General features: G+C 41.7%; 1 protein-coding gene across 1 annotated transcript; it reads right to left on the minus strand.

Moving 5' to 3' along the window:
- Nucleotides 1-12,966: 12,966 nt before the first annotated feature.
- On the minus strand, nt 12,967-48,854 carry MADCAM1 (mucosal vascular addressin cell adhesion molecule 1). Its single transcript, XM_089657462.1, has 8 exons — nt 48,545-48,854; nt 37,992-38,160; nt 33,041-33,307; nt 22,910-23,215; nt 19,789-19,992; nt 16,059-16,259; nt 15,793-15,945; nt 12,967-13,334 (listed from the first exon to the last, which is right to left on the minus strand). The coding sequence occupies exons 1-8, from the start codon at nt 48,551-48,553 to the stop codon at nt 13,132-13,134; spliced, it is 1,512 nt and encodes a 503-aa protein (XP_089513588.1). The 5' UTR covers nt 48,554-48,854; the 3' UTR covers nt 12,967-13,131.
- Between the last annotated feature and the right edge of the window lie 23,235 nt (nt 48,855-72,089).

The following is a 72,089-nucleotide window of genomic DNA, read 5'->3' on the forward strand; positions in this document are numbered from 1 at the left end:
CTGATCATCTAGCCCTAACTTCCTTGCTATCCTTTTCAAGGTCTGTCCTCTTCATTAACATAGAAGATGGTGAGACAGGCTGTTTCAGCACAACTTTCACATTCATTAGAGACCAGGAAAGTTAAATTGACGTGGCATTTAAAACTACAACCAAAAATGTAATGTATAGTTTACCATTCATTAGATGTGGTGGCTGCATTACTTTTCTTTTTTTAGGCTTTTCCCCCCTCTATTGTCTCCTGGTGATCTGACCAGTAACACACCTCCTGTATTAGAGTGCCCCCACTCTGGATGAAGGAGCACAGGACAGCAGCATTGTCAGTGGGGAGGGGAGTGTTAAATGTACTAGTATATTTAGATACACTTACAAGTTAGAGCCAAACTCCAACTAATACTTTATAAGAAGTTTCAACAACATTTTTTCCATTTGGGATAAAGGTTTTCCACAAATATATAAAAGCTGATCATTGTAAGCATCCCTGTCAGTGTTAAATTGTTTTCTCATCTCTGTAATTGATACATTTTGCTGGAGAACTTGTTCTTTTGAAAAACAGACTTGTTGGTTGAGGCACCAGATGAAAATAGAATAAGAAAGCCTAAAAAATAAAACTAGTGCAGCCATCACATCTAAGAAATGGTGCAATATAATAATTGTTTGCTTTTGGGTTTAATACCGCTTTAAGTAGCAGATTATTTGTGCCATGTTGTTCTCAATCCAGAAGAGGGACAGGGAGACTAAGAAGGGGCACTTGAGATATCCAGTTTACCAGTCTTCACTGTTACACCACAGGACCTGGTGACCACATCTCAGAACGATCCAGTGATTCAAGAAAAATTTACCTAATTACATGGTGAGTGGCTTTCTGCCTTATCAGGACATCTTTAGCCATGCTACCAAGTAAAGCTCCGTACACATGATGAGAATATTGGACGAATGATCGTCTGTCTCATATCAATAGTTAAGAGGTTACTAAAGTTATGAAAATTCTCAAAAGTGCACTGATTAAAAGAAAATCATACAATCTGGTATCGTATGAGAAAAGTCTTTGTACTTGTCCCTTTAAATAATTTCAGACAAAAGCTATGTACTTGCAATCAGATAATCATATGATCGCTTTAAAAGCTGTATTTTTGGTACTATTTTCTGATCGTGTGCACTAGGCTTAAGAACCGAGTTGTCACCTCAGAAAATTGTTTAAGTGAAGAGGGGTAGTTTAAAAATTAAATAAGAATGGGGTTAAATTGCACTCATGGATTGTGAGTGCAATTTAACCCCTTTCTTATTTAATATTTTTAACTAACCCTCTACGCGTAGACCCTGGTGCCCTCTTCTGTTTATTTTTGTTATGTGGTTTCTCAAGACCCTTTTAGAGGAGCTGCACATATCCGATGTGTGTACTTAAAGAGGCCTTCAATAACTTTCCATTAGAGTCCTAATTAGTTACATTTATCAACCTAGCGCCATCGTTTCCCCCTTCTTTCAGAAAATTGTTTGCCTTTTACGAGGTCACAGAGCAGTTATTCCAGCTGCACTGAGACAATCAGTTCTGCAAATGGCCCATGAAGGTCATCTAGGTGTGGTACAGAGAAAACAACTTTGCAGAGAAGCAATGTGGTGGCCTGGTGTAGGGAACCACAAAGAAGCTTTAGTTTACAGTTGTGAACCGTGCCTGCTCAGTGGAAAAAATCAGAAGAAAACAGCTGCTCCATTACAAGTCAAACATTTCCCCCAAAAAATTAATTAAATACAATCTAATTGGATGTATGTGCAGACATTACAGCAGCACTAAAACATCAAAGATACTGTGTGGTAGCTTATGATTTGTACTTGAAATTGAGAGTTGTCTACTGCAGAAGTCATGACCACTAAATTTGTCATCACCTCCTTGGAGGGATGGTTATCTAGATAGGGACTACCACTGGAAATCATTACTGACGGTCATCCAAAATGTATTTCAAAAGAGTTTGAGACTTTCCTTAAATCAAATTAAATAAAGCACATCTTAACACCATCATAGCATTCATAGGCCTATAGGCTGGGGGATAGATCAACTTGGCATATGAGCAGGTTAGTATCTGTTCAAGATCCATTGGTCTGGCAGGGCACTACTACTAGCTGGCTTACTTGAGATGATGCATCTATCCCTACTACACAGCCAGTAACTGGAGAGTGGAATTACCTAATGTTATGGTAAAAGGTACTGAGCATCCCAAATGGTTTACCATGTTGTTCAGGGGTTCTCAAACAGCCATAACAATTTGTCACAATAAGGAGACATAATAACAGCAGTGACTCCCTGTACATCCCCCCAGGAAGGCATTTGATACACACCACAAATGTTAGGCTGCATACCAGAATATTCTTATCAGTTCCTTGACACACATTCAGACCCTCTCATGTCTATTGCCTGAATCCACACTTCAGTCTAAGGGCCCTTATAAAACTTGCAAGCTTGAGTAGTCAGAAAAACAACCAGATATCTTGCCAGATCACCCCGATCATATATACCTTAGCTGGAGTCTTTAGCAATACACATTTTTGTCTCTCTCCCCTGGTAGAATCAGTAACCCCAGTCTATTTAATAACTTATGAAATAATAACAGTACCTCCAGAATAAGGACATATTTACCCCCATCAGTTAATTAGTAATGTTTTAAGCCCAAATACTGCTACCCTATTAGTACCAGGAGCAGAACCAGCCCAATTAATCTCCTAGATGAAATGGACACCAAAACCTGTAATATTTATGTCCATTCAAAAGGTAATTGCACACTGGACAATATTATACAAGTTAGCAGACTATGTAGGTATTCATAGATATTAATACCTCTCGAAAACTGTATCTGGGACATAACAGTGACATCCCGGGTAACTGGTCAAGTAATTTCTGTCAACAGCCCCTCAAAGTCCAGAAAAGGGGATTGCAAACACATTTGACAGCTTTCGTGTATCATCAAAAGAAGGAAGACCTGTCAAGATATGAGAGCCACTGTACCATTTTGCTCATTGATTGAAGTCTGCTGAACCAGGACATTGTTAAGAATTCTCATCCTCAACTCCTTTTTATTTCTCTGTTGCATTATTGTCTCTTTGTTTTCACTGTAATACCTTTTTTCTGTAAATATTTTATTTGCACCATTTTTACCTTATTATTAAACCATATTTTGAAAAGTGTTGAATATTAAAGGCAATATTAAAAAAAAAAGAGAAAGTACAGTGGTGTTGCACAGAGCAGCCCCTATCCTCCTCTTCTCGGGTCCCCTGTCGGCGCTCCTGACCCCCCTTCTGCCAAGTGCCCCCAGAGTAAGCGGCTATGCTATGGGGGCCCCCGAGCAGACTAACTCCCGAGTCGCTGCTCTGCGTGTCTATTTACACACAGAGCCGTGGCTCGGCCCTGCCCCCTCTCACTCCTCATTGGCTCACTGGCTGTGATTGACAGCAGTGGGAGCATAGACCAATGAGGATGCGAGAAGGTAAAAAAACCTTAAGTCTTTACAACCACTTTAAATTGTCTCTAATTCCCTAACACAGAACTCAAAGAATCCCTGTCTCTTGAAAAGCACAACTGTAGTGTAAATCTCTGAATATACCTGTCTGTGGTGACAGTGTGTGTTACAGATGTTTATTCTAAAATCATACTTGCTATTGCTAATCTTGTGTACATTTACTAATTCTCGATAAAAAGTAGTTGGTGACAGTAAAGAGTGAATTGCTTAGTTGACTAAACACAGTGACAATCGCTCTCAGTTTGTTGGCACTTAGACTGGTCCTCCAAGCTGGAAAATCTTTGTGCAGGGTGAAGATGAGAGTGGCATTGTTGTGTATCAGTGACAATGCTGTGTGAGGTTGACCAGTTAGTTGTCACAAGTTGGTGAAAAGAGCAGTGGTCTGACTCGCATTGCTCATACCTAACTTTATCTATCTACCTGACTGACTATGCACTTTATAATATTAACAAGTTTTGAAGTGTAACGGGGAGGGAAATATTGTGAAAGTGTTAGTTCTGTGTACTGCCATTTTAAGAAAACGTTATGGCATTTCTGCTTTAAGGCGTTGAAGCAGGAAGTTGGTGCGATTAATAAAGATGATGACCTACTAATTGTCTGTCTGCATTACTGAAACACAACAACGACACAGCTCTGTGCCATGATGATTTGATTCTGGCAGTGACGTCATCTTGGCCTGGCCAACTAAGTGGCTGAAGAGTGGGACTCAGAAGGAAGACAAGAAGAAAGTGTCAGCATCCATGACCGACTGAAGCTCTGACAGTGCAGCACTGGAGGGAATCGCTAGCCAGGTAAGCTATGCATATTTTTGGAGGTTTAGTTCCACTTCACAGTGCATATAAAGGCAAAACTTTTTTTTAGTTTGAAAAGAGTAGAGAGGGGTAAAAAAAAATATCAAGGTAATTTTTTGCTGCCTGTGTCCTGCTGGGGAGATTTCCTTTCCTTTCCTGTCCTGGAGATGAAAACTGAAATGAAAAGAAATCTCTGGAATGTGAATACAATTCCCATCTTAGGACCCATTCACATCTGAGTATTTTGTAACCTCAAGCTCAAAGCTCCAGAACTCTCAACAAACACCCATATATTTAAATGGTGGCCGTTCACAGGTCCCTGTAGCTCAACACTGATGTTCCAAAAGCCACGTGAGCTAATTTAAAGAAGAATGGGGCATTTGTTTCTCTATAATCTTGAATGAGAAGGCCTTTAAATGTGTAAAACAAGCATACAGTTGTGTAACAAGGTAATGGAACTTTATAAAGATGGAAAAGGACATAAAAAGTTATCCAAAGCCTTGAATATGCCAATCAGTACTGTTAAACCACCTATTAAGAAGTGGAAAGTTCAGGGATCTCTTGATACCAAGCCAAGGTGAGGTAGACCAAGAAAGATTGCAGCCATAACTGACAGAAGAATTGTCCGGGATTCAAAAAAAACCCCACAGGCAACCTCAAAAGAAATACAGGCTGCTCTGGAAAAAGATGGTGTGGTTGTTTTTTAAGGAGTACAATACGGTGATACTTGAACAAAAATGAGCTGTTTTATCGAGGTGCCAGAAAGAAGCTTTTACTGCACCAATGCCACAAAAAAGCTGAATTACAATGTGCCTGACAACACCTTGACATGCCTAACCAGGCCTTTTTGTGTCATTGATGCAGTAAAGGCTTCTTTCTGGCACCTCCACCATGCAGCTCATTTTTGTTCAAGTGTCATCATATTGTGCTCCTTCAAAACAACCACACTGTCTTTTTCAAGAGCAGCCTGTATTTTTCTTGTGGTAACCTATGGGTTTCCCTTTGTATCCCGAACAATTCTTCTGGAAGTTGTGGCTGCAATCTTTCTTGGTCTACCTGTACTTGGCTTGTTATCAAGAGGTCCCTGAATTTTCTACTTCTTAGTGGAAGTAATGACTGGTATATTCAAGGCTTTGGACATCTTTTTATGTCCTTTTCCATCTTTAAAAAGTTCCATTACCTTGTTACGCAGGACTTTTGACAGTTCTTTTCTGATCCCCATGGCTCAGTATCTAGCCTAGTCAGTGTTTCCACGTAAGAGCTAACAAACTCATTGACTATTTATACACTGACACTAATTGCAATTTAAAAAGCCACAGATGTGGGACATTAACCTCTAATTGGCATTTTAACCCATGTGTGTCACCTATTTGCACAACGCCATACTGGGTTTATGAGTTTTATTGATTCAATCCTATGTGCTATTAGTATTATAAGTTATTTGTTAACCATTATATGATTATCCAGATCATACGGATAAGAGTCAGACTTTTTTCATAGATGGTTTTTAGGTTTTATGCTTTTGATACGTTTTTAGCGCTGCATACTTATTATATATGGTTTACAGGAGGTTCAGAGGTTTTTACCTTTCATGCTAGCTGCTCTTTTTATTTACATCCAGCACTCGTTTTTTACCTATATTATTTACTTGTGTCACCTTGTGTGTCTGTACCAAGGCCAAACATTCCAGGGTATGTAAACTTTTGATCAGGGCCATTTGGGTGATTTCTGTTATTATGATTTAAAAAGGAGCCAAACAACTTTTTGATAATAAATGGCTTCATATGATCATCATCCTTCAATAAAAGAGCATTGTTTGGCATGATCAGTCATATTTTCAATATCAATGCCAAAATTTGACAATTTCTGCCAGGGTATGCAAATTTTGAGCACAACTGTATTTAGCATCTTTTCGGGGCATATTTGAGCCTGAAAGAACTAGTATTCTCCCCCTACTGTCTGTCTGGCTACAACATTGTATTTATATTTGTTTAGAGGACATGTTTAAATGCATATAAATTCATGTAAGGATTTTTTAATGGTGCTATTCACACTTGCTTGCCTGCATTTAGGTGTGGTCAGTTCAGTTGCATCCAGAATTCGATTAGACACTATCAACATAGTGAAACATATCTAAATGCATGTAAATATGCCTAAGTGTGGCTAGATCTGCTTTGGGCTATGCTCACACTATCCTATGTGGCAAAGTGCAGACCTTTACTGCATAGACTAGAGCAGTGCCAGCTTTGGCAGGCAGCACTTTTTTTTTTACAATGTTATTTGAAGTGTAGTAACACTTCATCCATGACACTGCACAGCAGCATGGTGTGTTGTGCTGCTATGCATCATCCAGTGCAGTGTGGAAAAGTACAGATATGTTGCATTTATCTGCAGTGCACCATACTACACACCATTGTTGTCATTCGTGCATGCAAAAACGTTCAAATAAAAATGCCTGAAATTGTCTGAAAAACACTCATCTCAGGCGTGTATCCAACCTCAGGGAGTTGTCAAAGAAACAGATGTCCCCTCTGAAGGAATTTCAGTCTCCTCTTGCTTTGGCGACAGATCAAAATGTTAGCATTTCCCTTCACATTCTGTTTCAGCCTGGGTTCACATATATGCGGCGCGGTATATCGCATGTGATGCGCACAGGAACCGTACCACATTCCTGTACAAATCACATGCGATTTGTGTGCGGTGCGATCGGAGCCATACATTTTGTATGGCTCTATTCGCACCTGCACCAAAAACGTGCAGGACCCTTTTTTTAGTCCTCACTAGAATCAGATCGCATGGGTATTCACACCTATGCGATCTGATTCTGCACATCGCACCGTGTTTTGTGGACCGCTTTCGGGGTGTTGTTAACTTAACATACACACCTGCAGCGGTTCGCATGAACGGGGTGCGATTCTGATGCGGTGCGGAATTCACACTGAAAACGCTGCAAATTCCACACAGCATCAGTGTGAACCAGGGCTTAGTGATAATGGTCACCAGGACAAATAGGGTGAATCTCCAAGGACAAAAACAGCAATAAAAAGTAGATAGAGGGTCCAACCCTGCTCTCCCCAAGACTAAAAAAAAAATCCTTTTTTACACTTTAACGTGAAACTGGGGCAAAACAAAAATGGACACATACTTTGCAGTCTGTAACTAAGCGTAAGGTTGAATTCTTATCAAATATTGGCCAATAGGTTTGCATATATTTGGGACTAGCCCATAATGTAGTAAATAATCTTGCCTATGATCAGTCACAAGAGTGAACAGTCTGAAGGAATGAAAATTCCAGCCCCACTCACTGTAAAAGGGTGGGCTCCTGGCAGCCATTTGTCAGTGTGTGTTAGGACTGTTGGAGAGGGCTGATTTCTAGACATATGGTAGTGAGTGCCCAGTCATCTGGAGCACGCATCTATACTGGGTGAAAAGCTTTATATGTTTTAATAAATACAGTACGTGTACATGAAATGAGTACTAATTAGAGTTTGGCTGCTCTGATTTGATACCAAGCAAAGGTGAGTTAAATCAAACATAGATAGGGAGGAGAGACAGGATAGGAATTAAACATTAGAACAGGAGTCCTTTGGTTTCATGTTGTTGTTGCGGGGTTATTAGTTATTCTGGACAGCAGAATTTCCAATAGCTTTTCTTTTCTTGTCTAGTCTTTATTTCTAATATGATTGTGCAACCCAGCAATAGAATGAGGGGCAGTTTGTTTGATCCTTCAAGTAGTTGTGTTATTTCTACACTTTCTTGAGACTCGGTTCACATATATGCAAATTGGATGTGTTTTGAACCACATCTGATTTAAATTCAGATTCTGGTTCACATACACTATATTGCCAAAAGTATTGGTACACCTGCCTTTAAACACACATGAACTTTAATGGCATCCCAGTCTTAGTCCGTAGGGTTCAATATTGAGTTGGTCCACCCTTTGCACCTATAACAGCTTCAACTCTTCTGGGAAGGCTGTCCACAAGGTATAGGAGTGTGTCTATGGGAATGTTTGACCATTCTTCCAGAAGCGCATTTGTGAGGTCAGGCACTGATGTAGGGCAAGAATGGACTGACTCTGTCTCCGTGTCACAAGTTAGCCTGCAGCCTCTTGTTTGTTTGTCTTACCTCCTTGCTGTTCCTTCACATGTGTGTTTCTCTGTGCTCACCTATGGGCGTCGTATGCTATTCCCCGAGTTTTATGTGCTTCCCTTTCATCACTTCCTGGCCCGCCTCCTAGCTGGCCTGTCTATTTAAGACATGCTCAGTCTGTCTCACTTTGCCTGAGCAATGTTTGTTGTCTGAGCTCCCGTGGTTCTCTGAGAATTCGTTCAAGTATATCTGTGTATAGACCCTGGCTTGTCCCTGACATTCCTCCTATATTGTCTATCCGTGTACTGACCTTGGCTTGCCTACTGGATCTCCTGAGTCTACTCCCATTGTACTCTGCTCCTGCTAGCAGTCTCTTCTACCTCAGCTGGGTGTACCTGGGGGCCGCGACCTGGTCCCAGCCTGCTGCAAGTCCATCCCCACCATCAGGGGCTCTTGTGAACAAGCAGGCTGGGGCTTAGACTCTGCGCCCTGGGGAACCCCAAGCTGTGGATTAAGAGCTCACTACCACAGGTGCTGACACTCCGCTCTAATTCATCCCAAAGGTGTTCTATCGGGTTGAGGTCAGGACTCTGTGCAGGCCAGTCAAGTTCTTCCACCCCAAACTCACTCATCCATGTCTTTATGGACCTTGCTTTGTGCACTGGTGCACAGTCATGTTGGAACAAGAAGGGGCCATCCCCAAACTGTTCCCACAAAGTTGGGAGCATGAAATTGTCCAAAATGTCTTGGTATGCTGACGCCTTAAGAGTTCCCTTCACTGGAACTAAAGAGCCAAGCCCAACCCCTGAAAAACAACCCCACACCATAATCCCCCCTCCACCAAACTTTACACTTGGTACAATGCAGTGAGGCAAGTACCGTTCTCCTGGCAACCGCCAAGCCCAGACACATCCATCAGATTGCCAGACAGAGAAGAGTGATTTGTCACTCCAGAGAACACGTCTCCACTGCTCTAGAGTCCTGTGGTGGCATGCTTTACACCACTGCATCCGACGCTTTGCATTACACTTGGATACAGCTGCACGGCCATGGAAACCCATTCCATGACGCTCTCTATGCATTCTTGTTGTACTAATCTGAAGGCCACCTGAAGTTTAGAAGTCTTTATCCATTGGCTCTGCAGACAGCTGGCGACTTCTGCACACTGTGCACTTCAGCATGCGCTGACCCTGCTCTGTCATTTTACGTGGCCTACCACTTCATGGCTGAGTTGCTGTTGTTCCCAGTTGCTTCCACTTTGTTATGATGCCACTAAGAGTTGACCATGGAATATTTAGTAAGAAGGAAATTTCATGGATGGACTTATTGCACTGGTGACAACCTATCATGGACGGTACCATGATTGAATACACTGTGCACCTGAGAGTGAGCAACCCATTCTTTCACAAATGTTTGTAGAAGCAGTCTGCATGCCTAGATGCTTGATTGTATACACCTGTGGCCATGGAGGTGATTGGAGCACCACAGAATCCAATGATTTGGAGGGGTGTCCCAATACTTTTGGCAATATAGTGTATGTGCAATCTAAAAAAGATTCCACCACAAAATTAACAATTCGCCCCTGAATCACATCTGAACAGCTGAACGTTGCACCAGATGGGGCTTGAAGTCATGCGGCAAACTGGCCCTGCACTAATGTGAACCCAGGCTTAATAGGATGATAATGTCATTCATTCCGCGGTAAAATCTTGTGGCAGAATTATCACCCTCTGGATGGGGTAAGGCTGGAGTTATATTTTATGCAACAAACAAAAAAATACATATATTATAACACATTTTACAGCAATATTTTTTATTTCGAAAATTTTAAACTATACAAGTTAAAGTGATATTAAACACACTGTTTAATTTACATGATCTGTTCTCTTTATGTAAATGGTGACACTGTATTTATTTTAATTTAGACAAAAATTAAGTACCTTTTTTCCTAATAAATATACAGCTGTCACCTGTCCCAGCTCTTTCCTAGTCCATATGCAGAGAAACATCAGCAGGAGGATTTTCAAATCCTCTGCTGACAGTCACATGTTAAAAAACAAAAACAAAGCAGCCTTCAAAATACAGTGGAAAAATACATAATATCTAATAAATGTTTTAAATAGTCATGTAAATATATATTTGAACGCAAATGTTTATTATTTTTATGCAAAAACATGGTGTGGGCTATCTAAAAGAAAGTTCTCCCAATCATGGGCTATTTCATACCCCTCCAGCATTTGTCTATTGTTCTATGTGCTTAGAATTTCAGGGAGGTGAAGCCTCCATCAATCAACATGTAATATCCTGCCCCCATTGTGTTTAGCTCTTTTGTGGACATGGAGGAGGGAGGGAGGGAATGGGCTGTCATATATGGAGTGTATAAGCCCACATGTGTGACTCTATGATCATATGGGCTGCATAGATACGAAAGAGGAGGAAATGAACAGCTTAGGAGGGAACTGAAATTAGAGCATGCTCAGTAGATGTGACAACAGCTGGCCTACACAATGTCAGGCTGCGTTAGGGGAACACAGACAAAAAGGGAGGGACAATGAACAGTAGGTCAACCAGATTTTGTGCAGAATACAGAAAACGAATCCCATAGTGACTGAGTATGAACAGCAGGTAATACCACATGTGCCGACCTCTTTAATGATGTAGGTTTAATAACACTTTAAGATTACTATTGTAAGCAACACCTCCAGTGTTATATGGTTTGTCCCAACCCTTGTAACTGTCACTTTTTCCTGGACAACTAGGTCTGCATGTAAATGTGAAAAAGTTCTAAATAACTAACTTGGAATTAAAAAAACCTTGAAACTTGAAAAAAAAAGGGGAATTCAAGCGGATATAAAGGGGAAAGATTTTTTCTACCTTTTTGTATTTTCTGCATTAAGGTAAAAAATCTTTCAACAGCTGCTTCAGCCCAACCCCCTTTAAACACTTACCTGAGCCATGCACTCGGCACAATACAGTGCTGTGCCTGTCTGCAGCAGCTCTTCTCCCCTCACTTCTCACAGGAGACTCGGCAGCAGTGGGAGCCATTGGCTCCTGCTGCTGTCAGTCAAATCCTGTGAGAGGGGGGTGGGACTGAGTCACGCTGTGTGTGTCTGTAGATGCACACAGACTGGCTTGGGATGTGTGCCAGCATAGGAGCATCATCCGAGGAGCCGAGAGGGTCAGCGAGGGTGCCAGTAGGGGAGGTTAGGGGCTGCTCTATGCAAAACTATGGCACAGATCAGGTAAGCATAACATGTTTATTATTAAAAAAAAATACATTTTGCAACCCCTTTCATATACTGAATACTATAATTACAGGTACTAAGCACAACTATTATACTGACCCTTGACTTGTTCACCCTAGGTCAGAGACACAGAAATATTGATGCTTGAAACTTACTATGGCAGCCAGGTGATCTAAATTTCCAATGGGTGCAGTTTCCATATATCTTTTATGGCAGGTTTCATTTAAAGGACCAATACTGAAGCTTAGGAAGTAAATTAGATTTTTTGTATTTCCAGGCATAACTCAAATTTACTCCCAACCCCCTCACCCCCACCCCAATCATGTCTCGGCATTTGTTCTTTTTTCTTTTACCTTGTTTCAAGTGAGAAATACAGTTTATTAATCCCTGTGACATCATCACCAGGCTGGTAAAGTTCTTGCAGGGGTAGCTCCCAAAGCTCCGTGCCTGCATTTATTCCATTTTACTCACACATGCACTAATAATTCTATACTACCTCTGGTCATTTTCTGTAGTTTGGTATGCCTATGCCTGCATTTTAGATGCTACCTGGTGCATTTTATGCATTTGGAAGTTGATTGTATAGTGCATGTATAGTTAAAACCTCAGTCAGGTTTTTCTTGCTATCTGTGTCCCCTGATGGGTTAATTCACTTTTCTATGTTTGTCCAAGAAACCATTGTCACTGAGACAGAACGTGATGGGAAATCCAGAAGTTTTGAACTGTCACCGGAACAGGCGAGAGGAAATCTTCCAATGGGGACATCTGTTCTGATGATAACTAAGTGAAGAATTCCCCTCACTATCTAGAGATTTCCTCTCACTTTCTGGTTATCAACTTCTAGAAATAGTAAAACACTCATGTTTATCCTGAGTAATAGCATATAGCCAACAGTACATCTCAGAATCCTGAGTCAGTTGATTCATTAATCAAATTATATAAATGTGTTGTTTTGTGAGTCCTCCTATCTTAAGCTGGCCATAGATGGCTTGCAATTAGGCCGGTTTGGCAACCCATCAGGTTTCTTTCTTGCAATCACTGCCTGCGGCTGCAAACGCGAGCAATGATCACTGTGTTCTGCTGGTGGGAAGGCTCCCTGTGCTCCCCGCCAACAGAACACAATAGCACTGTGGGAAGGATTCCCCATCAACACTGACTGTGTTGATGTGGGAATTGAGAAATTTTCTTTGCATAATGATGTGGAAATTGAGAAAATTGCATAATGTATGACTAGCCTTAATTGTTGTTCCTATACATCATGACACATCAACTATTGCTCCAATATAAAATCATTAACATACATTGACCTCCAAGAAAGCTTTACTACTCCATTATACGCTTGATCATAGAAAAACATTTTATTTTATATAAGAAAATTATTACACAACTAGGGATCTGTACCAGCTCAGTCATTTCAGTCTCTTCACAGTAGCTCTCTAGCTCTGGTTGTATAGTGCAAATGTCCATCTTGTGATGCAGTAAATGTCAAGGGTTCCTCATCTGACTGATCTATAATGAGATGATTCAGTCTCTAAGCTGTATACAAGATCTTTTGCACCATGTTTACAATCTGACCAGTGAATCTGACTGGGCTGAAAGAAACCTTTTTTATTCAGTTGTCTCCAGATTTGCAGAAAAATTAGAATGCTTCCAGCTAGACATGCAGCAGGAACAGCCATCCAGATAATGTTTATGTCATCTGAAACATAATTGGATAATAATTATTATTATTAATATTATAAAAAAAAGTGTAAATTCTGTATCACAAATTAAAATTAATACAGGGAATGCTGAACAGCTGAAATGTTATGTATAGTGGTTTTATAAAAACAAAAAGTCTTTCTTCTTTGGTTAGGGTTATCCATTACCAGGGGCGGACTGACAACTCATGGGGCCCCTGGGCAATAGGGGATCATGGGGTCCCTGTGCCCTTGCCCAAACTCAAAAAAAGACTATAAAAAAGGTACCAGGGGCATCTCATGGGGCCCCCTACTGACCCCCCGGGCAATAGGGGATCATGGGGCCTCTGTGTCCTTGCCCAAACTCAAAAAAGCCTATGAAAAAGTTACCAGGGGTATCTCATGGGGCCCCCTACTGACCCCGGGCCCTCGGGCAGTGCCCGGGTTTCCAAACGGTCAGTCCACCCCTGTCCATTATACCACTCCTTGCTGCACACACCGCAGCCAATCCCTTAAAAATATATTGTGTTACAGCATGTAGCAGATGGGGAACCATTGAGTTTTCTCTGCTTAAGTGGAACTAAACTCATCAATTTAATTGCTTCCCAAACCAGTTACACTCAAAGCAACCATACTGACAGCTCAGTCCTGCTCATTGCCCTGGGAGATTGTGGCTCTCCCTGTGTAACCAGCAACACTCCACTCCATGGTCTGCTACTAGTTAGCTCTGATGATTTGGTTCTGGCCAGCTCAGTGGATTGCTTTAAAAAAGCCCTGGATTATTTCTTAGATACACAGAATATAACTGGATACTAACATTTATAGGTAAAGTTGATCCAGGGAATATCCGATTGCCTCTCGGAGGATCAGGAAGGAATTTTTTTCCCTGCAGGAGCAATTTGGATCATGCTTTGCTGGTTTTTTTTTTCCTTCCTCTGGATCATGTGTGGGTATAGGATTATAACCTTTTTTTTTTAATGGTTGAACTGGATGGACTTTTGTCTTTTTTCAGCCAGACTAACTATGTAAATATGTAATTTTCCTTGTGTAATCTGCAAGACTGAACTGTCAGTTTGACAGCTTGGGTCCTGCTTTGTGTTCAGTTTGGAATGAAAGATACATTTGCTTTCATTCATGAATTACTGCTTTGTGTAAAAATAAATAACCACAAGCTTTTAATAAACAAAAGTTTAGCCAGTTTAGCCCCTAATTAGTTTTTATTAACTCCTACATGCCCTTCTTTTTTCAGATTTTTTTTTAAATCATTGATATATAATCTTTTTTTAAGTTTGTGTGAGTTTGTTTGCAGCACCAAATACAAAAAAAAATATTTTGAGCCAGAAATGTGATTCTAGTGCCTTTATAAGAGGAACAAATCACTGAATAAAATTTAAGGTGACTTTTATTAGTTTTATTAACTCTTCATGCCCTTTGTTTAGGTTGTATTTATTTATTTATTTTACCATTTTTATTAGTTTTTGTATTACCAAATTAGGCTGCATTCACACTTGAGCAATTTGTAGCTTAAAGCTCCAAAAACACTCAAACTTAACAAATCATTTGTTCTCTATGGTGCCTGTTCACAAAATGATTGCACAAACAGGTACCATAGAGAACAAGTGATTTTTTTTTAAGTCTGAGCATTTTTGGAGCTTTGCGCATCAAGTTACAAATCGCCCAAGTGTAAATGTAGACTTAGGGGAGGGAGGATGCACTTTAGTTTCCATGCCTTGGGTGCCAGAGGACTTGTCCCAGCACTGGCTGCAATGCAGATGTATAAATAACATGGGGTGCATATGTAAAAAAAAATACTCTTTCTAATATACTGGAATCATCAGATAAGAGACTTTACATGATACATCATGTTACACAGAGTTTTTCATGAAGAGTGTACTGACCTACTAATAATATGTCAAAGAAAAGTCAAAAATGTTTGAGCTTCATGTGTGTTCTGTGCCTCAAAAAAGCATCCAAGCATTGCATGGCAGCCAGACAGTTAGCATTTTCAGGAAAAGTCAGCAGGGTCAGTCCACATCTTATACACATTTTTCTTTAAAATGGACCTGAACTTATAAATTAAGAGTTGCTATGTTATAGGGAACATTTACAAATATTAGAAAAACAGAAGTGCTGCTCCTGGAGTGTGAGTGTGCACAGCAACTGCTTTGTCTATAGCCCTTATAGCACTATATCTGCCATGTGAGATCTTAGCACTGCTAATATCAGATATTCTAAAATTTGGAGTGAGATTTGTGATGTTGCTACTGTGCTGCTCACTGTTCTCTTTTCTGGAGACTCTGACATGAGGAAGTAAAGCCCTGCCTCTACCAAGATGGCTGTCTCCAAATGGACAGAACAAGGCATGGTAATTTAGTATTATTGGCTGATAAACCACATGACCACTACTTGCTTTTTTGGGCACAGCTTCCAGAGATCAGTTCCTCTTTTGCTCTAAAAGCATTTTCTTTTCTTGCTTACCTTTTTCTGGATGAGGGAGAACTTTATGAGTGGTGAGGCTGCTATACTCAGTAGATGACAATGGAGATGAAAATGTCTTCTGTGTTGTCGGTGTTCTTGTGGTCATAACTATGGTTGGGTTTTCAGTATTTATCACTGTTAAAGCCAAAGGATCTGTGATCCGCAGTACCAATAAAGCAAGGAAAAATATATCACCATTGTTGCTCCACAATACATAAAATACATAATGGTGTTAAGTAGCAGCAACATTTTCTCTCCATGCTCACCTGTGTCTGGAGTAGAGAGCTCTTTGTGTGAAGCAAGACTGCTAAACATTGTAGATCGTGGTGATGGGGTCCTCTCTTTGGGGGTTTCTGTAAACACAGTTGTGGAATCCATGCTTGTAGAAAATGTTGTAGGCGTTCTCATATTTGTGTCTTGGATTTCAGTATTAGTTAAAGTTCTAGCCAAAGTATCAATGGCCTTCACTGTGAACAAAGCAAAGAAAAAAAAAATGTCAAGTTGTAAGTTAATGAAAAACAATTTCTATGCAGAATATCTATCAGAGCCTTTTTCAACCAGGGTGCCTTCAGGGGTGCTTTGGCAAAATGGCTAGAAATTGCATACAAGCCAGCGGGTAGATAAAATCACATTGCAACCTTCCATCCACCGACGTACTAACAACCAGTTATGTCATTAGTTGATAAGGAGGACATCGGGTGCCTGTCCCACCCCCTAACCTTCAGTACTGGGGTTACGTTAGTTGAGTGAGGAAGAGAAAATGAAGGAGAGAAGAAACACTGGAATACTAGTCAGTACCAGTGTGCAAAAGCTTATTTGCTTTGGAAGAATAAATTACCTCTTGGATTTCCAACATGTTTGGATATTGTGCGTTGATAAATCTATTAATTTAGTTTTTATTACATTTTAGAATATGGTGCCTCGAGATTGTTCATAATTTTAAAGTGTGCCCTGATTGAAAAAAGTTTGAGAAACACTGGTCTATCATATACTGTAGATGCTAATGCTCTCAGTTAAAAAATGTCAATCATCAGTGCAATTGACAATTGATTTGATATAGAAATAGAGATATAGAAATATAATATGGCTGTTGTAGTTACAAGAAGTCACAAGATAACACTTAATAATGTATACTGAAGTTTATGTAAAAGACACAAATGAATGCAGCTCTGCATTTATTAATAAATTATTAAAGTGGAACTAAACTCATTCTTTCGACTATTTTCCTAGACCGTTACATTCAAGGCATGCCATGAATGATAACTGCCACAGTTGCTTATGCTCTCAGTCTCAGTTTGTTTGTTTGTTTTTTCTAGAAACAGCCACAGCTTGAGTAGAACAGCATGTACCCTGCCAGCATGCTGCAGTTTGGAACTTTGCTCCTGTAGGGAAACAGTAATCTCATTGCAGAGGGTGACTCTCCCGCTGCTGAGTTGGAGCCAGAACTCTCCAATGGGTGAGGAACATAAGCTTTCTGATTGCAGAGCCATTAGTCTAACTCAGTCGGTGTGTTGCACTTTTGCAATGAGAACACTGCTTCCCCACAGAGAGTAAGGTGATCAATCTGTAGCTGCTGGCATGGCATAGGCTTTTCAATAAAGGCTGTGGCTGCTTTGGAAAGAAAACTAACTGTAAGACATGACTTAATTTTAATAGCAGAGGTGATCAAACTCTTTATTCCTGTGCCAACATCCCTCGAATTCTACACATTGTAAACATTTTCACATTAATGGGACTTTTTAGGCACTGTATACAACAAGAACAGAACTTCAATAAAAATTATATTTTATTTGTACATAAATCATAAAACACATCCTGAAATCAAACCAAGGGCTGATACATAGTTGTATACAAGCACCAGGTTTCTATTTAGTCTCCACAATCCAACATTCTATGTCTACATTCTTCAACCGGATGGCATTCATTGCTTATGTGGGAAAAGTCCAACACATTTCAATGAACTCTTCATCAGAGGCTGGAGTCAGAACTTGTTAATACATGGTGAGAATCTTATCAGCCAAGGTTTAAAACAATCCTACTTCTGGACCCAACTTGGTGACTGAATGCAATCATGTGTCGTGTATATCTCCCATTCCTATTCTGGATTTACCAGGCCACTTTGGACACATTGCAGACACATCTATGCCTACCTGTTTGGTTCTCCTTTGGTTCTTGTCTGTACCCTGCTCCCCTGGCAACCATTCAAGCATTCCTGGGTCCATAACTGGGATTGTTGTTTTACATTTTGGCTGACTTGCATTTTTGAATGAAATCATATAAATTGGCTGTTATGCTTGCCTTTATCATAATGGACCTAGGAAAATACAGTTTAAACCAGAGGTTGTCAACTTGGGAGCTAAAGGGGGCCTCCTTGACCACCAATGGGACACACATAACATTCAATATATCTGATGCTTGAGAGGACTGTCAGAAACTGCAGACCTAATAGAGGAAATGAGGGTCAGAGAGTGTGGACAGGATACATTTTTAGCTGAGATATGCAGCAGAATCCAATATGAAACTGGGAACATGTTACATAAGGCTAATAGAGATCAATGCTATTACCCTAATCAATGTTCCTTCTACAGACTGCTGAGGTCTGAGGGCCACATATGGCCCTTGGGCTGCAGGTTAGGCACCAGGGGTTTAGACTGTGTTGGGCACTGTGTTGCAACAAGCAACATCAAAATAAATAAAAACAAATATTTAAATAAAAACCCTTTGTCATTTAAGGCTCCATTTACACGTGTGCAACTTGTCATATGACTTTGGACACTAAAGTTGCATGATAAGTTGTTCCCCATGTTTTTTAATGACAACCATTCAAATATGTACTTCTGAAAGTTGCAGCGACTTCAAAGTAGTTCATGCACTTCTTTGTAACGACTTTCATGCAACATGGGTGCCATAGACTGCAATGCAAACCCTCAAAAGTCATATGAAAGTTGCATCTGAATGTTATACATGCAAAAATTGTACAACTGTTGTCCATTATCATTAATGAAAGCCAAAGTCTTATCCAAGTTGCATCAAAGTTACGTCAAAATATTTGAAAAAAAAATATCTCCTAGATTGTAAGCTCCGAGGAGCAGGGCCCTCCTATCCCTCTTGTATTGAACTGTATTGTTGCTGTAATGTCTCCCATTATATTGTAAAGCGCTGAGCAAACTGTTGGCGCTATATAAATCCTGTATAATAATAATAATAATTTGTCTCATCAGATAACAGTCGGCTACAAGATGTTGTGAAGGAATATGTGAGTAAGGTATTAAAAAATACATGGGCTGCCTTGAGAAACGTGTGTGGAGAGGTTGACATCTTTGCACCATGATGGTAGCAAGCCCTTATTCTCCTTGCTCTCTCCCTCTTTTCTCTTACCTTTTTCCTTTTCATCTTTAATCCCCTCCGGTTCATCCTGGAAGGTCTTCTTTTTCTAATATTTCTTTAACTACTCTAGTTGATTGACACCTCTGGCCTTGTGACCGAGAATATACTGTAGCTCAGTGTATCTCCTCATAATTTTGTGGTTCGACTCCCCCTATCTTCATTTTCAGTTTTTTATATTACCACTGAACCTATGTTCTACTTTTTAAGAACATCAGAACATCATCTTCATGCTCAGTTTCACTAAAGCAACAATCTGCTCATTGTAATTCTTTCTTATTTTGCTATTTATTGAAACTGTACTTTGGGTTGCACATTCCAACATACTGTCTCAGTCAATTGGCTCTGTATGTCTATGCCAGCTGTTAATAAAAACTTTTGTAAAATAAAAAAATTCATTGGTTATCACCGCTGATCTCCTTCTGAAAATGCTAGCTGCCTGGCTCCAGCACTTATTCTACAGCAAATAATGCACAAAAGTCAGAAACTCCTGCTCTGTATATGTGTTCTGTGTGTAAAGCCAAAGCATTATGGTAACATCCAGGTAACTAGCCTTTTCAGGAAAGGTCAGCAATGGTAGCTTGGATTCCTTTAATGCTAAAACTTGTTTACCTGTGTCTGAAGTAGGGGGCTGCTTGTGTGTGGTGACAAGGCTAGATGTAGGCGGAGGTGATGGGGTCCACTTTTTGGGGGTTCTTGTGTATAAAGCTGTGGGACCTGTGGTTGTAGAAAATATTTTGGGTGTTCTTGTAGTCATAGCTGTGTTTTGGTTTTCAGTGTCAGGCGTTGTTCTAGCCAAAGTATCACTGGTCCCCACTATGATTAAAGCAAAGAAAATTATTAAAATTGTGTCACCAAAACACAGAATTTATTAAATCTTGCACTTTAATGGCTTCCTAGAGCCTTGAATGTAGAGCTTTGAATGTAGAGACTTCTACAAAAGGGGCACACAGAAAACAATGATTTTCTGTTTGCCCTGTTTGCATTTCCACACTGATGGAACATAGAGATACAGACAAATACAGACACATTGATTAAATTAAAGTCAGTTAATTTCATTAAAGTCATTTCATTCCATTAATGTTGAGAAATAAAAAAGGGGAAACAGTACCTTGCATTGTAAAGACACAAGGCACCGCTCAAAAGAGTTTTAATTTTTTTCTATAGCTATACCATTGGCCACGTTTTTTTCCAAATAAAATAACCATTTGCGTACTGTAAATATGGTTAGGCTGTTAAATCCCCACAGCATTTACATGTTATGCATTATTGCAATGAATGTGAGGCCTTATTTACTGAAGAGTACATATTTTAAGTGATAATTAAAGTGACCCAAAACAATATTCTGATTCTCCAAATATAATCCATACCCATCCACTAATTAATGGCCCTGTAATCTATTTTTCATGTCATCATTTATTACTGTGTTATTTTACCTCCTTATAGCATCCTCTGTGGGCTCCAAATCTCCTTTTCCCTGTCAATTCCATTTGTTTGGAACCAGTAGTGCATGTTAGTTGTGGTCATGTGTACTGCTCTATGCACACTACAAATCCCATAGCCCCTAGTCCATCTAGGGAACCATCAAGAGAGGGTGGCTACGTTCCTGCATACAGTGGGACCATGGAGAACAAATTAAACCACTCTATCAGTAAGTTGGATCACAGCAAAAACAAAAAAAGGGAATTTACTTATTTATTTATTTCAGGTACTTATATAGCGCCATCAATTTACATAAATATTGTACATTCACATCAGTCCCTAACCCTCAAGGGGCGTACAATCTAAGGTCCCTCACTTACATTCATACATACACATACTAGGGGCAATTTAGACGGGAGCCAACTCACCTACCAGCATGTCTTTGGAGTGTGGGAGGAAACCGGAGTACCTGGGGGAAACCCACGCAGGCACAGGGAGAACATGTAAACTCCAGGCAGGTGGTGCCGTGGCTGGGATTCGAACCGGCAACCCTAGTACTGCCAGGCAGAAGTGATAACCACTTAGCCACTGTGCTGCCCATAATTTGGAGATTTGGAGGAGGTTGAGAGCAATAGAATGGACTTTCTTTGAGTTAAGAACACATAATTGTATCGAGTTTTTTTTAAACAAAGTGTAGTGTCTCTTTAAGTGCAGTAATCCATAGCAAGCAAGTATAATCCATCTTGTACTGGTCTGATGTATGCTGAATAATGTCTAACTGGTTGCCATGGGTATGGAACATCTATGTGTTCCTCATAAATGTATTAGTTCAGCATTGCTGGACAAATTAAAAAATTATTACAAGTAGGTTACATAGTTAGTCTGGTTGAAAAAAAAACAAGTCCATCCAGTTCAACCAATAGAAAGGAAAAATAAATAAATTATTCAATCCTATATACACAAACCTATACCCACAGTTGACCCAGAGGAAGGTAAAAAAACCCAGTAAGGCATGATCCAATTTGCTCCTGCAGGGGAAAAAATTCCTTCCTGATCCCCCAAGAGGCAATCAGATATTCCCTTGGATCAGCATTACCTATAAATGTTGGTATCCAGTTATATTATTCTTTAGGAAAGAATCCAGATCTTTCTTAAGACAATTTACTGAGCTGGCCAGAACCAGCTCTTGAGGGAGTCTATTCCACATTTTCACAGCTCTACTCTGAAAAAAACTTTCCGCATTCGAAGATTAAATCTTTTTTCCTTTAGACATAAAGAGTGCCTCATTGTCCTCTGTGATGATCTTAAAGAGGTGTTCCAGGCTCCCCTCCAAAAAAATCAAAAGTTAGAAGCCACAAATACTGTAGCTGTAGTTTTAATATAAGGACACTTACCTGTCCAGGGGTCCAGTGCCATCGTCACCTGCGCTAGTTCCTCACTAGCATCTGGGTTCCCGGTGCTGGCATCTTCAGTAAGAGAAACCAGAAGTGAAGCCTTTTAGCTTCAGTTACCTACTGCCCATGCATGAGTCACACTGTGCCTTATGATTGGTCCCATAGTCTTCTGGAACCTATAGAGTGTCCCAGAAGACTGGGGGGGGGGGGGGGTAGACCAAACTTTCAGCTCAGTTCACCATGGCCAGGTACCCGTTTCCCCCTCCCCCCATAAAAGTGCCAAATGTGGCAGTGGAGGGGGGGGGGGGGGTGCAAACAAGCTCTGCTTTAAGGTGAATAACTCTACACTGAGTTCACTATATGAACCACTGATGTATTTATACATGCTGATCATATTTCCCCTAAACTCCTCTTCTCAAGAGAGAATAAATTCAGTTCCTCTAATCTTTCCTCATAGATGAGCTGATCCATGCCTCTTATCAGTTTGGTTGCCCTTCTCTATTTCCCCAATATCCTTTTTGTGAACTGGTGCCCAGAACTAAACTGCATATTCCTGATGAGGTCCTATCAATGATATCTTTCTCTCTCTGCATTCCATACCTCTTTTAATAGAAAGGATTTTGCTCGCTTTAGAAACCACAGCTTAGCATTGCATGCAATTATTAAGCTTGTGAGCTACCAGAACACCCAGATCCTTCTCCAGCATTGATTCCCCCAGTTGTAGGTGTTGCACTGTTTAGCTGCTCCATTAAAATGCTAGACAAAAACTAGTGTAATGTAGCTCTTACCAATAGAAAGAAAAGGACCGGCTGCGTAAATATGAGTAAAACTGTAAACTCATTATACAAATTAGAAAAAAAAATGTAAAATAGAAGAAATAGGTGAGTTTGCAGTAACATAAGATAATGTATATGTACCTTCTTTAGGTATCTCCAGTATCCCCACTCTTCTGAACCTCTGTTCACCTATAGACAGTTCGGCTTCACACCTGTATAAAGTCTGAGACTTCAAATCCTTATTGCTGATCTCCCAGCTCCAGGTGAAATTGTATATATCCAACTCTTCATCATAAGTCAAATCCTCAGAATAGATGCCCAACTTTTCAGAATCTTTATAGCATTGCACATCAATGTCAACACTAGGACGCATTCCCTTCATTAAACAATGCAGATAGGAAATGCCGTTTGTTATGCTGGTGCTCAGAAGCAGAGTTTCCGGGAGAGCTACAACAGAGACATAAAATTATTGTATAGAAAAGTTGACTAATATTAGGCTGTAATAAAAATATTGGATGCATATGCACAATGCTGCTATAAGAAATACGGGGGCCCTGAAAAGCCTACCTGACAGCCCCCCCACCACCAGAAAATATCAAAACTATATTTTCGCTACAAATATACTGAAATCATTCTTAATGGACACAAACACAATAAAACTTACAAAGTTCCTGCTAAAACTAAAATATTAATCTGTATTGAGTTAATAAATAAAGCTCTGTGGGGTTTATTTACTAAAGCTGGTTCACTCAGAATCTGGTGCAGCTCTGCATAGTAGCCAATCAGCTTCTAACTTCAGCTTGTTCAGTTAAGTGCACGAGATTCTGAGTGAACCAGCTTTAGTAAATAAACCCCTCAGTGTATAAATGAGGTCTTGGGGACCTAATGTCTCACTTTTTGAGACCAAGAAAGGGATTGAGGATATTCCTCAATCCCCTTCTCTGCAGCCTCAACTACATTACAGATTAATGAGTCGGTCTATACAGAGGCTTCCAGTTCATTCACAAATGGAAGCATGGTAAATAATGTTTGCTATGGTTCAGTTATGATCAGGAATGATAGGTACTGAACACTGTTTTCATTGACAAAAGGAAGGAGCCGATAAATATGACACATTAATCACCCCTCTCTGCCGCTCTCCATCCTGAACACAATCCTGTGACCCGCAGAAGCTGCAGCTGGTGGGAGGGAGAGGAAGAGAAGCTGGAAGTGCTGCGGGGAGGGCACACAAGGGGATCAGGGCAGAGGAAAGGAATAGGGATGATCGGAGTGGCGGGGGAAGGTGAGCAGAGAGGGGAAGCAAATACAGGAACCAATTCCCCTATGGCTCCCCCCACAGCAGATGAAACCAGGAGGTGGGAGAGGAAGAAAAGCCAGCTGTGCTGCAGGGGGTGCCACGGGATCTGCTTCAGCAATCAGGAAGTGCAGCTGGCCATCCTGCTGGTCAGGTGCCCAGGCCCCCCTGTTGAACTGATGGGGCTTGGTACAGGAGGGGTGGCTGTATTGTCTTATTAGCATTTTTCCGGTTCCTTGTCTGAATATGCAATATATTGTACATAATGTATTGTGGCAATCAACAGCAAGACCTCCAAATACTTCATGGCATGCTGAAGTAAACATTCTCCAGTTGCCTACAGTTTAAGCTTAGGTAGTATTTCTCAGTACAAAATGGCTTTTCATAACCCGTGTTTGACTTTGTTCACTAATTATAAATCTGTAGTTAAAGCTGAATTGGTATCAGCTTCTTGTACTCTCTGTATAGCAGAGCCCAGACTGGGACAGGAAGAATCAGTACAAGGGGCCAGTCAGTTGTGCTGCTGTGCTCATGTGTTGACAAGGAACATGCTAACAGGAGGAGAAAGCAAAGTGTTAGAATGGAGTTCAAACATCCGCTTTTTCTATTACTGTCCTGTTACATGCTTGTGGAGGCACAAGACCTTTAAAGTATAATTAAATGCACAACTTTTCTTTTTTTTTGTTTTGGATAGATTTGAGAGGGATCAGAACACTTGGCAGTGTTTATTGTTGTCTGTGCCCCCGTTAGGGAGATTCACCCTCTATTTGTCCTGTTTACCAGAATCAATGCAAGTTACATAGTTAGTCTGACTGAAAAAAGATAAAAGTTATAATCCTATACCCACAGTTGATTCAGAGGAAGGCAAAAAACCCAGCAAAGCATGATGCAATTTGCTCCTGCAGGGGAAAAAAATCCCTTCCTGATCCCCTGAGAGGCAATCGGATATTCCCTGGATCACCTATACCTAAAAAATATTAGTATCCAGTTATATTTTGTGTATCCAAGAAATAATCCAGGCCTTTTTTAAAGCAATCCACGGAGCTGGCCAGAACCAACTCTTGAGGGAGTCTATTCCACATTTTCACAGTTCTTACTGTGAAGAAACCTTTCTGTATTTGGAGATTAAATTTCTTTTCCTCCAAACGTATAGAGTGCCCCCTTGTCCTCTGTGATGACCTCAGGGTGAATAACTCTACACCGAGTTCACTATATGAACCACTGATGTATTTATACATGTTGATCATATCCCCCCTTAATCTCCTCTTCTCAAGAGAGAATAAATTCAGTTCCTCTAATCTTTCCTCATAGCTGAGCTCCTCCATGCCTCGTATCAGTTTGGTTGCCCTTCTCTGTACTTTCTCCAGTTCCCCAATGTTCTTTTTGTGAATTGGTGCCCAAATCTGAACTGCATATTCCAGATGAGGTGTTACTAATGATTTTACAGGGTAATATGATATCTCTCTCTCTGGAGTCTATACCTCTTTTAATACAAGAGAGGATTTTGCTCGCTTTAGAAATCGCAGGTTGGCATTGCATGCCATTATTAAATTTGTGATCTACCAAAACTCCCAGATCCTTCTCCGCCATTGATTCCCCCAGTTGTACTCCCTCCTAGTATGTATGATGCATACATATTCTTAGCCTCCAAGTGCAGAGCCTTACATTTATCAACATTAAACCTCATTTCACATACTGTAGTTGCCCAATTAAAAAGTGCATTGAGGACGGCTTGTAAGTTGAAGACATCCTGTAAGGACGTTATTCCACTGCACAGCTTGGTGTCATCTGCAAAGACTGAAATGGGATTTTTAATCTCAGACCCTATATCATTTATAAATGTATTAAAAAGTAAGGGTCCCAACACTGAACCTTGGGGTACACCACTGATGACCCCAGACCATTCAGAGTATGAATCATTAACCACTACTCTTTGAATACGATCTTTTAGCCAGTTTTCTATCCATTTACATACAGATTTTTCCAAGCCTGTAGACTTTACGTTACACATTAGCCATATTTGGGGAACTGTGTCAAACGCTTTTGCAAAATCCAAGTATACCACGTCCACAGCCATCCCTCTGTCCAAGGTTTTGCTCACCTCCTCATAAAAAGAGATTTATTTGACAACTTCTGTCTTTCAGGAATCCATGCTGTCTGTTGCTTAAAATATTTTTTTCAGCAAGAACTCATCTATGTGGTCTTTTATTAAACTCTCCAGTATCTTCCCAGCTATAGAAGTTAAACTAACAGGTCTATAATTACTTGGTAAAGATTTTGACCCCTTTTTAAATATAGGCACCACATTGGCCTTACGCCAATCCAGTGGTACTATGCCAGTCATTAAAGAGTCCCTAAAAATGAGAAACAATGGCTTTGAAATGACAGAGCTCAATTCTTTAATGACCCGTGGGTGTATGCCATCTGGTCCAGGTGCTTTATTCACCTTTATTCTGTCTAAATATTTTTAGATCATATCAATTGTGAGCCAATGTGGATCATCTGGAGCTGTGTCAATACCATGCCCATTATGGACAAGAGCTCCTCCATGCTCCTTTGTATATACAGAGCTGAAGAAGGTATTTAATACATTTGCCTTCTCTTTGTCCCCAGTCACCCACTCTAGATTATTTTGTAAAGGGCCTACATGCTCGGACCGGACCTTTTTACTAATAATATATTTGAAGAATTTTTGGGGGTTTGTCCTTCTATTGCTTTCAATCTGTTATTCGTTTTCAATTTTTGGGACTTTGATTTTTGCATATTCTTTTTGCATATTCTATTATATTCTTTGTAATGTTTAAACAATGATAGCGTTCAAAGTGAAAGTAACATTTTGGATTGTCTTCAGAAAAGTAATAGAGGGAAATCTTCCAATGGTGACCTGGGAGTCCCCAAGGAATTTCCTTAATTTGCAGAGATTTCCTCTCACTTCCCATTGGGCTATGGGACAGGATGTGAAGGTAAATCTCTGCAATGCGACACAGATGACGAAAAAAAATCTTACAGGGGTTATAACACTACTTTACTCTATCCAAAATGAAAAAAATAAAGTTTTGCCTATAATTCTACTTTAACCTTTTGGCGCTGGCCGAACGCAAATGTGCGGCCTCCTGGCGTCTGGACACCAAGCGGCCGGATATTTGCACTCTATTACGAAAAAAAAAATATGTGCTGAGAGCATGCGCCTTGCGTGCTCCCAGCACACACGTTCAGTACTCACGGAAAGGTCCCGATCTCCTCTTTCCATCAGGACCTTTCCCGATCATGTGACCGTGAATCATGGCAGTCACATGACCCTAAAACCCCACCTCCCAGCTTCTGGAACCCTTAAAGGGCTGGGAGGCACCGGCGCCAAGGGGTTAAGTGTTACCTAACTGAAGAAATATCAAGTCTGAGTCAAAGAAAACGCTCACTCCCGTTTTGGTGAAGGTGAAGAGTAACAACTGGGGGTCTCTTAGCAACGTCCTAGAAGTTTTTTATTCAGGCTTCATGAGGTATGTAAATGGCCTTGTCAGGGCAGGAGCCGAGGAACGGACAGGCAGGCCTAACAATGTAACGCACTGGCTGACGACAACCACCACCCACAGACCGAAGTCCCTCAGGGCGCGGAGTCTAAGTCCCAGGCTGCCCTTCACCAGGGCCCCTGATGGTGGGGATGGACTTGACGCAGCCAGGAACCAGGTCGCGGCCCCCGAGACACCTCAGCTGCGGTAATGGCCGCCGCCAATGGCGTGTAGCTGGTGGAAGAAACAAAAGAGTAGTCAGACAAGCCGGGGTCAACAACAACAGGACAAAACAGTACAGGACAGCAGACGAGAATCACAGGTCACAAGCCGGGTTCAGCAACAGAGGGTCAGATCAAAGGAGAATACAAAGAATAGTCAAGACAAGCCGAATCAGATACCAGGAGAGTCACGAGAGTCAGAACAGAGTAATAGTAACACAAAGACACAAGTGCAAAGAGCATGTGCGGGCCACAGGCTTATATGTCATCAGCCACGCCCCTCTGGGGGGTGGACCTCAGAGACCTGAAGGCATAAAAAGGATTCCCATCATGCACAGCAGAATCCAAGATGGACGCCAGCACATGGAGTAACATAACCTCAGGGAAAAGGTAGGACCTTGACAGTACCTCCTCCTCAAGGGCCCCTCCCCCTCCGCGGCTCAACAAAAGGTTTCTGAGGAAAGCGGGTATGAAAAGCGCGGAGGAGGGCAGGAGCATGGACATCCACGGAAGGAACCCAGGAACGCTCCTCAGGACCATAACCGCGCCAATGAACCAGGAACTGTAATCGACCGCGCACCAATCGAGAGTCCAGGATCCGGCTCACCTCATACTCCTCATGACCGTCAACCCGGACAGGACGGGGCCGAGGCAGAGAGGTAGTGAAGCGATTGCAGATCAGAGGTTTCAACAGGGAAACATGAAAGATATTGGAGATCCGCATCCCAGACGGAAGGGCAAGGGCATAGGCCACCGGATTCACTTTGCGGAGAATGCGGAAAGGACCGACAAAACGGGGAGCTAGTTTGGGTGTGGGCACCCGAAGATTGAGGTTGCGAGTAGACAACCACACCCGATCGCCGACCTGGTATGAAGGAGCGGGCAACCGTCTGCGATCAGCCTGGAACTTTTGGCGCTGAGCTGAGTCCCTCAAGGCCCTCTGGATCTGCCCCCATGAAGAACGCAGGGCAGCAAGATGGTTCTCCACAGCCGGAATGTCCTGTGGTGAGAACCTCTCAGGTAATACTGCGGGTTGGAACCCATAGTTGGCCATGAAGGGCGACATCCCGGAGGAGGAGTTGACCGCCGAGTTCCTGGCAAACTCTGCCCAAGGCAGGAGATCGGCCCAATCGTCCTGATGGTCTGAAATATAACATCGAAGGAATTGTTCTAAGGCCTGATTGGAACGCTCCGCAGCCCCATTGGACTGCGGGTGGTAGGCTGAGGAAAAGGAGAGACTAATACCCAACTGGGAGCAGAAGGCGCGCCAGAATCTGGACACGAACTGACTCCCGCGGTCCGAGACAATCACCTTAGGCAACCCATGCAGGCGAAAAATCTCCCTGGAAAAGACCGTGGCCAGTTCTTGCGCTGTTGGTAATTTCCTGAGTGGAATGCAATGGCACATCTTGGAAAACCGATCGACGATCATGAGGATGACCGTATGACCCCGAGACACCGGGAGGTCTACAATAAAGTCCATACCTAGGTGTGACCAAGGACGCTCCCCATTGGGAATGGGTTGCAGAAGACCCAAAGGGAGATGCCGTAGAGACTTATTCTGGGCACAGATCGAACATGCCGCTACATAAGAGGCAATATCGGCACGGAGGGTTGGCCACCAGAATAAGCGAGAGACGACCCAACACAGCTGGTTCTTCCCCGGATGCCCGGCAGTTTTGGCGTTATGGTAGGTACGCAGCAGACGTGTGCGCAATCCCTCGGGTACAAAACATCTACCCTCCGGCTTCCCGGGGGGAGCATCAGATTGAGCCGCCAAAATCTGCTCCCCAAGAGGAGAGGTCAGACTGGTGCGAATGGCAGCCAGGATCTGATCTGGAGGAATAACTGAGATTGGCTCAGAGTCTTCCCTGGACAACTCAGAGTATTGCCGTGATAACGCATCAGCCCTGACATTCTTGGAACCAGGCAAATATGAAACCACATAGTTGAAGCGTGACAAGAACAGAGCCCATCTGGCCTGGCGGGGTGTCAATCTTTTGGCCTCCAAAAGATAAGTCAGGTTTTTATGATTGGTAAGAATGAGGACCGGAACCGCAGAGCCCTCGAGCAGGTGCCTCCATTCCTTGAGAGCCAGAATGATTGCCAACAACTCCCTATCTCCAATCTGGTAGTTGCACTCTGCAGAGGAAAGCTTCCTGGAGTAGAACCCACAGGGAAGTAGGGGTCCATCGGGCGACCGATGCTGAGACAGGAGAGCGCCTACTCCCGTCTCGGATGCATCAACCTCAAGGACGAAGGGCAATCCAGGATTGGGATGAGACAGTATCGGAGCCGACGCGAAGGCGGATTTCAGAGCCTCGAACGCTACGATGGCCTCGGGTGGCCACTCGTGAGGATTACTGCCCTTCTTGGTTAGGTCTGAGAGAGGCTTTGCCAGCGTGGAGAAGTTCCGGATGAACTTCCGATAGTAGTTGGCAAAACCCAAAAAGCACTGAATGGGCCGAAGACCATTGGGACGAGGCCACTGCAGAACCGCCGAAACCTTCTGAGGGTCCATGGAGAATCCCTCCGCAGAAATGATGTAGCCTAAAAAGGCAACTTGAGATCGATGGAATTCGCACTTCTCAAGTTTACAAAAAAGTTCGTTCTCACGTAATCGTTGCAGCACCTGCTTGACATCCTGGATATGGGACTCCATGGAGGCAGAGTAAACCAGGATGTCATCCAAGTAAACTACCACGCACTGCTGCAACAAGTCACGAAGGACATAATTTATGAATTCCTGAAAAACTGCGGGCGCGTTACACAACCCGAACGGCATCACCAGGTATTCATAGTGACCGGTTCTGGTGTAAAACGCAGTCTTCCACTCATCCCCCTGTTTGATCCGTACGAGGTTGTACGCCGCCCTAAGGTCAAGTTTGGTAAAGACTGTTGCCCCCTTAAGGCGGTCGAATAACTCAGTAATCAAGGGAATCGGGTAGGCATTCTTAGTGGTGATTCGATTAAGACCCCTATAATCAATGCAAGGCCTCAATTCACCACCCTTCTTCTTTACAAAGAAAAAGCCCGCTCCTGCTGGGGAAGTAGACTTACGAATGTGCCCCCGGGAAAGCGCATCCGCAACGTATTCCTCCATGGCCTTATTCTCCGCAACCGAGAGAGGATACACCCTGCCACGTGGAGGAGTGGCACCGGGTTGCAAGGATATGGCGCAGTCGTAAGGACGATGAGCAGGTAAGGCACCAGCGCATACCTTATCAAACACGTCCTGGTACTCCCCATAATCAGAGGGCAACGCAGAGTCCAAGGAGGCACACAACACCTTAACCGGCCCACGGATGCACCCGGCCCCACACTGTGGAGACCACGAGAGAATCTCGGCAGTTTGCCAATTGAAGGTTGGATTGTGCATCTGGAGCCAGGGATACCCCAAAACCACCGAATAGTGCGGAGAAGAAATCACCTGGAAACAGGCCAACTCCCTGTGAACAGCCCCAATAGCTACTTCCACTGGCACAGACTCGTGGGTAACCTGCGGTGGTTGCAGGGGCCTGCCATCTATCGCCTCGAGAACCAATGGGGTAACTCGAGCCTGCAGGGGAATGGAGTGCTGGGCAGCAAACGAGCTGTCCATAAACAACCCGCTGGCCCCAGAATCTACCAACGCCTGGGCCGTCACCGAGCCCTCCGCCCAAGAGAGGACAACGGTGATCAGTGGCTTATCTCTGCGGAACGCCGGGGACGAGGAGACTCCACCCAAGATCTGTCCCCGACAGGATCTCAGGTGCGAGCGTTTCCCGGACGGACCGGACAGGACTGCCGAAAGTGCCCACCAAGACCACAGTACAGGCAGCGACCCTCCCGACGCCGAGCGGCCCGTTCCCCCTCGGAAAGGCAAGCAAACCCCAGCTGCATGGGCTCACCACCAGACAATCCATCCCCAGGAGGCGTGGGAGGAGAGGGAGGAACGGGTGGGACAGAAAACGCAGGTGCCAGTCGATTGGAAGGCCTCCGCAGGCGTTCCTTGAGTGAAGGCCTCTCCCTGAGCCTGGTGTCAATCAGGATCAGGAAAGAGATGAGCTCCTCCAACACCACAGGCAGTTCCTTAGCTGCAATCTCGTCCTTCAGTGTGTCAGAAAGACCATGGGAAAACGCAGCCACCAGAGCCTCATTGTTCCAACCGACCTCTGCCGCCAGGGTACAAAACTCTATGGCGTACTCGGCCACGGTCCGTGAACCCTGATGCATGGTCATGAGCAGCTTGGCCGCCGAGGCGGAACGAGCCGGTACATCGAATACCCTATGGAAGGCATCGACAAAACCGGAAAAATCTTGAATCACCGGGTCGTTCCTCTCCCATAAGGGATTTGCCCAGGCCAAGGCCTTGTCTGAGAGTAGTGAAATTAGGAACCCAACCTTTGACCTCTCAGACGGGAAGGCGTGGGGTATTAATTCAAAATAAATACCCACCTGGTTGAGGAACCCACGACACTGACTCGGCTCACCCCCAAAGCGCTGTGGAAGAGGGGCAGAGCCAGTCATACCTCTGGGTGCCGCTGATGCAGCTACCGAGGTGGTGGACGCAATAGGCGGAGAAGCAGCGGGAGAGACCACCGGAGTGACTACCGGCCTAATAGCACCAGGAGCAAGGTGTGCAGTGCGTGCAAGCAGAGTTTGCAGCGCCTGAGCGAACTGATCCAACAGGTGATCCTGTTGATCGAGTCTGGCGACTAGCGTTGGGAGCAAAGGCGTGCCTGCACCGTCAGGGTTCATGGCACTTGTGTAATGTCAGGGCAGGAGCCGAGGAACGGACAGGCAGGCCTAACAATGTAACGCACTGGCTGACGACAACCACCACCCACAGACCGAAGTCCCTCAGGGCGCGGAGTCTAAGTCCCTCAGGGCGCGGAGCAAGGGACCCACTATACAGCTGCTGGCAGAGGACAGGCTTTTCTACTTTTGCTTTAGTAAAAGAATGAACTGCAAAACTCCTCGAATGCATTTAGCTGATTTAAACATCTGGTTCACTTGGGCTTTACATACCTGCTTGTTTTAGCTTGTCATAAAAAAGAAGAAACAAAACTATTGAACACTATGCTTTTAAATATACAGTATAAGACTAGTAACACAGCAGCTAAAGGTATTATATTTGCAATTAGTCTTGGCAAACACCTAGATATGAGTCTTTTGTAAAATTTGCATCAATAGGTGCTGCTGTTTACTTGTCTGTGACATATATTCCTACTGTACCCCACAGAAAGATATATAAAATACATCTTCATACCGTATACTTGAAGAGACACACTGTTATCCAAATTCTTGCGGCGATCAGGGCAGGTTTTAACACAGATTTTGATGCCTTCCATAGAGATGCTGGCATTTTCTATTGTCAGAACGCTATAACCAGGAGCAGTAAACATGCTGCCAAGGTTGGTGTCAAGCCCCTTCCAGTTGGTAGTACACAAAGGACTATTAGTGGAGCAATTTAGTTTTATTGATCCTCCAAGGGGCACAATTGGGTTCTGAGGTTTTATAATTAAGACATTGTTAGCTGAGGAAATGTAAAAAAGAAGCATTAAGAACTCGTGTACAGAAAACATGAGCAGTGAAACAATACAGTATTGATTGCATGTATCCTTAAATGTCACCATATACAGTATGTTACTATTTGACTAAATAATCTTTGTATAATCAACTTGAGATTTACCAAAACTATGTAATATAAGGACCTACAAATACTATCCAATCACTATGTGTCTAATCAGGTAGGTTGTACTATTATTATTATTATTATTATACAGGATTTATATAGCGCCAACAGTTTGTTCAGCACTTTACAATATAATGGGAGACAATACAGCAACAATACAGTTCAATACAAGAGGGTTAGGAGTACCCTGCTCCTTGGAGCTTACAATCTAAAACAATCAGATTGTAAGCTTGTTGTATCTTCCAGAATATTTTACTTATACTGCAATGCACCCAAATGTTTTCCATATCTGTCTGTGTATGTGTTTAATTGAACTAATGTGTTAAATATAAGTACATTAGATATCATCAACAGTGATGCTGATTTGACTGCCCCAACCTTGCAAAAAATATGAATTTCTTGCTACTCCTTTCTCAGATGTAAGAAGTGTAGAGAGAAACAGGATACAGTTATGTAACTATTTTGCCTGCTGCCATTGTTTTTTACTAAAACTGCTGCATGATTGCTCCAATCTTGTTTAGTGATGGAAGGTAAAACAAATCTTACTGCCTGAACCCGTGAATTTGAGACCAACAATGTGTAGACAGGTGCTGTTTGGCCTCCATGCACAGGTGACGCTGTGTGGCAGTCGTCATACAGAGAGAGAGCGGAGAAAAAGGGAGAACCCATGTTCTTCTGAGACATGGCTGGATCTAGGTGGGTGCTGGGGTTGGCGGCGCCCCTCAGATTTCTTTTGCCCCCCTCAAAGCCAATTGCTTTTGCACTGAAGTACCGTATTGCAACTGCAAGCCAATCTTCACCTTGTAGCTAAAGCACAGTCCCATTGACTGTAACATGAATCTAAGCATCCAGGTCACAGCAATGTGTACTTACCCAAGCAGCTGCTATGTTAATTTAGGCCCCATTCACATTAGGCGATCTAGAATTGCAGGCAGAATCACAGCAATTCTGCCTGTAATTCCAAAGTACAGCAAAATGTGCTGTGCCCATTTGGGTGCCATTATTCTGTTTTGTAATTTTTTCAGGTTGTCAGTAAAAAATGTTCTGTCAGTACATTTTTCATGTCTTGTCAATAAAAAAAAGATGACCAAGGGTTGGCAACCCTGTAAACCTCTGGTGTGTCTGCTCCACGATTACTGCTTCCTGTTATTACCTCATTCTGACATGCTAAAGTAATGAATTAGGAGTCTATGTATAAAAGTCACACTATGCGATTGTCTCAGCATTTGTGCAAAAGTCACAAATACTACCAGTAATGTTTGCAATATGTGTGAAATGTCAGTTTCTATTTTTTGCCTTTCACAGGGTGGATGTAACCAGGGGCGGACTGACAACTCATGGGGCCGCCGGGCAATAGGGGATCATGGGGCCCCTGTGTCCTTGCCAAAACTCAAAAAAGCCTATGAAAAAGGTACCAGGGGCATCTCATGGGGCCCTCTACTGACCCCGGGCCCTCGGGCAGTGTCCGAGTTTCCAAATGGTCAGTCCGCCCCTGGATGTAACATCTCTGAACATTCAATCCTAAAGCCTTAATAACTTTTGACCAGAAGAGGAAATAATATGTGGGACACCTCTGCACTGTGTACAAAATCTATGAAGATTCCTATGCTCACGACAGGCAGTGTAATGAAGAGGAAACTGCTATACAGAATTCAATGTTTCAGAGACGGAACTTGTTGTTTGACAAGTTTACTGGATCAAAGACCTTTACAGATTAGCAACAGATCACCTAAAGTAAACAGCGGAGTTTTGCAATATTGAAGAATCTACAATCTTTAAGATTGTATGGAGATTACAGTACATAGTGGACAACTTTATAGCTAGTTAAGGCAAAGGAAAGTAATAGAAAGCAAAATGGTTGAAAGTCTAACAGAGAATAATGAAGAAATTGTTTTTGTATTTTTCATATATAGAGGATGGCTTTGGGGGACGGGGTCTTGTTTTGTCTAATTCCAGCAATAGTTGTATATAATTCAAAATACAACTCCAAAAGTAAATGTATTTATATCACCTGCAGGTACCAATGGCAATACAAACAGTAAGCATTTTGGGATTCCAATATCTCATGAAGTAAATATGATAAATTCTCCAGTAAAACAAAAATAATTAATATACAATTATATTTGCAGATTTTAACAGCTAATTCACAGCAGTCATTTTACAGATTGTTATTTGGACAAGAGTTTTTTTTTTTTTATAAATTTAAACAATTATGGGGATTTTCCTGCTAGTTACATTTAATTGAAATGAAAAAGTGCACAATTTGTCTAGATGGTGTCTTTCTATATTATATTATTTTGTGCATTATGAAAATACTAGACTTCCACAAGTGATCAGGATCTGACATAGATTCGTGCAGATGTCTTCATTAGTTACAGGAAACAAACTGCAGTATGACGTTTTGAGATCAAAGATACAGCGTATTGAAGTAGTGCTCCAGTTTCACCATAATGATAATATGAAAACACTGTCTACTAAGGTGCACAAACACGTTGGTTAAAAAAATGTTCATCAATTTCTAGATCCACCAATTAGCCTTGGCAGCCAGTACACTGAAAGTGGGACACTTCTGTATTTGCAGCTATGGGTAAACACCTACAGTTAAATAACATATTGTTACAGATATATTAGCTCAGGCTTTCTCAACCAAGGTTCCTCCAGAGGTTGCTAGGGGTTCCTGAGGCAGTGATAGATTGAATACTGCCTGCATAGTTGTAGCACAAATGCCAGTGGCATGGAGCCAATGACCAATAATGCAAGGGGCACTACACTGATTGCCAATGTAAGGGGCATTCCTTCCCCTGAACAATAATGAAAAGGGCTGTTCTGCCACTTCCCAAGATAAAGGGACAATTTTGCACTGACCAATTAAGAGACATTTCTCCACTAGCCCTGTAGTCACTGTCTTTGTTTTTCTAGCCATTTGTAATATTAATTTGGTTTCATTATTATTACTGAACATATTGTAATCATATAGAGTTGTGGGGGGAAGATGTGGATGAATAAAAAAAATCATTCCTTCTGGGTGTCATATACATCAAGTATATCATTGATTTGGTACACCGTTGATCACATTTACCTAATATGAGCTGTAGATATCATTTTAACAGGGGTGTGCTGAGAATTTTTAAAGAGTTCCTCTGTTGATCAAAAAAAAATGAGAATTGCTGTCTTACATGAAGCTTGAGTATAAACATTTTCAATATTTTAAAAGGCTTTTTTTAAATTATATTATTTATATTATTTTTATTATATTATAACTAGTCATTGGACCTGGAAAATAGTCAGTTTAGCACTCTTTATTATTCATTGTCTGACCTGTGAAGAATTCCAGTTTTGGAATCCAGGCAAATATAATCTTTTTTGTTTACAACTTCCTTCCAACTGGACATGGCTTCATATATCTCCTACCAGTTCATCCCCCACAGTTATTACCTTTTGTAGCACAGGCCCCTCTTAGATTGTAAGCTCCAAGGGGCAGGGCCCTCCTATCCCTTTTGTATTGCACTGTATCATTGCTGTATTGTCTCCCTTTATATTGTAATGCGCTGATGATAAAGACGCTTAATAATATAACGTAAGGCGCTATATAAATTCTGTATAATAATAATAACATTCAAGAGACTCAAAACATTTGTAGTTTTCTGACTCATCTGATTTTCAAACCAATACATTCATTATCAAATAGATCATAAAATTCATTATTATTATTTATTTTATTTATTTGTTACAGGTACTTATATAGCGCCGTCAATTTACGCAGCATTTTACATATATATTGTACATTCACATCAGTCCTTAACCCTCAAGGGGTGTACAATCTAAGGTCTCTAACTCACATTCATACATACATATACTAGGGCCAATTTAGACAGGATCCAATTAACCTACCAGCATGTCTTTGGAGTGTGAAAGGAAACCGGAGTACCCAGAGGAAACCCACGCAGGCACAGGGAGAACATGCAAACTCCAGGCAGGTGGTGTCGTGGTTGGGATTTGAACCAACGACCCTAGTACTGCCAGGTGGAAGTGCTAACCATTTAGCCACTGTGCTGCCCATTATTACTTAACAGACAGCATTTTGAAATGTATAGTCTTTTTAAAGTTTACAGTACTGTATATTTACCATTACATTTTAAATTGTGCAATATTGATGTCACATTTTAAAATTTTTTAAACTTTCACATTTTTAAATTTTGATCTGATAGGAAACTAAAGTTTTGGTTTGCTTATTTGTTTTAAATTCATTGTATTTAAGCATGTAGTATATTCCTAATGTATTTTGTTTAAACTCCAATGTGTTGTGTCATTAAAGTGACTATTAAAAGTTAAGGCAATATAAAACTTTTTTTTTTTTTTTTTACCTTTTAGCTGAAATATTTGCACAATACCAATAAGTCAGTATAACAATTAAATATGAGATTAACACATGAGCTCCTCAGTTATACAAGTAGTTTTAAGAACAGTGAAGAAAAGCAGATATGCATTTATTACTACGTAACAGCTGCACTAAGTGTTCTCTTACCTCTGACCAGAAGAAAAAATTGGAGAAGACTACAGCAAATCACAGAAGGAGCCATGGGTCTGAATGATTGTTCTTTCACAAGGGTTCCTTCCTCTTTATGATTGCTTGCTCTTTCCTTGAGATTTATATATCCATGTGTGACCTTGACTGGGGATAGGGACTCTTTGGACTTCAAGAAAATTCAGATGAAGGGTGGAAAAGATTAGTAAGAAAGAAATACGGGAATCCAAGAGGTGAAAAATAGGACATCGGCAGGGAATTTTCAACTACATTTCAGAAAAGTGCAGTGATGTTTTTCTGTAAAGGTTCTTATCCAAATATATACAAATGGGAAATCAGTGTTGTGTAGAAAGGTAGATGACAATCAATAAAAAAACAAATCTGAAGAGGCCATGGCTTATTTTTCTTCTTATTGAACCATTTTCTAAGGCTCTGAATGCTACACTTGTCCATAGTGCAGCTCTGTCTGTTGTTTTGATTTCTAAATTTAACTTGATGCACTTACATTTTTCTTATATTCTTAGTTTGGGATTTTCAGCCACTTCATCTTGGTAATGGCTATGTTATAAAATCACATTTATTAGGCCTCATGCACACAGGACGTTTTAAAAACGCTCCTCCTCTTAGCAGGAGTTTTTTGCTTTTACAAGTGTTTAGGCACATTTACAGGAGTCAAGCCCTTGGGCGTTAATGCATTTCATTGGCCAGAATAATAATTTATTCTGGCCATTGAAATTAATTAGTGCTAAACGCAACTAGCGTTAACACGCATTTAGATGCGTCAAGCGTTTTCTAACAACGTTCTGCTGCACCTGGATGCACTAGTAGTGGGGTTTTTTTTACAGCTCCTAAAAGCCTTGTCTCTAAAATCTTCTAAAAGTCTATGTGTGCATGGACACATAGGATAATATGGAGGGGTGTTTGGAAGCTGTAAAAAAAATGCCTAACACCCCTGAAAGTGGCTGCACCGTGTGCATGAGACCTTAATGATACCTTCAGTCTAGGAACTGAATGAAGAACAATGAAACTACATACTTGAAAGACAAAAATAAATACTAAATGAGGAGGGGTGGGGGAACAAAAGGAAGAAAGGGAAGTTGATTATGCAATATATCAGATGTGCTGCTGCTAATATAGGTGTACCATGCTGTACAAGCTGCAGCCTTCATGTATATTACCCCAGTGGCAGTCTAAAGGTGGATTTATGCGGTTTATCTCTAGTGCACCAGTGGTAGTGCACTTTTTAATGTGAGTGTATTTTCAACGTTTTATTTAATAAATAGTGACATTTTACGGAAAGAACTATGGTTCCTTTTATGCTTTGAATTATGGGCATCAATTTTGTATTTCCTGGAGTACATTCTTGAACGGAATACTTCAAGAGGCATTTCCAATCGCTTTGGCACATCTAATATATCCCTTAAGGGGACATGCGTGCATGGGCGATCCAGGTAGTATGACTAAAATAAACAATCTTTATTGAAAAACCATAGAACTTGTACATTTTGAGTTCACAAAAAAAATCTCCTGCTGGTTGGTTGTCAAAAACTACAGGTATGTTCCCTTGTGGACACTGCTTGGTTTGCCAGTATGTTGGCTATACAAAGGTGTTCACTAGTGCGGACCGCTTGAGGTCTTATGATGTAAGAAGTTTCAACTGCTCCACAGAGTGGGTATTCTACATGATTGAATGCCCCTGCAAGAAATTTCATGTGGGCAAAACCATAAGACTGCTTCGAGATTGCATAGGTGAACACCTGAGAGTCATCAGGAGTAAAGCCAAGTAGAAAGAGGGAGAAAAAGAAAATCCACTGGTGCTCCACTTTAAGGAGGTTTGTGTTAAAGGGATATTTGCTTTGAATCTGCCTCGACGTAGAGGCGATTTTGATAAAATCCTTCTACAACACAAAAAGAGGTGGACATACAGGCTGGGTACCCTAACTCCGGATAGACTAAAAAAAGAGCTCAACCTTGGGGGTGTTCCTTGATAATTGACCTGTGCTTCATCCACTATACTTAAATGTTCAGGATGTCCATCTATACTACCTCTATAGATGTTTATCTTGACAGGGTGCTTTCCCACAAATTTCTCCTATGCCTTTTTGTAAGCTCCTATTGGGACTTAAGTTCCCTTGTTTCACATTGCTCTACTTTCTCCTGGTCACAACATACTGCTTGGAATTTGTTCTTTTTCCTCTGTTTTGATGCCGGCTAGGGTCTGCATGTCATCTCTTCCCTATTGGGTTATCCTTTTTAAAATCATTTTATTTGAACAAATTATCTGGTTAACTTGTCAGTGAACTATGGTGGTTTTAGCTTTTAATAGCACCACCTATTGTTAGAAACGCTGCACTTGACCTCCAGAGGATTTACCCCCCTTAATGACCAGGCCTCTTTTTGCTACTCAGCGCTGCACTAATTCAACTGATAATTGTGCAGTCATGCAATGCTGCACCCAAACGAAATGTACGTCCTTTTTTTCAGACAAATAGAGCTTTCTTTTGGTGGTATTTGATCGCCTGTGCGGTTTTTATTTTTTGCGCTATAAAAAAAAAAGGCTGACAATTTTGAGGAAAAAAAAACAATATTTTAGACTTTTTGCTATAAAACATGTCCAGTAAAAAAAAATTTAAAAATCAAATTAAGTAATAAATTTCTGCCAAAATGCATTCTGCAACATGTCTTTGCTAAAAAAAAAACCCAATACGTGTAAATTAATTGGTTTACGAAAGTTATAGGTTTTGCAAATGGCGGGAAAGATACTGGGATTTTTATTTTTTTTTTAAAAAAAACTAATAATAGCGGCGATCAGCGACTTATGGCGGCGATCAGTGACTTATGGCGGCGATCAGCGACTTATGGCGGGACTGCAGCGGACATTCTGACATTGGGGGGTACTGACTTGGGGTCACTGACATCCCCAGTGACACAAATACAGTGTTCAGTGCAAAAAAAAAACCACTGACACTGTACTAATGGCACTGGGGAGGAAGGGGTTAAGTTTATTATTCAGGGAAAGGGTTAACTGTGTGAGGGGAGCGTTTTACTAGGGGGCGGGGTGTGTACTGCAAGGAACACCGCTGATCGGGAGAGAGAAACTCTTCTGTCCCGATCAGCGTGTCCTGGAACTGTCAGGGAACTGACAGAAAGCACAGCTACTGCAGCTGTGCTCTCTGTCAGCAATTGCCGCCTATCGCCGGGACATGGCCGGTAATGACCGGCTGTGACCCGGCGACTGACATCCGCGGCTGTGATCGGCGGGACAGGTAGGGCGGCGGCGCGCCTCGTGCGTGCCCCCTACCTGTTTTAAAAACACACGTTTTAAAACTTGGTTTTGCCCAGACGTGCCGCCCTGCCACCGTATTTCTACAGTGGCTGGGCGGCATGTGGCTAATTTAACAAAGTCTATAAATAATGTGGTCAAGGCGCCCCCTACTGGTCTTGAGAAAGACCACAGTTACAAGGCAGGTGAAATGCGTCAACAGTAGCTTCCGCGCTACAGAGCTTCAGATTAGTAACTTGATGTTGGGCTCAATATCATCTGGGATGGTAGGCTGAGCCAAGCTCAGGAATGGTGGTAGTTCTCCGCGCATGTGCAGCCCTTATGCTGGGATGTAGTGAATGCTGCGACGTTGATGGGAGAGTGGCTGAAGGCTTCACATGGGAAGCGTAAGACATTCACCTTATGGTGTTATTAATAATAGCTGACACGGACCTGTGAGTTGGAGTCTAACTATCATGAGTTCCTCAAATGCTCCATATGGTGGACTGTTGACCTGCTAACTTGCACTGTGAGCTTTGCTTGGGCATTGTCTCCACTCCACCTAGGATGCTGCAATTAGGATCAGACTTTCATGCAAAGCCTGGTCTTTACTGAATCTGTCAATAAATAACCCACGCTTATGTAAAAAATAAACTAATTCCCACATCAATAGGTGTTTGGTAACAATGGCTCCAGAGCGCAGCTGATAGCGTGCGCTCCACTCACTCATGTGACATCACAAAGCCTTCGCAATGGGGATATCATTTAAAGAACACATTTCATTTTGGCACTGTTTTCTATTGGAGTACTTAATCACCGTTTATTTGGGACAGTGATTATTTTATCACAATTGATTGATTTTTGCGCTGTATTATTTTATTTATGTTTACTGAGTCTGTGGTCGGGTTTATCATACTATATATCTTTTCACTCTCCCTTGCATGTAATCCTTGCTAACACTCCTAGGTCACTCACATAAATGACGGTATTAAATTCAGTATTGCGGACATTTCAACTTACTACCATTTTGGCTATAATGACGAGAGCTATCCACAACTAGGCTGAACTACAGTAAACTGAAGGAACCTATATTTTATGGCCATTACGGCTCAATGGTTGATGAACCCTTTGCATGACAGCTAAACTGATTGCAGCTCTAACCTGCAGTAATGGACTCTGCACACAGCTTTTATTTTATTGACAATGTTGAACATTTTTTATTGGTTATGGGTGGAGATTTATATTTTTGTAATGTGATGAATTTTTCACTACTTTAACATTATTCATGGTTTTGCAGTAAAGATTGTTTATTCTACTACTATACTATTCATAGTACCTGGATCACCTATGGTACCTCCTTTCCTTAGGGGTCTTTCCCTAAATCTATGCTTGCTATTCAGTGCCTTCCTGAGGTACGCTGATCCACACCCTGCTTGGTGAGTTAATAGACTTTATTTAATATAATCTTTTATTCTGGTGTTGCTGTATCAGCAACACCTGATTTAGTATATGACATGTGTGCATAACCTGTTGTACATACAGTGCTCAGCATAAATGAATACACCCCTTTTGAAAAGTAAGATTTTAATCAATATCTCAATGAACACAGGAACAATTTCCAAAACTGAACATTTGCTGAGCTCATTACATGAAAGTAAGGTTGATAATATAACTTGGTTTACAAAACCTTCAGTTTTACTCAAATTAGTGGATGCAAAAATGAATACACCCTACAACAAAAACAACTCCATCTAGTATTTTGTATGACTTCCATGATTTGTAAGGACAACACCAAGTCATCTAGGCATTGATTGCACAAGTTGGCGACATATTGCAACATCAATCTTTTACCATTCTTCCAGAATGACTTCTTTTAGAGCCTGGATGGTGGAGTGATGTCTCTTCAGAATTCCCCATAGGTGTTCGATTGGGTTCAGATCAGAAGACATACTGAGCCACTGAATTGCTTTCACCCTGTTCTTCTTCAGAAATGCAACAGTGGCCTTAGATGTGTGTTTCGGATCATTGTCATGTTGGAAAAAGGCACGACAACCAAGGGCATGGAGTAATATTTGCATCTTCTCTTTCAGTATAGAGCAGTACATCTGTAAATTCATGATACCATCAATGGAATGCAGCTCCCTGACAACAGCAGCAATCATGCAGCCCCACAAAAGGACACTGCCACCACCATGTTTCACTGTACGCACCGTGTATTTTTCTTTGTACTCCTCACCTTTGCGACACCATACAGTTTTGAAGCCATCAATTACAAAAACATTTACAGTGAAGGAAATAAGTATTTTATCCCCTGCTGATTTTGAATGTTTGCCAACTCACAAAGATATGGTCAGTCTAAAAAGCGAATGGTAGGTGTATTGTAACACAGAGACAGAATAGCAACACACAATTCAAAAGAAATGCATCCATCCACGACCCATTTCAATGTCCTGGCTGAGGGAAGAAGGTTCTCACCCAAGATTTGACGGTTTGTTGCCCCGTCCATAGTCCCTTTTGATGTGGTGCAGTTGTCCTGTCCCATTAGCAGAAAAACACCTCCAAAGTAGAGTGTTTCCACCACCATGTTTGACAGTTGGGATGGTGTTCTTGGGGTCATAGGCAGCATTCCTTCTCCTCCAAACACGGCGAGTAGAATTGATGCCAAAGAGCTCAATTGTGGTCTCATCTGACCACAACCCTTTCAACCAGTCCTCCTCTGTATCATTCAGATGTTCAGTGGCAAACTTCAGACGGGACTGGACATGTGCTTTCTTGAGCAGAGGGACCTTGCGGACACTGCAGGATTTCAATCCTTGTCGATGTAGTGTGTTACCAATTGTTTTCTTGGTGACTGTGGTCCCAGCTACCTGGAGATCATTGACAAGATCCTCATGTGTAGTTCTGGGATGATTCCTCACTGTTCTCTTGATGATTGACACTCCACCAGGTGAGATCTTGCATGGTGCACCAGACCTAGGGAGACTGACAGTTGTTTTGGGTTTCTTCCATTTGCGAATGATTGCACCAGCTGTTGTCACCTTCTCACCATGCTGCTTGGCGATAGTTTGGTAGCCCAGTCCAGCCTTGTGTAGGTCTACAATCTTGTCCCTGACATCCTTGGACAGCTCTTTGGTCTTTGCCATGGTGGAGAGTTTGGAATCTGATTGTTTGATTGCTCCTGTGGATGGGCCCTTGCAGATTTTAGGCAAGCTTTTTCATGCGTGGGCTTTAGGAGAGGCTTCCTTCATGGACGACACCCATGCATGCCATTCCTCTGCAGTGTACCCCTTATTGTGTCACGGGAAACAATCACCCCAGTTTAGCTTTCTACTTCTTTAGCTAACTGCAGTGAACTGGCATGGGGATTTTCTTCAGTCCTTCCCATCATAAGATGCTCCTGTCAAAGTGTTAACTTCCATGGACAGCCTGGATGTCTCTGTGAGATGATTGCAGTTCCATCTTTGCTAAATCTTTGTATTACTTTTGTTACGGTATTCTGCCTGATAAGTAAAGCTTTGCTGATCTTTTGTAACCTTCACCTTTCTTCTGTAAAGAAATGATTTTCTTTCTCAGGCATTTCTCTTCCATGTGGTGCCATTGCTGACAGCCTGAAATAAAAAGGGGTTAAGTAAAGCCCTTTTATAATCAACTGTCTGCTGGACACCTGTTTAATAAATAATTAGACTCCTAAGTTACACACCTGTAGTTCAATTCTTGTTAATTAGGATTTTGTCTAAAATTTAGCTTTGCTCCTAAGACTTTCATTGGGGTGTATTCATTTTTGCAACATGGTCTTGAATTAATTTGTTAGTAAATATACTTTTTTGTATGTGCAAATTGACAAATCTTGTTTGCAATCAATGGCCCGCATTTGTGGGAGTATTTTGTAGTATAGTGTCCCATAGAAAATGTTGATTCTGAAAGGAAAGTAAAGGTTTTCTGACAAATCTGTTGAGGTGTACTCATTTATGCTGAGCACTGTAGGTCAAAAATGTGATGGGAGCTGCTAGTGGTGAAAGGATACAAAGCACTAGGTGTTTTTTTGCATCAAGAGGATTTGAAAAATGGAAGATTAGAGACTGTGGACTTTGTTTGTTTTTGGCCTTTTGTAATTTTGTTTATTTTCATCACATATATGCTGGATGGAGTGCAGCGCTGAATCACCTTTTTATTTAAAACTGATGATGAAACATTGCGCAGATCACCTGCCCTCTCAGCCATTCAAAGAATGGTTCTATTTTCATTCCATGATGCATTACATTCTGTGAATAGAGTTGAAGCAGTTGAATGACAGGATCTCCTCTGCCCATTTGCAGAGGTAGTTTGTAGGAGTGTTGTAATACAAGCAATATGAATGGCGGTGAGGGTAGATGGGGGGCCCAGCAAGCTGCTTAACTGTTTGAAGTAGCAGCGACAGCTGTTAAGTTTCACAGCACCTAAAGACAGCTGCTCTGGGCAGTATCCGCTGCGTTTAACAGGTTCTTTCCCAAAACAGTGCAGGGGCAACCAGGCAAACAGCAGCAGTCTTCTTCCAAGGAGTGAAGAGTTGCAGACCTGCACAGTGCTGGATCAACTGAGGGCCCAGGTAAGAAAAAGGGGTGATGAGGATACTGATGCCTAAACATTTTTTATCATAATGCAAGGAATGCATAAGGTAAAAAATGTTTAGGCTTTATAACCACTTTAACCACTTCCCGACCGGCTGTTGCATATAAATGGCCGGACGGTGGCACTGCAGGGTCGGGTGGCCGTTTATAAACGGCCTCCCCGCACCCTGCTTGTGCGCGCTCCCTGGGAGCGCGCAGCACCGCGATCCGGTGCCCGCTGTGTCTTCCGGACACAGTGAAACACCAATCGTTGGACGGGACCTCTGTACGAGGTCCCGATCATGTGATCACTGATTGGCCAATCAGTGATCACATGCAAAGTAGTAAGCAAGATGTCACTTGTGACATCATTGCTTACTACATGTGAAATCTGTGAATGATCACAGAGGTCACATGGTGCAAGGATATTCACAAAAGCCTTGTACCATGTGACAAGCTGTGACCAATCACAGCTCACTCAGTACTTCTCAATGAGTGCAAGAATGCAGACAGAGAGAAGGAGAAATTATTGCTTTTACATCCTATATGGGTGTAAAAGCAATCAGTGTAAAAAAAAAAATCTTCATCACCCCCCACAAGTAGTACAGTGTCACCATGGTGACACTGTACTGCTAGGGTGACAGTATGTAAAAAAATAAATAAAAAATAAAAATATAAAAAAATAAAATAAAAATGTAAAAAAAAATGTTTAAAAATTATAATTTTTGGTTATAAACTAATTTGGAATTTTTTTTTTTTACTAAAAAGATAACGAAATAAATTTTGGCTAAGATTTATGATGAAATATTATTTATTTGCAAAATTTTATTAAAAAAACACTTTTTTTCAAAATTTTTGCACCCCTCATTTACATAGCAAAAAAATACAAATCCCAGTGGTGAATAAATACCACCAAAATAAAGCTTTATCTGTCTCAAAAAATGGTAAAAAATTCATTTGGGTACAATGTTGCATGACTGCGCAATTGTCATTCAAAGTGAGAAAGCGCTAAAAGCTGAAAATTGCCCTGGTCAGGAAGGGGTAAAAGTGTCCGGTCTGGACGTGGTTAATTACAAAGAAGATTCTGATCTAAAAGTGCACTATCACCACATATGGCACATGTAGGTTGGATATAAGTAATGCTCCATTCATTATGCTGACTGTTAGACCAAATTTCTAGGGTCACAATGGAGGTGCCACTGTATGTGCTGCTGAACTCCCATCAATGGCTGTTGTTGTCCTTGATCATTGCTCCTACATAGATTAAGTATTTGTTAGAGCCAAGTCAAATGAGCAATCCTATCATTGGCGACAACTCTCTAGCAACAGGATTGCTGATAGACCACTTGTATTTCCCTAAGTCACTTCCTTGCTAGTTGAACTAGTGTGGTTCAGCCGCATATTGGACCTCGAGGGGGGAGGGGTAGTGATTTTTCTGCCAGCTATGTACTTAATCCAACTGGTGGAGGAGCAACTAGATAGGAAAAGGTAAGTTGTCTGTTAGTGATTCTGTCAGTGACAAGACTACCTGCTGACCCAGGCCTTACTGTGTTGGGCATCCTCTCTCCCTGATTCCCCATTTGTGCCTCTGGGCCATATTGCAGCTTCCACATTATGTGCATTCATTGCCTGGATGTACACCTGGGAATAACTGTCCTACTATCTTAAATTATAACACAAGCAGATGGTGACAGCTGTGTGTGGACTGCCCTGGTTTTCTTTGTTAAAGTCAGCTAATCCTCATGTGGTGTATATTGCAATAAAATCTTTATATGGCTTGTTCTATAAGAGCTTAAGAAACCATGTATGTATGACTAGCACTACCCCAGCAGAGGCCACTTGATAATGCTTGTCCCCAGTGGTTGCCCTGACCTTGCAAGCCTCCTGACACCTCTGGGTTTATTTACTAAAGGAGATGAATGCAGAATCAGGCTCACTTTTGCATAGAAACCAATCAGCATCTTACTTGTTCAATTAGGATTTGGTAATAAAACCTGGAAGCTGATTGGTTTCTATGCAGAAGTGAGCCTGATTTTTCACTCTCCAGCTTTGGTAAATAAACCCCTCTGGGTTCAGACATATTTCAACAGTATAGGATAATACTGCAAGAGACACAATTCTTTAGTGATATCTCTATATTTGTCTTGTTCAAAAGAGTGGATCACAAGAATAATGGGTTTAGTATATATCAGTTAAGGCATAAAAATAGAACACCAGTAAAATAGGAATAGTCAATTAGGAACATTTGACAAATTATACAGTTTTGAGTAGTAAACTTCAACTATTAAACTGCAGCACCAGCAGTAAGAGGGGGAAGAAAAGGCTTCTTGACTTATTAGCTCCCTCTAAGCCAACGGTGCTGCAATGGTGGATGAAGAGAACAATATAAATGCATACTCTGGGGAAGATATAAGTATCCTAATTTGAATAACAATGGCCTTAGAAGAGAAGAGGTCCCTTTAACTAGAGATTGCAACTTGAGTCCTGTGATGTTTAAAGTTATGGTTATTGATATGGTTGTTTCCATTGTCTTCTGCTAGCAATGGTGGGGTCATAAACAGAAGTGAATCTGGGTAATTCAATGAAGTTAAACAGGCTGTGGGTACTGCTCAAAGCAAAGATCTCCTGATACTGAGGTGTAAAGGTTTCTGCATGCAATGTCTCTAGAGGAATGATAGAAAGAGGTTGGGTATCTGCCTGCTCACCAATCCCATAGCGCGGCATCCTAGAAACAAGGAGTTCTTGCTCAGGCTCACACAGAGATGTATGGAGTTGCCACCTGATGGCCTTTCAGCACAGCAAACAGAGATGTCTGTGTGAAGACCAGAGATTGACAGTCCCAATGCAGAAAAGCTGATGCGACCCCAGTGTGGCGCTCTGAATCCCCCTCCAAGACAGCAAACCAGTCCCTTGCTGTAGAATATACAGTATCTGCCCTCTCAGCATCCTTCTGGTTCCCCAGATCTCTGGTAGTTGTAGTTCAAACAGCACTCAGAAATACAGTATATCCCAAGATCCTCTGCTGTCAGAAGAACTGGATGCCCTCTGCTAACAGGAAGTGATGTAGCAGTCCCAGTACTGGGCACTAGGGGGAAAAGGATTAATCATAGTCTCAACTGTAAATGTCCCTGAATGGCATATTGATATAGCCGGTACCTGGCTACATCTGTATTTGTGTGCATGTTCAAATATACAGTATATATACAGTATTTCTAAATATACATATACAGTCATAGGAAGAAGGGTCAGCCGCACAACGGAGGATAGATGAATATAGTGTGTATTTATTAATCCATAGGACACACAAAACACCAGGACATGAGTACAGGACCTGTTAATGCGTTTCACACGATCTCGTGCTTAATCATTACAAAGAAAACAGCAAAAGTACTGTCTTATATAGGTATTAGTTAATAAAGAACACCTGTCCTAATCAGCACTCCTGAACCCTGAGGATACACATACTAATACATTGTAACAAAACATAAAAAACCATTATATCAAAAACAGTGATCTCATAGAACAACAAGAAAGGAGGAAAAGAAAAAAGGAAAGGGAAGTGGAACAAAAGGAGAAACAAAGAAAGAGAAAAAGAATAATGGATAAAAATAATTATGAAAACATTATAACTGTAAAAATAAAAAATAGAATAACAAACAGATAAAAGTGAGTAAATATCCCAAGAAGATAAGGGCTAATACCTATATAAGACAGCACTTTGTTGTTTTCTTTGTTATGATTAAGCACGAGAACGTGTGAAACGCGTTAACAGGTCCTGTATTCATGTCCTGGTGTTTTGTGTGTCCTATGGATCAATAAATATACACTATATTCATCTATCCTCCGGTGTGCGGCTGACCCTTCTTCCTATTGCATTGTGTGTGGTGGCGAGCCAGAGCTGTGGATTGATCTGGATTGTTTGCCTGAGAGGTATACCTTTGTTCTTTGGATTGAATTATGAGTAACAGGTCAAAAAACATTCAGATGCATATCAAAAATTCCTCCACATGTCAAGGCTGATGGAATTCAACTCAAACCAATCTCCATTTTGGGGCAGTACTCTGAAAGAAGGTGGCTTCTCATAGTGCTACCAATTTTATTGAGTAAAACGTATTAAAGCATAAAAAAATGCACTCACATAGATCTCAAGGGTAAGAACCCTCTTTCAGCATATCAGACAAGGAGTATCAAAGATGAGGTGAGGTGCAACCTGGCGGCGTCGGATGGACCGAAACATGATATCCCAGAGGTGTTCTATTGGATTTTGGTCAGGAAAGCGTGGGGGCCATTCAATGGTATCAGTTCCTTTATCATCCAGGAACTGCCTGAATACTCTCGCCACATGAGCCGGGCATTGTCCTGCACCAGGAGGAACCCAGGACCCACTTCACCAGTGTAGGGGCTGACAATGCATCCAAGGATTTCATCTCGATACCTAATGGTAATCAGGGTGCCATTGTCTAGCCTGTAGAGGTCTGTCTGTCCTTCCAAGGATATGCCTCCACAGACCATCACTGACCCACCACCAAAACGGTCATGCTGAACAATGTTACAGGCAGCATAACGTTCTCCATGGCTTCTACAGACCCTTTCACATCTGTCACATGTGCTCAGGGTGAACCTGCTCTTATCTGTGAAAAGCACAGGGCGCTAGTGGTGGACCTGCCAATTCTGGTGTTCAATGGCAAATGCCATTGACAAATGGAGAAAGTTTAGCACTGTTGCTACTCTCCCTAGGCGTGGTCGTCCTGTAAAAATGACTGCAAGAGCACAGCACAGAATGCTGCATGAGGTAAAGAAGAATCCCAGAGTGTCAGCTAAAGACCTACAGAAATCTCTGGCACATGCTAACATTTTTGTTGACACATCTACAATAAGGAAAACATTAAACAAGAATTGAGTACATGGGAGGACACCACGGAGGAAACCATTGCTGTCCAAAAAGAATATTGCAGCACGTTTGAAGTTTGCAAAAGAGCACCTGGATGTTCCACAGCACTACTGGCAAAATATACTGTGGACAGATGAAACCAAGATTGAGTTGTTTGGGAAGAACACACAACACTATGTGTGGAGAAAAAAAGGCACAGCACACCAACATCAAAACCTCATCCCCACTGTAAAACATGGCGGAGGGAGCATCATGGTATGGGGCTGCTTTGCTGCCTCAGGGCCTAGACGGATTGTTGTCATTGATGGGAAAATGCATTCCAGGGTTTATCAAGACATTTTGCAGGAAAACGTATGACCATCTGTCCGCCAACTGAAGCTCCGCAGAGGATGGGTGATGCAACAGGACAATGACCCAAAGCATACAAGTAATTCAACAAAACAATGGCTGGAACAGCACAGAATATGCCTTCTGGAGTGGCCCAGTCAGAGTCCTGACCTCAACCCGATTGAAATGCTGTGGCATGACCTTAAGAGGGCGATTCACACCAGACATCCCAAGAATATTGCTACACTGAAACAGTTTTGTGAAGAGGAGTGGTCCAAAATTACTCCAGATTGTTGTGCAGATCTGATTTGCAACTACAGGAAACGTTTGGTTGAGGTTATTGCTGCCAAAGGAGGGTTAACCAGTTATTAAATCCAAAGGTTCACATACTTTTTCCTCTCTGCACTGTGAATGTTTACATGTTATGTGCAATTAAACCATGGCAACATCTAATGTTTGTGTAGTATTATGTTCAGCAGACTGTGTTCTTCTATTGTTGTGACTTAGATGACGTTCAGAGCACATTTTATGCCCAATTCATGCAAAACTCCACGTAATCCCAAGGGGTTCACATACTTTTTCTTGCAACTGTACACACACACAGTATATACACACAAACACCAATCAGCCATAACATTATGACCACCCACCTAATATTGAGTAGGGCAGCATTAATGAAAGCCACTAGGCATATTCTGTGGTATCTGGCACCAAGCCCTTGGTAGCAGATCCTCTAGGTCCTGTAAGTTACAAGCTGGGACCTCCATGGATTGGACTTGTTTTTCCAGAACATCTCACAGATGCTCGATGGATTAGGATTTGGAAAATTCGGAGGCCAAGTCAACACCTCAAACTTGTTGTTGTGTACCTCAGATCATTCTTAACTGCTTGCCATCCAGCCACCGTGTAAAAACGGCCACAGGGTGGCACCGCTGCGCAAAATCACATTTTAAAATGTCATTTTGCAAAACAGGTAGGGGGCACGCGCCCGCCCTAGCCGTGCCGCCGATCGTGGCCGGGTCATTACCCTGCCGGGTCCCAGCGACTGCCGGCAAACAGTGACGCAGAGCACAGCTGCATTATTTACAATGCAGCTCTGCTCCCTGTCAGTTCTTAACACACTGTTCCTGAGAGCGGAGTTTAGCTCTCGAGATCAGTGTGTTTCTGTGAAGTACACACCCCCCGCCCACTAGTAAAACAATCCCCTCACACAGTTAACCCTTTTATTGCCTAAAAAAAAGTTAACCCCTTCCTCCCCAGTGCCATTAGTACAGTGTCAGTGTTTTTTTTTGCACTGATCACTGTATTGGTGTCACTGGGGATGTCAGTGACCCCAGTCAGTTCCCACCCCAGTGTCAAAATGTCCGCCGCAGTCCCGCCATAAGTTGCTGATCACTGTCATAAATCACTGATCGCCGCCGTTATTAGTATAAAAAAAAAAATCTCAGTATCTTTCCCGCCATTTGTAGATGCAATAACTTTCACGTAAACCAATTGATTAACACGTATTGGGATTTTTTTTTAGCAGAATACATTTTGGCCGAAATTTATGACAAAATTTGATTTTTATATTTTTTTTTACTGGACATGTTTTATAGCAAAAAGTCCAAAATATTGTTTTTTTTTCTAAAAATTGTCAGCCTTTTTTTTTTATAGCGCAAAAAATAAAAAATGCACAGGCGATCAAATACTAACGAAAGAAAGCTCAATTCATGGGAAAAAGAAGGATGTAAATTTAATTTGGGTGCAGTGTTGCATGACCGCGCATTTGTCAGTTAAAGTAATGCAGCGACGTAACACAAACCGCTTTCTGACCGCCCTATAGCAGAAATACTGCTACAGGGCGGCATGGGTGGTCAAAATCACATATATATACATGATTCGCGCTCCCGTGGTTTTCATGCCCCTCCCAGATAGCGTCAGATTGCTCGTCAGTACACCAGTCATCACATTTAACCCCTTGACTGCCAGGAACACACTCATGCACAATAAACCTCCATTGCTAGTATAGTGTCTGAACGGATCAATATCTTTGATCAGATCAGCATTATACCAGCGTTCACATTAGTATAGTGTCCCCAAAAACGCAGTGTTAGCGGGATCAGCCCCGGCACCTGCCAACACCTGTGTTTAGCCCCTACGCTTACCCCCCCCCTTCTCCCACAGCAAGTGCAGTGTCAGTAGGTCACTGTCACTTGATACATTGCACACAAAACCACAGTGTACGCAGAATCAGTCCTGATCTCTGTTAGTGCTTGCCAGTAAATTTTGATGACTATCATATGCAACAGAGTGCCAGTACTAGTGCCGCGCTACCTTTTGGTGAACGGGCAAGTACCAGTGGTCTAGTACATCTTGGTCTTTCACATACCTCTTAGATTGTAAGCTCCCAAGATCAGGGCCCTCTTGTATTGAACTGTATTGTTGCTTTATTGTCTCCCATTATACTGTAAAGCGCTGAGCAAACTGTTGGTGCTATATAAATCCTGTATAATATTAATAATAATAATACCAGCACTGCAGTATGACTTGGTTACGTGGCGAGTCCCATAAGTCCGGTACAAGCTGGTGCGGTAGCGAGCACAAGTATTGTCCCGCAGCCACCAAGAATTCGCACACAGGCCCATAGAGCTCCTAGTATCCTTCCGGACATGCTTGCAAATCCTGATTGACAGCCCACAAATTCTGCAGCACCCGTACTTTCCCCATTCACTGCCCAACCCGGAATTCAGGTGGAAATAGCAAATTTAACTACTCCCCTTGATTTTTGGAGCTGTTTTTCATAGAATATCTGTATGCGTTGATTGTGGATCAAAGCAATTTACTGTATAGGCACAACAATTTATCGCCGCCAACCCAAATTCAAATCTTGCCAGACCAGTGGCATGGAAACTCATTACGGTTTCCAAATTTACATTTTTTTGGGGCCTAATCCTCAACATGGGCATTACTAAAAGAAATGAATTGCAGTTGTATTGGTCTGCAGACCCGATTCATCATATGCCCGTGTTCTCTTCTGCCATGGCCAGGCATAGATATGAGAGTATAATGTGTTTTATGCATTTCAACGACAATACACTCTGTCATCTTCGGGGTGACCCTGAATTTGATTGGCTCCACAAAATTAAGCCCCTCGCAAATCACCTTAACCAAAAATTTGCAGATATATATACTCCCCAGTAAAACATCTGTGTTAATGAGTCCCTGATTAATTTTTCTGGCCGCCTTGCATTCAAACAATTTCTCCCCAGCAAGCGTGCCAGATATGGGGTCAAGATGTAGAAGACCTGTGAGAGGACAACAGGCTATACTTAAGTTTCAGATTTACGAGGGAATAGATAGTCACGTGGAGCCCCCCGGATGCCCAGACTACATGGGGAGCAGTGGCAAGATAGTTTGGAACTTGGTGTCATCATTTCTCCATATGGGGTACCACTTATACATGGACAATTTTTATTCAAGAGTGCCACTATTTAGACATTTGTACAATCTTGGAACTGGCGCATGTGGCAAAGTGTGACCTAATGTGTGCCCACCATTAGAAGTGGGTGGATGCAGGGAGGAATATTCTAATGGTGGGCATACCACACACTTTTTCTGGCAGAGATTTCTTCTCTTTTTTTCATTCAGTCCACTGGCTGCATACAAAAAAAAAAAAAAAGAACATAGTATATATACCCAACAAGGACCAGCGATGTACTGATACATCACTAAACTTTGAATGGTTATACCAGGATGATGCCTACAGCTCCAGGCATCATCCTGGTATCGTTTTTTTCAGCCGGCAAGCGGCTTTCATGTAAAAGCAATCCTAGTGGCTAATTAGCTGCAGGATTGCTTTTACAAGCAGCAGGATATGATGCCCCCCCTCCCCCGCTGTCTTCCACAGCCTTCTCGGGCAGTGCCGTGGCATCGGGGGAACCTGAGAATGCAGCTGGTGTTTCTGCCAGCTGACCATAGAGCTGATTGGTGACCAGAGTGGTGCCAATCATCTCTATAGTCTAAGAATTCGTAAGCTACAAGCATTTCATCACTTCAGTTTTGCAGGATATAAACAGCGCCATTTGTAAATTGGGAAAGCATCTGATCACACCGATTTTGGTTTGATTAGATAATGTAAGGGCAGAGGAGATATATAGAGCTTGATAGACCCCAGATTTCTCAAAAAAGAATATATGACAATCCCAATTGAAGTAATAGGGGATATTTGCATTCCATGTGATAGCATTAAAAGTGATCAAAAAAAAAAAAAAATGAAAGGTACAGTGTAAAAATTAAAAAAAAAAAAAGACTTAAAAAAAAAATAAACTCGCCCCTCTCATGCACGCACACCTGTGTGCACAAGCGTTGACCCTGTGCCGGTATTTAAACAGCGGTTGCACCATGCTTGTGAGGGATTGCTGTGAACATCAGATCAAGGGCAGTAATTCTAACACTAGACCTCCTCTGTAAATCTAAAATGGTAGCTTTTAAAGCATTACCTATGGATATTAAAAATATATGCAGTTTGTCGCCATTGCACGGGGCATGCGCAGTTTTAAAGCATGTCATGTTTGGTATCTATTTACTCGACATACCATCATATTTTATATCATACCAAATAATTGGCCAATATATTGTGTCTTTGTGCATTAAAAGTAAGTGTATTTTTTTTTTTTTAAATGCTTTTGAAAAATTGCTGCGCGAGTACTATGTGCCATAAGAAATTGTAGTATCCACCATTTTATTCACTAGGGTGTCTGCTTTAAAAAATATATATAATGTTTGGGGGTTTAAATTAATTTCCTAGCAAAAAATACAGATTTTTTTCATGCGAACAAAAAGTGTCAGAAAAGGCTTGGTCTTCAGGTGGTTAGAAGAGTGAATGATGTGTGGCATAAACTTCAAATGCTGGGCATGAAACGCCCCCACCCCCCAAAATGACCCCTATTTGGAAAGTAGACACCCCAAACTATTTGCTGAGAGGCATGTTGAATCAATAGAAGAATTTATTTTTTTACCACAAGTTTTTGGAAAATCATTTTTTTTTTTTTACACAAAATTGTTACTTAAATGATTTACTGCTCACACATGCCAAGGGTATATGTGGAATTAATCCCCAAAATACATTCTGCTACTTCTCCTGAGTATGGGGGTACCACATGTGAGAGACGTTTTGGCAGTCTAGCCAAGTCAAGGACCCCAAAATCCAATAAGCACCTTCAGGCTTTTAAAAGGACTTTATTTCCTCATTACACTTCCAGACTACCTATCACAGTTTCGGAGGCCCTGAAATGCCAGAATAGCACCTAACCCCCCCAAATGACCCTTTTTGGAAAGTAGACACCCCAAGGAATTTGATAAGAAGCATGGTAAGTATTTTGCAGATCTCATTTGTTGTCACATAACCTTGCAAGAAAAAAAATGAGATCTGCAAAATACTCACCATGCCTCTTTTTAAATTCCTTGGGGTGTCTACTTTCCAGAAAGGGGCCATTTGGGGGGGGGGGGGGGTTTCGTGCTATCCTGCAATGTCAGGGCCTTCAAAACTGTGATAGGTATTGAGGAAGTTACGCACCTTCAGGCTTTCAAAGTGGTCATTGGATTTCAGGCTCCTGTATGTGGCTAGGCTCCCAAAAAGTCTCACACACGTGGTATCCCCATACTCGGTAGAAGTAGCAGAATGTATTTTAGGGTGTAATTCCACATATACCCATGGCTTGTGCTAGAAATAAATAATTTAAATTACAACTTTGTGTAAAAAAAAAAAATGTTTTTGTCATTTTCCAGAAACTTGTGGAAAAAAAATAAATCTTACATGGACTCAATATGCCTCTCAGCAGATAGCTTAGGGTGTCTACTTTCCAAAAAGGGGTAATTTGAGGGTGTTTGTACTATCCTGGTATTTTAGCACCTCAAAAAATGTGATGAGCAGTCAGTAAAGTAAAATATAGTGCAGCGCTGTAATGTATGTAAACAGATATGTAGATATATAAACAAGTAAATAAGCATAAAGTTCATGAGTTCTCCATAATTGCAAAGAAAACTTGTAGAAAAAACTTGTAGTGAGAATCTTCTCTATATCACATAGGTGACTGGAACCGTATAGATAAAATGCGCACTCACCGACCGCACCAGCCGGCTGGCGAGGGAAGCCGAGCATTCATTGTGTGATCGTCGTTCCCAGGGAGAGCAGAAGGAGGAGGAGATCTATAGCAGCTGGTTCCTAGTGCACCCTGTATCCAGAGGAGAGAGCTCATCCACCTCCACTTACTGGCTTTAAGTGTTCTCTGGACCTTGCTACATATTACTACACCCAAGGCTGATGATCCACCTGGGAGGGATGGTCCGTGTGCCTGGCTGATTACCTGATAGATGGTCATATACATGCGCATTTTTAATGTGCGGTCGGTGAGTGCGCATTTTATCTATACGGTTCCAGTCACCTATGTGATATAGAGAAGATTCTCACTACAAGTTTTTTCTACAAGTTTTCTTTGCAATTATGGAGAACTCATGAACTTTATGCTTATTTACTTGTTTATATATCTACATATCTGTTTACATACATTACAGCGCTGCACTATATTTTTAATACTTATGATATGAGGTCTGGTGATTTCTTTGAGTGTTCTAGCGGCTGATTACAATGAGCGCTCGCTATATCCTTTTTAATCTAGTCAGTAAAGTAAAAGCTGTGTAAATTCCATTATCTCTACCATAGTTTGTAGGCGCTATAACTTTCACACAAAGCAATAAATATATACTTACTGGGATTTTTTTTTAACCAAAAACATGTAGCAGAATACATTTTGGCCTAAATTTATGACATTTTAGTTTTTTTGGATGTTTTTTATGACCGAAATGAGAAAATTAAAAAAAAAAAAATTTTCTTCAAAAATATTTTTGTTTATAGCACTAAAAATAAAAAGCGCACAGGTGATCAAATACCACCAAAAGAAAGCTCTATTTGTGTGAAAAAAAGGATGTAAATTTCGTTTGGGTGCAGCATTGCATGACTGCGCAATTATCAGTTGAATTAGTGCAACGCCAAGTAGAAAAAAAGAGGCCTGGTCATTAAGGGGGGATAAATCCTCAGGAGTGCAAGTGGTTAAACCAGTGTGGCAGGGCGTATTATCCTGCTGAAAGAGGTCACTGCCATCAGGGAATATCGTTTCCATGAAGTGGTGGTTTTTGGTCAGCAACAATGTTTAAAGCAAAGCTCCAGTAAAAAAAAAATAAATAAAAGTCATCAGCTACAAAAACTGTAGCTGCTAGCTTTTAAAATACAGACACCCACCTGTCCCTCAATTCAGTGGTGTCCTCACCGCAGCCAGGTTCACCGACCGTCCTCTCTCCCCAGTGCCAGCATCTTCAGTGTGGGCACCCAGCCGTGACAACTTGCAGCTTCACAGCTGTGTGCCCACTGCGCATGCAGGAGTAGCTCTGCGCTTTGTGAATGATCCCGTCACATGTCCCAGAAAACTCCGGGGAGGAGGGGGGGGGGCAACTTCTGCTACCGATAGCCGATCGCAGCGGAAGTGGGTACCTGTCACCCCCAAGATGTCAATCCTTAACAGGAAGCGAGGGGACGAAGCCTTAAAGCAGAACTTACCCTTTTGGGTGGAGCTCCGCTTTCAGTAGGTGATACATATTAACCACTTGCCTACTGGGCACTTTTACCCCCTTTGTGCCCAGGCCAATTTTCAGCTTTCCGCGCTGTTGCACTTTGAATGACAATTGAGCAGTCATGCAACACTGTATCCATATGAAATTTATAGCATTTGTTTCACACAAATAGAGCTTTTTTTTGGTGGTATTTAATCGCCACTGAGTGTTTTATTTTTTGCACTATAAACAAAAATAGAGCAAACAATTTGAAAAAAAAAAATACAATTTTGCAAACAGGTAATTTTTCTCCTTCACTGATGTGCATTGATGAGGCTGCACTGATATGCAGCAGTGATGGGCACTGATAGGCAGCACTGCTGGGTGACACTGATGGACGGTGCTGACCGACAGCATTGACTGGCGGCACTGCTGGGCACTAACCATCAGTGCTGATCTGCTCTGTGACAGCTGCCGCTTATCAGCAGTACTTTCCTCATGCTGTGACAGAGTGAAGAAAGTACAACCGCTAACCAACAACTGTATTTAGTCCGTAATCTGCTGTGTCTGCATGTCATCCTTTAAAGGCTTTAACCACTTGCCCCAAATGAAATTTACACCCTTTTTTTCCCATGAATTGAGCTTTCTTTCTGTGGTATTTGATCGCCTGTGCATTTTTTATTTTTTGCGCTATAAAAAAAAAACAACAAAAAAACAATATTTTTGACTTTTTGCTATTAAACATGTCAAGTTTAAAAAATTTTAAAATCAAATTTCGTCATAAATTTAGGCCAAAATGTATTCTGCTACATGTCTTTGCTAAAGAAAATCCCAATACATTTAAATTAATTGGTTTACGTGAACATTCTAGTGTTTGCAAATGGCAGTATACAGTCAGGTCCATAAATATTGGGACATCGACACAATTCTAACATTCTTGGCTCTATACACCACCACAATGGATTTGAAATGAAACGAACAAGATGTGCTTTAACTGCAGACTGTCAGCTTTAATTTGAGGGTATTTACATCCAAATCAGGTGAACGGTGTAGGAATTACAACAGTTTGCATATGTGCCTCCCACTTGTTAAGGGACCAAAAGTAATGGGACAATTGGCTTCTCAGCTGTTTTATGGCCAGGTGTGTGTTATTCCCTCATTATCCCAATTACAATGAGCAGATAAAAGGTCCAGAATTAATTTCAAGTCTGCTATTTGCATTTGGAATCTGTTGCTGTCAACTCTCAAGATGAGATCCAAAGAGCTGTCATTATCAGTGAAGCAAGTCATCATTAGGCTGAAAAAACAAAACAAACCCATCAGAGAGATAGCAAAAACATTAAGCGTGGCCAAAACAACTGTTTGCAACATTCTTAAAAAGAAGGAACGCACCGGTGAGCTCAGCAACACCAAAAGACCCGGAAGACCACGGAAAACAACTGTGGTGGATGACTGAAGAATTCTTTCCCTGGTGAAGAAAACACCCTTCACAACAGTTGGCCAGATCAAGAACACTCTCCAGGAGGTAGGTGTATGTGTGTCAAAGTCAACAATCAAGAGAAGACTTCACCAGAGTGAATACAGAGGGTTCACCACAAGATGTAAACCATTAGTGAGCCTCAAAAACAGGAAGGCCAGATTAGAGTTTGCCAAACGACATCTAAAAAATCCTTCACAGTTCTGGAACAACATCCTATGGACAGATGAGACCAAGATCAACTTGTACCAGAGTGATGGGAAGAGAAGAGTATGGAGAAGGAAAGTAACTGCTCATGATCCTAAGCATACCACCTCATCAGTGAAGCATGGTGGTGGTAGTGTCATGGCGTGGGCATGTATGGCTGCCAATGGAACTGGTTCTCTTGTATTTATTGATGATGTGACTGCTGACAAAAGCAGCCGGATGAATTCTGAAGTGTTTCGGGCAATATTATCTGCTCATATTCAGCCAAATGCTTCAGAACTCATTGGACGCCGCTTCACAGTGCAGATGGACAATGACCCAAAGCATACTGCAAAAGCAACCAAAGAGTTTTTTTAAGGGAAAGAAGTGGAATGTTATGCAATGGCCAAGTCAATCACCTGACCTGAATCTGATTGAGCATGCATTTCACTTGCTGAAGACAAAACTGAAGGGAAAATGCCCCAAGAACAAGCAGGAACTGAAGACAGTTGCAGTAGAGGCCTGGCAGAGCATCACCAGGGATGAAACCCAGCATCTGGGGATGTCTATGCGTTCCAGACTTCAGGCTGTAATTGACTGCAAAGGATTTGCAACCAAGTATTAAAAAGTGAAAGTTTGATTTATGACTATTATTCTGTTCCATTACTTTTGGTCCCTTAACAAGTGGGAGGCACATATGCAAACTGTTGTAATTCCTACACCGTTCACCTGATTTGAATGTAAATAACCTCAAATTAAAGCTGACAGTCTGCAGTTAAAGCACATCTTGTTCCTTTCATTTCAAATCCATTGTGGTGGTGTATAGAGCCAAAAATGTTAGAACTGTGTCGATGTCCCAATATTTATGGACCTGACTGTATATACAGGTATTTTTACTAGTAATGGCAGCGACTTATAGCGCCACTGCAGAACTGTGGTGGGCATTCTGACACTGGGGGGAACTGACTTGGTGTCACTGACATCCCCAGTGACACCAATACAGTGATCAGTGCTAGAAAAAAAGCACTGACAGTGTACTAATGGCACTGGGCAGGAAGGGGTTAATATGAGGGGTGCTCAAAGGGTTAACTGTGCTGTTTTACATAGTGCTGTGTCCCTGTGCTTCATTGTAAGCACACTGCTTTGCATGGCTGTGCTATGCACAGCCATGCAAAGCAGTGTGCATGAGCTGACAAAGAGGAGAACTGTTTTGTTTACAAACAGTTCTCCTCCCCATCGGAGATGCTTGGCAATCACCGGGCGCCGGCAAGTAAGCACCGGCCGGGACCCGATGATTTCACGTATACCCAGAAATTTTAAATTACGTGTGCGTGTGCGCGTGTGCGCACACATATATATATATACACACACACATATACAGTTGCAAGAAAAAGTATGTGAACCCCTTGGGATTACGTGGAGTTTTGCATGAATTGGGCATAAAATGTGCTCTGAACGTCATCTAAGTCACAATAGAAGAACACAGTCTGCTGAACATAATACTACACAAACATTAGATGTTGCCATGGTTTAATTGCACATAACATGTAAATATTCACAGTGCAGGGAAGAAAAAGTATGTGAACCTTTGGACTTAATAACTGGTTGACCCTCATTTTGCAGCAATAACCTCAACCAAACGTTTCCTGTAGTTGCAGATCAGACCTGCACAACGATCTGGAGTAATTTTGGACCACTCCTCTTCACAAAACTGTTTCAGTGTAGCAATATTCTTGGGATGTCTGGTGTGAATCACTCTCTTAAGGTCATGCCACAGCATTTCAAGGTCAGGACTCTGACTGGGCCACTCCAGAAGGCGTATTCTGTGCTGTTGCAGCCATTGTTTTGTTGAATTACTTGTATGCTTTGGGTCATTGTCCTGTTGCATCACCCATCCTCTGCGGAGCTTCAGTTGGCGGACAGATGGTCGTACGTTTTCCTGCAAAATGTCTTGATAAACTCTGGAATTCATTTTCCGATCAATGACAACAATACGTCCAGGCCCTGAGGCAGCAAAGCAGCCTCAAACCATGATGCTTCCTCTGCCATGTTTTACAGTGGGGATGAGGTTTTGATGTTGGTGTGCTGTGTCTTTTTGTCTCCACACATAGTGTTGTGTGTTCTTCCCAAACAACTCAATCTTGGTTTCATCTGTCCACAGTATATTTTGCCAGTAGTGCTGTGGAACATCCAGGTGCTCTTTTGCAAACTTCAAACGTGCTGCAATATTCTTTTTGGACCGCAATGGCTTCCTCCGTGGTGTCCTCCCTTGTACTCCATTCTTGTTTAATGTTTTCCTTATTGTAGATGTGTCAACAAAAATGTTAGCATGTGCCAGAGATTTCTGTAGGTCTTTAGCTGACACTCTGGGTTTCTTCTTTACCTCATGCATTCTGCGCTGTGCTCTTGCAGTCATTTTTACAGGACAACCACACCTAGGGAGAGTAGCAACAGTGCTAAACTTTCTCCATTTGTAGACAATCTGTCTTACTGTGGACACATGAACATCAAGGCTTTTGGAGATACTTTTGTAACCCTTTCCAGCTTCATGCAATTCTTGATCGTAGGTCTTCTGAGAGCTCTTTCCTGCGAGGCATGGTTCACATCAGACAGTGCTTCTTGAAACCAGTAAACCCAAAACAGGTGTGTGTTTTTTAAGGGCAGGACAGCTGTCAGCAACACATCTAATATCATTACACTGATTGGAGTCAAGTTTAGCTCACTCCTGGCTCCAATTAGCTCTGGGAGAAGTCATTAAGCTAGGGCCTCACATACTTTTTCCTCCCTGCAATGTGAATGTTTACATGTTATGTGCAATTAAACCATGGCAACATCTAATGTTTGTGTAGTATTATGTTCAGCAGACTGTGTTCTTCTATTGTTGTGACTTAGATGACGTTCAGAGCACATTTTATGCCCAATTCATGCAAAACTTCACGTAATCCCAAGGGGTTCACATACATTTTCTCGCAACTGTATATACACACACACACACAGTTAGGTCCGTATATATTTGGACACAGGTACAATTTCAGAATTGTTCAGGTATTTCCCAGAACATATTCAAGCTATAGTTATATAATGGATATGGGCTGAAAGTGCACACTCAGGTTTAATTTGAGGGTATGTACATCCAAATTGGAGGAAGAGTTTAGGAATTACAGCTCTTAAGAGTTGCCATACCCTCTTTTCAAGGGACCAAAAGTAATTGGACAATTGAATCAAAAGCTGTTTCATGGCCAGGTGTGGGCTACTTCTTCATTATTTCTTCATCAATTAAGCAGGTAAAAGGTCTGGAGTTGATTCTAAGTGTGGTATTTGCATTTGGAATCTATTGCTGTGAACCTACATCATGCGTTCAAAGGAGCCGTCCATGCAAGTGAAACAGGCCATTGTAAGGCTTCAAAACAAAACAAATCCATCAGAGAGATTGCAGCAACATTAGGAGTGACCAAATCAACAGTTTGGTACATTCTGAGGAAAGAAGAACGCACTGGTGAGCTCAGCAACATAAAAAGGCATGGACGTCTACAGAAGACAACAGTTGTGGATGATTGCAGGATCCTCTCTATGGTAAAGAAAAACCCATTCACAACATCCAGACAACTGAAGGACACTCTCCAGGAGGTGGGTGTATCATTGTCAAAGTCTACACTCAAGAGAAGACTTCACGAGAGCAAATACAGAGGGTTCACCACAAGGTGCAAACCATTCATAAGCCTGAAGAATAGAAAAGCCAGATTAGACTTTGGCAAAAAACATCTAAAAAAGCCAGACCAGTTCTGGAAAAGCATTCTTTGGATGGATGAAACTAAGATGAATCTGTACCACAATGGCAGGAAGAAAAAATTGTGGAGAAGGCTTGGAACAGCTCATGATCCAAAGCACGCAACATCATCTGTAAAACATGGTGGAGGCAGTCTGATGGTATGGGCATGCATGGCTTCCAGTGGCACTGTGTCATTGGTATTTATTGATGATGTGACAGAAGCAACCGCATTAATTCTGCAGTGTTCAGTCCAGATTCAGCAAAATGCAGCAAAAGTGATTGGACGGCTATTCACAGTACAGATGGACAAACATCCAAAACACACTGTAAAAGCAACCCAGGAGCTTTTGAAGAAAAAGAAGTGGAATATTCTGCAATGGCCAAGTCAATCACCTGATCTCAACCCAATTGAACATGCATTTTACTTGCTGAAGGCAAAACTAAAGGCAGAAAGACCACAAAGAACAACTGAAGACAGCTGCAGTTAGAGCCTGGCAAAGCATCAGAAAGGAGGAAACCCAGTCTTTGGTAATGTCCATGGGTTCCAGTTTTCAGGCAGTCATTGCCAGTAAAGAAGTCTCAATAAAATATTACAAATGAACATTTTATTTATGATTATATTCATTTGTCCAATTACACTTGAACCCCTGAAAATGGAGGGACTTTGTATAAAAATGGCTGCAGTTCCTAAAATTTGTACTTGATATTTATGTTCAACCCCTTGAATTAAAGCTGAAAGTCTGTACTTCAAATTCATTTGGATTTTTTCATTTTAATTTATTCTGGTGGCATAAAGAGCCAAAAGTATGCCAATTATGGCTGTGTCCAAATATATTTGGACCTAACTATATATATATATATATATATATATATATATATATATATGTGTGTGTGTGTGCGCGTTTTTGCGCACCCGTGCTTCCCTTTAGCAGTATTTCTGCTATAGGGAGGTCTGGAAGCAGTTAATATATAAAAAGGTAAGTAATATACTCTCAGAGTAAATAAAGGTATAAATTAATCTCATGAGTACAGCACAAACAGTACACAAACATTAAGATGTGACAGAATGATGGAACATCCACAGGCTGAAGCGTTTCGAGGACTTATCCTCTTCCTCAGAGGTAGGCTTGATGTTTGAATACTGTTTGTGCTGTACTCATGAGATGAACTTGTACCTTTATTTACTTTGTGAGTATAATACTTACCTTTTTATGTATTAACCACCTCCCGTCCGGCCCATGTATATAAACAGCCGGATGGTGGCAGTGCAGGGTCAGGTGGCTGTTTACAAACGGCCTCCGCGCACCCTGCTTGTGCATGCTCCCTGGGAGCGCGCAGCACCGCGATCCAGTGCCCGCTGTGTCTTCCGGACACAGTGGAACACTGATCGTCAGGCAGGACCTCTGTGCGAGGTCCCGATCATGTGATCATTGATTGGCCAATCAGTGATCACATGCAGAGTAGTAAGCAAGATGTCACTTCTGACATCATTGCTTACTACGTGTGAAATCTGTGAATGATCACAGCGGTCACATGGTACAAGGCTATTCACAACAGCCTTGTACCATGTGACAATCTGTGGCCAATCACAGCTCACACAGTAGTTCTCAATGGCTGCAAGAATGCAGCCAGAGAGAAGGAGAAATGAATGCTTTTACAGCTTTTATGGGTGTAAAAGCAATTAGTGTAAAAAAAAAAAATCTTCATCACCCCCCCACAAGTAGTACAGTGTCACTGTACTGCTGGGGTGACAGTACATGTATAAAAAAAAACCCAAAAAACTATTATAAATATATAAAAATTTAAAAAAAAAGTAAAGAAAAATGTTTAAAAATTGTAATTTTTGGTTATAAACTAATTTGGGTTCTTTTTTTTTTTTTTTTTTTACTAAAAATATAAACGCAATAAATTTTGGCCAAGATTTATGATGAAATACTATTTATTTGCAAAATTTTATAGGAAGAACACTTTTCATCAAAATTTTTGGACTTTTTCATTTACATAGCAAAAAAATAAAAATCCCAGTGGTGAATAAATACCACCAAAATAAAGCTTTATCTGTCTCAAAGAAATGCTAAAAAAATTCATGAGTAGTGTTGCATGACCGCGCAATTGTCATTCAAAGTGTGATAGCACTGAAAGCTGAAAATTGGCCTGGACAGGAAGGGTGTAAAAGTGTCCAGACTTGAAGTGGTTAAAGCCTTTAAAAGATAATGCACTAGGCCAGTGTGTCTTCTGTTTGTTTATTATTATTGCAGTGCTTCTAGACTTCCCCAGTCTTGTGAGGGCAGCAAGGTGAGTGCACCCCATGATGTTTTGACTGCAGCCCATTTATCCTTCTTGGGCCTACTCCCCAAGTGCAGGAGGATTTAGGTTCTTCCAGTTATTGGTGTATATATACTGTAAATACTATATACAATATATCTCAGCACTTCCAAATTGTCTGGTTCTTAACCTAGGCAATAATGTCAGGTCTTTTGTTTTTAGTCTTTTGTGCTAGGTTGTATTTTGTTTACTCTGAGAAATGAAGTTTAGTATTAGTTCCACTTCCAGCTTAGGTCAGGCCTAGGGCATGAATTCTTCTGTGGTAGTTTTGTCTTTGTATAGGTGTTTCCTTATCCTCTCCTGTGTTCTTGTCCTGGAAGGTTACTGTGGAAAATAACAAGTTACCTGGTAACTCCAAAGCAGTTTTGATCATATCTCCTTTATAAAATTTTCTGGGGGTTGTATTTCCAGGGGAGGACGGAGGTAAAGGTTTTTTTTTTTTTGTTCCGCTAATACATTAGTCAAAGAATGGTAATGCATAAACCACAATGTAGTGATTGCTCGATAAACAGATGGAACATATGGTTTCCTATGATAGAAGCTACACAGATACAGTGGTTATAAAAATCTACACACCCCTGTTAAAATGTCAGGTTTCTGTGATGTAAAACAAAATGAGACAAAAGATAAATCATTTCAGAACTTTTTCCACCTTTAATGTGACCTATAAACTGTAAAACTCAGTTGAACAGACTGAAATCTTTTATATAGAGGGAAATAAAAACAAACTAAAATAATATGGTTGCATAAGTGTGCACACCCTTAAACTAATACTTTGTTGAAGCACCTTTTGATGTGATTCCAGCACTCAGTCTTTTTGGGTATGAGTCTATTAGCATGGCACATCTTGGCTTGGCAATATTTTCCCACTCTTCCTTGCAAAAACACTCCAAATCTGTCAGATTGCGAGGGCATCTCCTGTGCACAGCCCTCTTCAGATCACCCCCCAGATTTTCGATTGGATTCAGGTCTGGGCTCTGGCTGGGCTATTCCAAAACTTTAATCTTCTTCTGGTGGAGCCATTCCTTTGTTGATTTGAATGTATGCTTTGGGTCGTTATCATGCTGAAAGATGAAGTTCCTCTTCATGTTCAGCTTTTTACCAGAAGCCTGAAGATGTTGTGCCAATATTGACTGGTATTTAGAGCTGTTCATAATTCCCTCTACCTTGACTAAGAACCCAGCTCCAGCTGAAGAAAAACAGCCCCAAAGCATGATGATGCTGCCACCACCATACTTCACAGTGGGTATGGTGTTCTTTTGGTGATGTGCAGTGTTTTTTATATGCTAAACATATTGTTTTGGAATTATGGCCAAAAAGTTCAACCTTGGTTTCATCAGACCATAACACATTTTCCCACATGCTTTTGGAAGACTTCAGATGTGTTTTTGCAAAATTTAGCCGGGCTTGGATGTTTTTCTTCGTAAGAAAAGGCTTTCGTCTTGCCACTCTACCCCATAGCCCAGACATATGAAGAATACGGGAGATTGTTGCCACATGTATCACACAGCCAGCACTTGCCAGATATTCCTGCAGCTCCTTTAATGTTGCTGTAGGCCTCTTGGCAGCCTCCCAGACCAGTTTTCTTCTCATCTTTTTATCAATTTTGAGAAGTTCTTGGTAATGTCACTGTTGTGCCATATTTTCTCCACTTGATGACTGTCTTCACCGTGTTCCATGGTATATTTAATGCCTTGGAAATTCTTTTGTACACTTCTCCTGACTGATACCTTTTAACATTGAGATCCCTCTGATGCTTTTGAAGCTCTCTGCGGACCATGGCTTTTGCTGTAGAATGCAACTAAGAAAATGTCAGGAAAGACCCACTAAAACAGCTGAACTTTATTTAGGGTTAATCAGAGGCACGGGTTAATCAGAGGCACTTTAAATGATAGCAGGTGTGTACTGACTCCTATTTAACATGATTTTGGATGTGATTGCTTAATTCTGAACACAGTTAGAAGAGGGTGTGCACACTTATGCAACCACATTATTTTAGTTTTTTAAGTTTACTCACCCCCCCAAAAGATTTCAGTTTGTATTTCAGTTGAGTTTTACAGTTTATAGGTCACATTAAAGGTGGAAAAATTTCTGAAATGATTTATCTTTGTCTCATTTTTTTACATCACAGAAACCTGACATTTTAACCACTTCAATACTGAGAACTTTTACCCTCTTCCTGCCCAGGCCAATTTTCAGCGCTCTCACACTTTGAATGACAATTGCGCGGTCATGCAACACTGTACCCAAACTAAAATTGTATCATTTTGTTCACACAACTAGAGCTTTTTTTTGGTGGTATTTAAGCACCACTGGGGTTTTTATTTTTGACCATAGGCCAGGCGGCAAGTGGTTAATAGGGCTGTGTAGACTTATATCCACTGTATCATGTAGTAGTGATTAACCACTTGCCGCCCTGCCACTGTATATATACACGTGTGCAGGGCGGCACTGGGGCGCAAAACCACGTTTTAAAACGGGTTCCGCGCTCCCGACGTTTTCGCCGGCAGGGGACGCGCGCGCGCTCCCGCCGACCCGCGGGCGACACCATTTGATCCCGGAGGGATCAATCATTCGATTTCAGCCAGAGATGTCTGGCTGAAATCAGATGATCGGTCCCTGTCCTGTCTTGACATTTACACAGGGCAGGAGATGATGTCATTCTTCTCTGCCTGGACACATTCCGTTCCAGACAGAGAAGAAGACATCCAAACAGTGAGTAAAACAGCACATACCCACAGTTAGAACACACCTAGGACACATTTAACCCCCTGATCGCCCCCCCCCCCTCGTTAACCCCTTCACTGCCCTGTCACCAGTGTCACTGATCAGTGAATCGATTTTTACTGATCACTGTATCAGTGTCGCTGGCGACTTCCGATAGTGTTAGCGCCCCTCCCAGATAGCGCCAATTTGCCCGCCAGTACACCAGTAATCCCGTTTAACCCCTTAATCCCCCCCCAGTTAACACCTTCACTGCCCTGTCAACAGTGTCATTGATTACAGTGAACAGATTTTTACTGATCACTGTATTAGTGTCACTGGTGACTTCCGATAGTGTTAGCGCCCCTCCCATATAGCGCCAGTTTGCCCGCTAATGCACGGGATTTTTTTTACCAAAAACATGTAGCAGAATACATTTTGGCTTAAATTTATGACTAACTTTGAGTTTACGATATATTTTTTATAGCTGAAAGTAGAAAATATTGTTTTTTTTCAAAATTTTCGTTTTTTTTTTGTTTATAGCGCAAAAAATAAAAAGCGCACAGATAATAAAATACCATCAAAAGAAAGCTCTATTTGTGTGAAAAAAAGGACGTAAATTTTGTTTGGGTACAGCATTGCATGACCGCACAATTATCATTTGAATTAGTGCAGCGCCAAACAGCAAAAAAAGGCCTGGTCATTAAGGGGGGTAAATCCTCAGGAGCTCAAGTGGTTAAAGCATAAATCCAGCAAAAAGAACAAGATAAACATTAATAACTCAATAAAAGATGAAACAAAGAAGCATCTGATATTTTCAGCGATTTGTATTGGTTTCCAATTTAAAAAATACCCTATAACCAAGGCAGTAAACTTCGGTTCACAGTGTTGCATCCTTACATACTCCGCAATTCAATTGCTGTATACATGGGATATGCTAGTAACCAAAGTTCTCATCAGGGGAAAGTTCCCCACATTCAGCAGTACATACAGTATATGGACGCACCCTTTCTGTATTAATAATCCAGTGTTCAACACATATGTGAAACCTTGAATGGTAGAAGTAAGGAGAAAGTTAGGAAAGAAAACATTAAAAAAAACTACTTTGTCAGTCCGTAAGTTCAAAGCATCAGGTTTGTCAGTTTCCTCCAAAATTATAAGTGATCCAAGGGTTTCACGGTTTTTCAAACAACTTGATGGTATCATTCAAGATAGCAGAAAGTTTTTCATTTATCACTATCCAAGATCTTTTGGCCTTAAAGTGGTTGTAAACCTCAATCATGAAATCTGAACAAAGCACATATACGCTATATTCTCAAAAGTATTGGGGCACCCCTCCAAACCATTGGATTCAAGTTTTCCAATCATCTCCATGGCTACAGGTGTATAAAATAAAGCACCTAGGAATGCATACTGCTTCTACAAATATTTGCTGAAGCGCACAGTGCGCAGAAATCGGCAACTGTCTGCAGAGTCAATAGCTAAAGACTTCCAAACTTCGTGTGGCCTTCAGATTAGCACAACAACAGTGTGTAGAGAGCTTCATGGAATGGGTTCCATGGCCGAGCAGCTGCATCCAAGCCTTACATCACCAAGTGCAATGCAAAGCATCGGATACAGTGGTGTGAATCACGCACCACTGGACTCTAGAGCACTGGAGACATGTTCTCTGGAGTGACAAATCACACTTCTGGCAATCCGATGGACGTGTCTGGGTTTGGCGGTTGCCAGGAGAATGGTACTTGCCTGACTGCATTGTGCCAAAGTTTGCTGGAGGGCGGGACTGTGGTGTGGGGTTTGGCTTGGCCCCTTAGTTCAGTGAAGGGAACTCTTAAGCGTCAGCACACCAAGACATTTTGGACAATTTTATGTTCTCAACTTTGTGGGAACAGTTTGGGGATGGCCCCTTCCTGTTCCAACATGACTGCGCACCAGTGCACAAAGTAAAGTCCATAAAGACATGGATGAGTGAGTTTGGGGTGGAGAAACTTGACTGGCCTGCACAGAGTCCTGACCTCAACCCAATAGAACACCTTTGGGATGAATTCAGAGCAGAGACTGCGGGTCAGGCGTTCTTGTCCGACATCAGTGCCTGACTTCACAAATGTGCTTCTGGAAGAATGGTGAAACATTCCCATAGACACTCCTAAACCTTGTGGACGGCTGTCCCAGAAGAGTTGAAGCTGTTATAGCTGCAAAATGTGGGTCAACTCAATATTGAACCCTACGGACTAAGACTCGGGTGCCAATAAAGTGCATGTGCATGTAAAGGCAGGCATTCCAATACTTTTGGCAATATACTGTGTCTGTAGTGTTTACTCTGTCATTCTCTCTGGTTATCTTTGACACCAGAGATAAATTGATGATGGAGGAGGAGAGCTCAGCACACAACCTGTCCTGTTTGTTCCTGTGCTGTGTGTGAAGGGGGGGGGGGGTGTCCTTTTCCTCCAATTAGCTCTCACACACTACAAGAGCTCTAACTGCAGCTCCCTGCCCCCTCTTCTGTGCTACTGACAGATGCAGAAGTATGCTATCTACATTTAGCACTTCAGTAGGGATGTAGAAAGGAGAAGACCACAGATAAACAAGTAACACTTATGTAGGAGGATTTGTTTCATCTGTGTATCAGCTGAGGCTATTCACTGCACTGTGCATATGAGAGGATTTACAACCACTTTAAAGTTCAACTAAAGGCAAATATATTTTCTGGGCTTTGGATGGAATGGAGAGGAAATAGAACTTTTTGCTTTTATTGCAGTCTTTTCCCCCTTTAGTGAGATTCACCCTATTTGTCCTGTTTACCATTATTATCAAAAGTGATTCTACAGAACAGTATGAGAGGAGAAATGTTCAAATGGGGACACCCATTATTCATATCTGGAGACCCTGGTGACACCTTGGGATTCCCTCACTGTGGAGGGATTTCCTCTCTCTTCCTGTTTTGGCTATGGGACAGGAAGTGAAGGGAGATCTCCCCTATGAGAC

The sequence above is a fragment of the Staurois parvus genome, unplaced genomic scaffold, assembly GCF_062004578.1.
Source record: "Staurois parvus isolate SC_StPar_1 unplaced genomic scaffold, SC_StPar_1.0 ptg001003l, whole genome shotgun sequence".
Taxonomy (NCBI): Eukaryota; Metazoa; Chordata; class Amphibia; order Anura; family Ranidae; genus Staurois; species Staurois parvus.

Coding starts and splice junctions, on each gene's coding strand:
- MADCAM1 (XM_089657462.1), bottom strand. Junction 19,993..22,909: donor ACTGGAGATACCTAAAGAAG/GTACATATACAT, acceptor CTTTAATCATAG/TGGGGACCAGTGATACTTTG. Junction 15,946..16,058: donor GCTCTCTACTCCAGACACAG/GTGAGCATGGAG, acceptor TGCGGATCACAG/ATCCTTTGGCTTTAACAGTG.